Source organism: Hakea prostrata, chromosome 5 (assembly GCF_041222555.1).
Source record: "Hakea prostrata isolate BN-2017 chromosome 5, UWA_Hpros_2, whole genome shotgun sequence".
Classification (NCBI taxonomy): domain Eukaryota; kingdom Viridiplantae; phylum Streptophyta; class Magnoliopsida; order Proteales; family Proteaceae; genus Hakea; species Hakea prostrata.
Genome location: NC_142604.1, coordinates 32516143 through 32582560, shown reverse-complemented (window position 1 = coordinate 32582560; position 66418 = coordinate 32516143). Strand labels below are relative to the sequence as shown.

Sequence of the window (66418 nt, the reverse complement as noted above, 5' to 3'; positions counted from 1 at the left end):
GCAATCCCAGTATAAAGGACTTTGTGGTTTTTGTTTCATATGTTTTGAAGGTCCGTTGAGTTTTTTTTCCTTTAAGTGACCGAGTCATTGGCCATTCCATAATGCATTATAACCAAAGCAAGGAAGCCAAGACTAGTCATTGGCCATTCCATAATGAATTATAACATCATTGGCAAGATGTTTAGAATGGTGGTTGTATTAATTCAATGACAATTCAACCTCACCTGACTAGGTTGAGATATTTGAATTTTAAGTAATTTGCTGTTAGTTTTCTGTTTAGGTTTGATTTTTCTCACTTGTTCCCATACAATACCGTAACAAAACCGTATCATATACCGAACCGTGCCGTTTTTCCATACCGATTTTATACCGGTTTCATACCGTACCGATTTTTAAAATACCGTTTTTATACCGTACCGTATAAATATGGTACGGTACGGTTATGGTTTGAGGTTTTCAAATTCAAACCGTACCATACCGTACCGAATTGACACCCTTACTCTCTCATAGCTATGTTGCCCTTCGTTCTCAGTTCCTCACTATGGATCCACTACCATATGTTAACCTTGTTCATCACCTTCTTCAAGAAGAACAACAAAGGGAATTTACTTACAACCCATCTTATGGTCGTTCTTAACAATCCCATGTGCATGTTGCTACTACTAGTAAATTGATTCATAGCCTAACAAGTACTCAATTCCAGTAGCTACTTTCGCTCTTTGGATCAGACACTTCTTCTTCTGTAGCAAATCTTATAGGTACAAAGACTTGTTTATCTGTTATAGGTACAAATTTTGTCCCTTGGTTAATAGATAGTGGGGCCACTAATCACATGACCTGTAATCTTCATAGCCTTGTCAACCCCACCCCCACCTCTACTCATAAGCTTGTTCACCTCCCTAATGTTATTGCTTTACCTGTCACTCACCATGATTCTATGCTCCTTAGTCCTGACCTTATTCTCCATGATTTCCTTTATGTTCCTTCTTTCCAATTTAATTTAATTTCTGTTAGCAAGCTAACTGATCGTGTCGCAAGCCAATAAAAAATAAAATCTTATACTAATCTAGCTAGTAGAAAGTACAGAATGAACTATGGGGAACTAAAAGGCTAAGTGACTAAGATTGAATTCAACAAAACCTAATTTAAATTAAATATATTAATCAATGCAAAAACTTTAACTATGAATACGTGAAGATCTTTGAGATTTCGAATCCCCAATGTTTTTCATTAATCGATATAACTCTAAGCTTCAAAACAAATGATGGTTTTTCCTAGATATGCCCTATCTTCACAAGACTATCGTCCTTTGCCGAAGCTTGACACGTTTAGTTTGCTTAGCTATAGAATATCTTTGACCAGATTCAAACACAATTAATTAGAAGATGTAGAACAATCAAATTAATGAAATAAGTAGTGGTTCATTTACATCCCAAAGAAAAGGAACTAGCTACTCATTATAACAAATATCGTCAAGCAAATAAAGATGAAATTTCGAGAGAGGGAGAGATGTGGTCTTCTTCTTGAGCAATGAGAGAAATGAGAGCCAAGATCCGTGTTCGCCGTCTTCTCCTCTTCTCTGTGGATGGCTTATTTTTTATGTATCCCACACACAATGAATTCTTCCTCTTTACCCATCCATTCGACCTTTATTTGCTCGGATTCTGAAAAAACCCAAAACTAGAAAGTTGTAGATATTTTCGTTATATTTCCTTAGCATCTTGAATCACCGCAATCGGAGTTCATACGAAATAGATATGCCCAAAATACTCAAGGAGGGTCTGTTTACACGATTTTCAGATCTTATTTCCAATTTTGTTCCTTGGAAATCCACCTGTTTTCAATTTGGCTAAGATTCATGCTCTCCTTGCATTAGTTAAGTTGGATCTCACTATTCATGATTTCTTAGGTAGCAAGATTGAATCCCATGATTTCATTTTAATTAAAATCCTCTAATATATTTGTCAACTTTGCTCCACATTATCTGTAATAATCAAAATCACCTTATTCCTGAAAAAGACACAAAATTATTCAATTAACTCTCTTTTAATTAACTAAGTATGGAAATTAAATCAAATAAATAATGATAAATGCATGCTTATCAAATACCCCCACACTTAAGTGTTTGCTAGTCCTCGAGCAAATGAAACAATAAAAGCAATACTAAAAATAAATAAATAAAATCTAACTCACTTTCGTAGGAATCACGTTTGCACTTAGCATGTGCAACAAGCCTTTAAACCCCTAAGTTACCCTAGTGGACGAGTTGTGTCTTATGAGTGTTTGTAGAGAATATACATACAAAATTCTCAAGTACTTTTCTAATCATTCTGGCAATTGTAAGTGTAAAAAGATAGATTCCGAAAACAAAGACACTCCATTAAAGATTGAAGGGAATATAGGCACCCCCACACTTAAGCTCTTTACACCCTCTCTTAAGTCTAGCTCTAGGCAAACAATTCAATCCAGAAGTCTCCTCTTATCTTCAGCCTACCAGTTTTGTCACACCCCACCCAGCCGGATCCGGTCATACCCGAATGCCCGTGGGGATGATACACCGCAAGATCTAGGTTCAGTGACAAATCCATACAAAACATGATATAGCATAATTAAATGGACAAGAATAAATCAAGTTCAAGTAATAAATTATCAAAATAGAAATAATGGTTACAGTCATCCATTACTTCAAAATAAAAGGTATAACATCAGAGTTTTGAAAAGAAAAGAGAGTAGTTTTATTTGCAGCGGAAAAATAAACTAAACTTGTTCTCTAATGGAATCCAATCCAAAAGAACAGTCTTGAAACTGGCATGAAGCTCCATGTGCGTCCACTTCTTCTTCGATCACTCCTTCAAGAAGACATATTGGTAACGCATCCTCCATTTGGAAGAAGTCCTCATAACCTGCAACATAATCTAATAAAAAAAAGACATACAAAAGGAATGAGTTCAACAGAACTTAGTGAGGTCAACTCAACATCATATCACACATTCATTCTCAAGATTCCACACCACACATAAAACATAAATATCAATAATGTAATTAATGACAATGATATGATATGTGAATGATTATGCTCCTAACTCTATCATGAAGTCTCTATGGTAGACACGCATTAAGTAACACACCAGTCTTCTTTGGGCGGTCTCATCACTCTTCCCTCACGGCTCTGATGCACGTCTGTTGGGTTCTCCGCGGTTGTTGTGTAAAGTCCTGTCAAGCCATGGTTGGGGATTAGGTCACCACTCTCTCACATCACCATTGGTATAAGATCTGGCGCGTGTCAAGGATAATCTTAGGCCCAATGCAAAGTCATATGGTCTCGTACTACATATGGTCCGGATATTTCCCCTCACGCCTAGTGCTCTGTTGGTTCAATACCTTCCCACCTATGAATGAAATCCTCAATGGAGGCATCTGTTGGACCCCATTCATTAACCCAGCAGTCATCCACATATAATGGACAGGATGATCTCCATGTCCTCTCACGGGTCATTTCACCGGTCTTGAGTGTCCATGAGCCCTTATCTATTATATGCAACCCTACCTCTCTATGATGATAGTGGGCCTGCTTGACATACAGGACCCAGCCACTAACATCACGGGTTAACCGGCTTCAATACCCCTGCCGAAAGGGTAGTAGTACTCATGAGGTCACCTAACCAAACACTTCTAGACATGCCCTAAATATGTAAATTAGTAATCGGGAAAGAGCCAAGGGCACCATAGGAATGCGTCCCATACCGCCTCCTTTGGTATCCTATGGCAGAAATGCCAAAAGGGCATTCCCCATTCCCAACCACAATAAAAACAATCATATAATGTCACTAGGGCAATGGGTGAACCCACGACCCTAGTAGAAAATACAAGGTAGAAGAAATAATAATATTTTTCCTCTCATACAATCACATTCCATTTCATAACAATAATAATAGATTTCAAAGCAAGGAGCAACATCAGAAGTAATAAAAATATAAATTATAGCAATTCATATTTAACACAAGACAGAAAATAACCACAAGATAATACTAAGGCAATATAAGATATCAATAATGAAAAGTAACTAACATCATTACACATGTAATATAAAGTTAAGTATATTCCTCACCTTTTACTTTGTTCTTCCTTCAAATCCAAGAATCTACTCCCACAAATTAGTGATTAAAGATATATTAACCTTTCGTAATGATTTTGCGAAGATTCGGATCACAGACACCTTCGGAAGAATGGAAATCGCTCCTCTCTCTCGTTTCTCCTTTTCTCCAAAGCCTCCGTCTCTTTCTAGCCTCCAAAAATGCGTTTACGGATGAGATAAAACATAAATAGGGTTTTAAAATCCGAATTTCCAATTTTGCCCCTAAATAGAAAATAGGCTGGGGGTTGGTTCGCCTAAACGGCTCAAACTTCTGGCTCATGGTTGGACCCCCAAACGAACTCTGATTTTGATGATCTTTGGCTCGTTGGAAAGGTCTTTAGATGATCTTTGATTTGATATCTTATTTGTGTCAATCGGATTCTCCATCACTGATCTACAGATATTACAAAATTACCCTTTTTACACTATCGAGACTAATCTTCTCTCTTCACTTAAACTCTAAGAGAGTTTTTGAGTCATTATAAGGGTCATTTACCAACATTTGTTTAATTTCCAATCCTTCGGGCTCGAATTGAATGGTCCACAATTGTCGCCGAATCAAGGCCCAGGTTCTCGGTCTTAAAACCACGGGTTAAAGGGGTAGAAATCTGGGGGATTTCACAAGTTTACCCTCAGATAAGACTAATCTAGGTTCCAAATAATACCAAGAACTCAAGATCTAAGCAGTATTGACCATCTTAGACATTTCAGCTTTATAAGCACATTAATTCACTTATTTCTTTAATGCTCACAGTTCTAGTATGTGCAATGTCTTACTTCTTAAACTTTCTAGATGGCCTATGTAATGAATGTTGGGTCAGCCGCTCTCAAGCCAGATGGCCTTAAGGGACTAGGTGTAGATACCCCTCGAACTTACTTACGAGGCACAATGTTGGCGACACCGCTGGTTACTAAGAAGGAGGTCTAAACTTTAAACTTCAGCAAAAAAAAAATTCTCTTGTTCTCTTTAACATTATACTTAATTCAATTCACATTTAAACAGTCTAAAATTGGTTTCGACTTATCACCATAAGCACAAGGAAATACAAGATAACTAGATGTTCAAACCTTTCGAACTACCTAGAATTCCTATTTTTCAATTCAACCTCAGTCTCAAAATATAAAACCCATTACTATTCTCTCAAGAGGGTGCTCATCACATAAGATGGAATTTCTAAAACTCTCGTTTTGTATCTAAGCAAGGAATTAAAACGTAATTCTTACCAAAGCCAGAAAAAAAAATTAGGCACTTTTAATCTTTGTGACAATGCTCTAGCAACTATCAACGAGTCCTACTCGAGTTATCACCCCCCCCCCCACTTAAATTATGCAGTGACCTCAGTGCATGCAAGATATAAAGGAAAAGAAGAACATGATATAAGCAAATAGAGAAAAGAGTGTACCCGATGCTTGAAATTGTGATAGAGCACGCAATAATAAAACCTAACAAAGAAAGAAAAGAACAAGAAATAATATCTAAACAGATGGGTTGCCTCCCATAAAATGCTAAGTTTGAAGTCTTCAGCCAGACTCAATGAGTCATAAAGAGTCTTGAGGTAAGTCTTCTAGGTCCAACTCCTCAATACGTTGGCCATCAGCAAGGCCATCTACATAAAGCTTCAGTCGCTGACCAATAACCTCTAAAATATGTCCAATCTATGGGTTCCAAATTTGGTCAATAAATGGCAAGGGGAAGTGATCATTCTTGGTGACTTTGTTCAACTTTCAATAATTGAGGCAAACACGCCAACCCATAGTGGTACAAGTTGGAACAAGATCATTGTTGTCATTTGGAACCACATTGATGCCGGATTGCTTATGGACAACTTGGGTAGGACTGATCCCTCCATTATCAGAGATTGAGAAGATAAGTCCAACATCTAAGTACTTAATCATCTCATTGGTTACTACCACTCTCATGTTAGGATTTAGATGACGCTAAGGATCCTTATAGGGTTTCGCTCCATCCTCACAATATATCCTATGCATACATAGAAGGGTCTATGCCCATAAGATCATCTAAGGACCAGCCAATGGCTACCTTGAATTTAGAAAGCACTCGTAAAAGTTGGTCCCTTGCCTATGTGATATGTCAGAAGAAATAATGACAGGTAGGGTTTCAGTTTGTCCTAAGAATGCATACTTTATATTGGAAGGGGGAGGTTTAAGATCCAATTTAGCGAGAGATATGAGGGATGAGGGTTGGGGAGATGCACCCACTGGAGGTGGAGGCTTGAATCTAAATATGAATGGTGACTGCTCCAAAGAAGTGGAAGAGTCCAACAATGTGTTGGCTTTCTTAATATTCAGGTCAGATTCCCAAAATGGCAAGTAATGTTGCAGGGGATCATCAATAACATGTTTGGAGTATAATGAGCCACTACCTCTTCAATAAGGTTAATCGAAAAGCACTCTTCATCCCTATTTGGGCTTAAGGATGCATTGAAGATGTTGACTCTAAGTTTCTTATTTCCAAATGAAATGTCCATGACATCCGATCTACAATTGATGCAAGCATTCGCAGTGGCTAAAAAAGGCCGTCCAAGAATGATTGGTGGTAACTTATTGGTAGTTGTATTGTCCATATATAGGATCAAAAAATTTATAGGAAAATATAGATCCTCAATCTTTACCAAAACATTTTCAAGTAGCCCACAGGTTCGTTTGATTGAGTGGTCTGCTAATTGTAGTATCACATCAATGGTTTTCAAATCTCCTAGACCAAACTTATCATAAACTGAACCGGTAAAATATTCACACTGACTCCCAAATCAAGCAATCCTTTGCTTATGGATAGATGTCCAATGACACAAGAAATTAAAGGTGCACCTAGATCCTTAAGTTTAGGGGGCAGTTGGTTAGAAATTACCGAGCTGACTTGTTTAGTATGCATAGTTTTAGGAGTCTGAGTTCTCAACTTACGTTTTTTTTGTGCATAAATCTTTTATGAATTTAGCATAAGTTGGGACTTGCTTGATATCATCCAATAGTGGAAGATTGATACGAACTTGTTGGAATAAGTCAATCATCTCTTGCATCTTAGCAATCTTTCTAGAATCTGGAATTGAGGACTCAAGAGCTTCAAGGAAGGGGGCTTTTGGAGTGTAAGACTCAAGAGTAGGACCCTCAACAATTGGAATGTGCAACGCTTTATGAGGAAATTGATGGGGAATACTCACAGGTGGTGTCTCTTTACTAGGCCTGTGTGCATCATCGCCATTCTCATGGATCAAATTGACCTCTTCTCGACTCTCAAGATCAATTGGCAATGGCTTAGGAATGGACAAAGGTGAATAATATTCCTTTCCATTACGTGTCACAATAGAAACCACTTGGACTTGCTCTTTCTTAGATCCAATTTGATGATTAGGGTTACCTATTGGTTGACTACGTAACTAGCCAGCCTCCTTCCTACTAATGGCATCAACTAGTTGACCAAGTTGCGTTTCACTATTCATGATTTCTTAGGTAGCAAGATTGAATCCATGATTTTATTTTAATTAAAATCCTTTAATATATTTGCCAACTTTGCTCCACATTATCTATAATAATCAAAATCACTTTATTCCTGAAAAAGACACAAAATTACTCAATTAACTCTCTTTCAATTAACTTCGTATGGGAAAGTAAATCAAATAAATAATGATAAATGCATGCTTATCACTAACCCATTCTTCAAATTGTGGACTTATTATTTTCTTTCCCTCTTTCTTTGCCACACAAGATCTGTCAACGAAGCGGCTGATTAGAATGGAAACGATGCGTAATGGCTTACACCATTTTTCTCAATCCCATTCATCTTCCCCTTTGGCATCCACTGCTCTTCATAGTTCACCTTCTCCTCCATGGCACATGCAACTTGGTCACCCATCCTCTGACAAATTGTCTCGTTTATCTACTTTTATTTCTTATGCATTTCAAAAATGTATTTCCCTTACCTTGTGATGTCTGCCATTTAGCTAAGCAAATACATCGTCCTTCACCTTTAAAAGGTACTCGGAGTGACAAGCCTTTTCATTTAATTAATTGTGACATTTTTGGAATGGTTATCACACAACATCTCTTTCTAGTACTCATTATTTTTTAACTCCAGTGGATGATTTCTCGAAGTGTTTGGGTATATTTAATGTGTCGTAAAACTTGCTCTTTACCACAGCATTTTTATGCCATGGTTCTGACTCAATTTGATACTTGCATCCACAAAATACGCACTGATAATAGAATAGAATTTTTTTTTCTAAACCCATGCTACTTTTTTACTCCACCCATGGCATCCTTCATCAACACTCATGCGTACGGACTCCTAATAGAATGGAATTTTTTTCTAAACCCATGCTACTTTTTACTCCACCCATGGCATCCTTCATCAACACTCATGTGTACGGACTCCTCAACAAAATGATGTCACTGAGCATAAGCATTGCCATCTTCTTGAGGTTGGTCATGCCCTATAGTTTCAGGCTTCTTTGCAAATTCGCTTTTGGGAGAATGCGTCTTAACTGCAGCATATCTCAGAAACCGCCTTCTCTCTCCCCTTCTAGATGGCAAGACTCTGCATGAGCTTTTATTTGGGACTCCACCCACTTTTACCCATCTTTGGGTGTTTGGTTCTCTTTGTCATGCCCTCAACCATGTCCCCGGTGGCACCAAATTTGACCCTCGAGGAACTCATTGCAATTTTATTGGTTTCCCTTATGGTGAAAAGGGTTATTGAGTTTTTGACCCTACCACCCAATGCATCTTTGTCTCCAGAGATGTTTTTTTTCATGAATTTGTGTTTCCTTTCTCCACTCTTCCTAAACAACAAGACTCATCGATTGTTCTCGCTCATCCTTACTTAATAGCGCTCTCACTTTCTCACCATCCCCACCACTATCATCCCCTCCTCCACACCCCCCCCCTATCCCCATCACCACCAGCACCACCATCCCCTCTTCCCTTTCATCACTCTATCCATCCTTACATCATTCCTACCAAGTTATAGGATTATGTTTGCTCCTCTGTAGGTTCCCCCCTGTCCCACCTTTGCTGTCAAGTACTACCCCTTACCCCATTTGTAATTTGTTATCCTATAATCACTTTCTGATGCTGATTTTTCCTTTCTAACTACTTTATCTTCTGAGCTGGAACCTATTACCTATACAAAAGGTGCTAAACACCCCCACTAGAGTAGCACCATGGAAGCAGAAATCATGCCTTGAAACAGACTAACACTTGGTCTTTGTAGCCTCTTTATATAGGAAAATGCCCTATTGGTTGTAAATGGGTTTTCATGATCAAGCACCATGTTGATGGGTATATTGAGCGTTACAATGCTTTCCTTGTTGCAAAGGGGTATACTTAATAGGAGGACTTGGATTATACCGACACTTTTTCCCTGGTAGCCAAACTTGTAACTATTTGTAGCCTCCTCGCTATTACAACCATTAAATGTTGGCATCTCCAACAACTCGATGTTACTAATACTTTCCTGCATGTGACCTACATGAGGATGTTTACATGCATCTACCATCGAGTTATTCTAGTAAGGGGGAGACCTATTTTTGTAAGCTCCACCAAAAATCACTTTATGGCTTAAGCAAGCTTCACCAAGGCCCTTAAGGATGTTGGTTTCCATCAGTCTTTACTAGATTATTCTCTCTTTGTGAAGTCCACAAATGCGAGATAAAAAGTATGCCTCTTATTTAACGAGGAAACCAATGTTCATAAAATAATTGGTAGTACAAAATTGATTGAAGGCTCCAAAAAAGCTATAAATGATACATCATTCTATAATAAGTCTCAACAAAACTTATTAAGTTTCAAAAATATTTGCTAAAATGATTAATATTGATACTATAAATACTGGTAAAAGTGAATATTTATAGATTACTATGTAAGTGCTAGATCTTTTCTCTCGACTTGTACTATACAAATATTTGCATGGTTAAAACAAATACTATGGTAAATCCAAAGAATATCGATTTGATGGTTTTATTATTTGGCATGATCGGTTGGACCATCCTAGATCAAATATGATGTGAAAATTATTGAAAATTCGTATAGTTATTCATTGAAAAACCAAAAGATTCTTCAATTCAATGAATTTTCTTATATTGCTTGTTCTCAAAGAAAATTTATTACTAAATCATCACTGGCTAAAATTGGGATTGAATCCCCTATATTTTTAAAATGTATATAAGGTAAAATATATGTGTCATTTCACCCATCATGTAGACTATTCAAATAATAAATGGTTTTAATAGATGCATCTATCAAATAGTCACATGTATGTTTATTAACTCACAATTTGATAGTTGCGAAATTGTTTGTTCAAATAATTAAATTAAGAGCACAATTTATGGATTATAAATAAAGACAATTTGTCTTAATAATGCTAGTGAGTTTACATCTCAAGCTCTAAATGATTGCTAAAATCAGTTGAATAGTATGTTGCTCATGTTTATATCTAAAATGGTTTGATAAAATCATTTATTAAACCAATGTTTATAAGAACAAAACTCCTTGTGTCAACATGCAGATATGCTATTTTATATGCAGTATTACTTGTACACATCAGGCCAATAAATTATTATAAATTCTCCTCATTATAATTAGTTTATGGTCAGAGCCAAATATGTCTCATCTTATAATTTTGAATTTGCGATTTACATTTCACTTACTCCACCACAACGCACAAAGATGCCCAAAAAAGTTGTGAATCTATGTTGGATATAAATTTCCTTATATAATTCAATATCTTACCAATGATTGGAGATTTATATAAAGCAAGACTTGTTGATTATCTTCTGATAAATTCGTTTTTTCAACATGAGAGGGAGAAAATATATAGTCAGAAAAAGAAATTTATTGGAATGCAATACCATTATTTCATTTAGATACTCACACTGAACAATATTAACATGAAGTTCAAAAGATAATGCGTTTACAAAGCATTATGAACTAACTGCCAGATGCTTTTACTGACCTTCCAATAATTGATAAATCTCATATTCTGACTGGAAATATGATAATTAGGATTGATATCCTAGTTGGATAATCTATTAGTGCAAATAAAGTTAAATCACGTTTAAAACATGGAAAACCAATTGGTTTCAAGGATAAAATTCTACAAAAATGAAATGAAACAAATGGTTAAAATAATCATAAAATTGAGACAATTGATCATAAAAAACCTAAAGACATAACTTCTTATAAAACCCTAAAAAATGTTCAGATATCTGAAAATAATAAAAGTGAAAGGATCTCAATTAGTTATGTCACTGTAGGAAAATGATGGAACCGAAAGATATAGTTGTCGACAATATTTTTGCATATTATGTTATTATTGAAATAATGCATCAAGATGATGATCTTAAATATAAATTTATTGATGAATATAAATGAAGAAATGATTGGCCAAAATGGAAAGACACAATTTAAGCAAAATTAAATTCTCTTAAAAAATTAAAGTTTTTTTACATGTAGTCCAAACATCTAAAGGTATAAAGCTAATGGAATATAAATGAGTTTTCGTACAAAAATGAAATGAGAAAAATAATGAAATCGTGATATATAAAGTATAAATTATGACACAAGAATTTTCGCAAAGACCTAGCAATGATTATATGGAAACATATTTTCTTGTGGTTGATATAACCACCTTCAAATATCTTATTTGTCTGACAGTACATGAAAATTTTAACATGTGTCTAATGGATATTATTATAGCATATGGCTCACTCGAGTGTAAAATTTATATAAAAATTCCTGAAGGATTCAAAATACTTGAAGCACATAAAATTCTCAAAAAATTTGTTAAATTAGGCTTAAAAAATCATTATATGGATTAAAACAATCATAGCATATTTGGTTTAACCGCCTTAGTAAATATTTATTAAATGAAGAATATATTTTAAATTATCAAATTTATTATTGTATCTTTATAAATAATATGAATCTAACTTTGTTATAATAATTGTAAATGATATCATCGAAACTCTTGAAGAACTTTCAAAAGCAATAGATTATTTGAATAAAGTTGAAATGAAAGATGTTGGAAAGACAAAGTTTTGTCTAAGTTTGCAAATTGATCATTTGACAAATAGAATATTCGTTTATTGAGATCGTTCGACATAAGGAAATATTCATTTCAACCCCATCAAAACATTGAAGAATTTATTAGTCCTAAAGTATCATATCTAAATGCAATTGGGGCACCAATGTATCTTACTAATAGTACACAATCAGATATAGAATTTTCTATAAATGTATTAGCAAGATTTAACTCTTCTATAACATGAAGAAGTGAAATGGTCTTTAATGTTGATATGGAGAGTTTATGATCAGACCGGGTTCATACCTGGTCCGACCCTCGACCCCGGTCGAGACGGAGAAAACCGAATCGCTCCCGAGCGAACCGGATCCGGAAGATGGCTTGCTGAAGAAGAAAGCTTATTCGGCTGCAAGCGTGCCCTAATCTTACTTATGGATTAGGGTAATCACCCTGATGACAGCAGACTCAAACTGACGGCTGCGGATAATCATCATCAAAGGGATAACTATCGCATAACCTAACGGTTATCTCAGGAGTCCTCTACTAGCCCAAACTAGTAGAAGTCTATCGCTCAACGAATCTCAATGATAAGATCCAACGACTACCCGAAGAAGGCTCGAGTGCATCCAACGAAGGAGATTCGAAGGTACACTCTATATAAACCTCACTACCATACAAGGTGAGGGAAGGATCAATCGATCAATAAGAATACTATCTGAGACTCAGGTTCAGATACATACTGATAGACCTAAACTATCAGCGTTCTGCTATCTAGATCACCTTTCCCGTTTCTTCATTCATTAGCTCGTGCTTCTAGCGAGCCGTTTGTGATTAAGTTCATCAATCGACTTAGCCTTCGGAGGTGGACTCCCGACCCCAGCGGTCGGGCCACATCTGACGCTTTTGTTTTGCAGGACATCACGTGGAGATCCAAGGGCTGAGCAGATTTTGGACGCATCATTTGGCGCCGTCTGTGGGAAACGACTTGAAAAGCCATGGTGACTAGATCAGCAGCCGCTGCACAACGCAATTCCGGTATTCAGATACCTGCAGTGAATAATCCAAATATTCCCCAGGAAAGCCAAAATCCTATCAAAGTGGATGATGGCCAGGGAGGACGTAATCCTCCTCCTGATACAATCCAAGATCAATTGGATAAGGTAAAGATTCAACTCTTGGAGGTGAGCCAAGCACTCCGCGCGCTCACCAGACGAGTGGTTTTACCAGAAGAGCCTGATCAACGCGATTCAGGGAGACGTGCATTGCCACGTGACCAGAGAATGGCTGAAGACCGAAATGTTGATCAGAATTTCCGCGAAGGAGACCGAGGACTTCGGAGGATCGATGATCAACCGAGGCGAGGCGATCGGTTCGACAGACCGCAAGAGAGTACAACTGATTCAAATACAAGGTTGGATACAGGGGTAAGAACTCACTCACCCACTGTCAGAAGAACCGTTCGTGATGATCGAGCAGTTCGTGACGAGAGGAACGCTCGGGAAGGACGGGCTGTTCGTGATGATTGAGTAGCACGGGATGATCGTGTTAATCGAGGTCGTGATCATATTGCTGAAGATCACCCGACCCAGATTGGTCAAGAATTGGCCAACATCAATGAGAAGTTAGGGCAGTTGGCTAAGGGAAGAATAACTGAGGATATTTACTCTGTCATTCGGAAGACTCCTTTTGCTGAGCCAATTGCGGGATATCGGTTTCCCCATAACTTCCGTTTGCCTACCTTCTCAACATTCGATGGCTCCGGAGATCCAACAGCTCACATCGGCCATTACCAACAGACCATGGCAATTTCGAGTAATTCGATGAAATTTTATGCGGGGTTTTCGGTTCATCTCTAACTGGAGCGGCACAAAAGTGGTTTTCTAACCTCCCCTCGGAAGGATCGTAAACTTTGACGAATTGGCGCACCAATTCATAGGGCGATTCCGTGGGGGATACGGGTCAAGAAAATGGAAGAAACCTTGTTTTTCCGTCAAACAAGGAAAGAACGAATCGATCGAGAGTTTCTCAAGAGATTCAACAAAGTGACGATGGAGATAGAAAACTTGGATGAACAAGTAGCCGTAACCGCTCTATTCACGGGACTCACTAATCGGAAACTCCCGGAGTTATTACTACAGGATATACCCACGACTTATGCTTGAGCTGGTACGAGAGATGCCGAAGCGGCTGAAGTCATGGAGATTCTAGATGCGTGCCAAGGAGATAATAAAGTCTCCAATAAGGAACAAAAGGCTCTGAGCGAAGCGAGGAAGCCAAAGAAGAATGTTCGCGATCGGGTTGGAAAATCCTAGCCTTGGCGCCAAAGATCCCCCGGTAGAAGTGAGTACACTCCATTGAATGCTCCTCGGGCCGATATTTTGAATATCCTCAAAAGAAAAAATATTTTGAAGTGGCCGCCTAAAATTCTTTTGAAACCCGGAGAGCAGCAGGATCAGGAAAAGTATTGCCGATTCCACAAGGACTATGGTCATTACACTAATGACTGTCGTCATCCGAAGGCGAGATATTGAGAGATTGATATCTCGGGGACATCTGTCCGCTTTGTTAGCAGGGAGAAGGGAGGAGCCATGTGGGCCACGCGCGGCCGCTCCAAAAAGGGATCGTTCGGTTAGTTCAGAACGATCGAGGGAGGCCCCGAAGTCTAAAAAAGGCAAGGAGGTGATTGAAGCTGCTACTCGGTCACCGATCCTTACCATCTTCGGGGGTCCAGAGCCCGAATCATTCCGAGTCTAAAAACCAAATCCAAATTTGTTGGAGCCGGAGAGGCGCGAAAGCGGAAGAAGAGCTGAATGGTGAAGATTCTATCACCTTTAGCGAAGAAGACGAGAGAAACGTTTGTTTACCTCATGATGATGCTATAGTCATCAAGGTAGAGATTGCACGGCGGGAAGTGCATAGAGTTTTGATTGATACGAGTCTCTGGTGACCTAATTTCCTACGAAGTGTATCAAAAATTGAAGGTGGATCAGGACTTGATGAAATCTTCATCTACACACCTATATGGCTTTGCGGGGTCATCTGCGATAGCGGAAGGATCAGTTCAGTTGGATCTATCCATTGGAAGTTTTCCTAAATAAACAACTGTCCGAATCAATTTCTTGGTGGTTCGAGAACTACCAGCCTATAATATGATTCTCGGGCGACCATCTTTATCCAAGATAGGTGCTATTGTTTCGACAAAGCACACTGAAGATAAAATTCCCGACCGATATGGGAATTGGTCAAGTCTCCTCGACCGACTAAGATCTCTCGGCGGTGTTATGTTGCCTATTTAAAAGACAAGGAGGGTCCGAGGAAGGTAACTGCCCTCCCCATAGAAGTTCGAAATGATCGGGAAGAGACAGAGATGCAAAGGCCCGAACCAAAGTGGAGAAACTCGGAGCAAATCCAACGTGTACCGAGGATGAGAAAAAGATTACTTATATCGGGTCCGAACAGATTGGTAGAGTTTAAAGATGAGTTGAAGTTATTTCTTCAACAAAATAAAGATGTATTCGCATGGTCTCTGAGGACATGCACTGGGATCGATCGGGCCATTGCAGAGCACAAACTCTTGATAGACCCTAAGGCGAAACCAGTGATACGAAAAAGAAGAAATTTCTCTATTGAAAAGTATGAAGCCGTTCGGAGGGAAGTTGAAAAACTTAAGAATTCTGGTTTCATAGAACCAATCGAGTGCCCAACTTGGTTGGCCAACGTGGTGATGGTGAAAAAGGCGAATGGGAAGTGGAGGATGTGTACAGACTACACGGATCTAAACAAAGCTTGCCCGAAAGATTGCTACCCGTTGCCTCGGATTGACCTCTTGATAGATGCGATCACAGGATATGAAACTTTAAGTTTCATGGATGCCTACTCGGGGTATAATCGGATCCTTATGAATAAGGAGGATGAGAAGTATACGGCTTTCATGACTGATCGTGAGAGCTATTATTACAAGGTCATGCCTTTTGGCCCGAAGAATGCGGGAGCAACATATCGAGAGGGCCGTCAACAAGATTTTCAAAGAGCTGATAGGAAAGAATGTTGAAGCGTATGTTGACGACATGCTGGTGAAAAGCTTTATAAAAGCAAATCACATTGCAGATTTGACTGAGGTTTTCTCAGTATTGAGGAAGCATCAAATGAAGTTGAACCCCGAAAAATGTGCCTTTGGAGTCTCCTCGGGCAAATTTTTGAGTTTCATGGTATCACGAGAGGGGAATTGAGGCTAATCCCGCCAAAATACAAGCTCGATTGATATGGAGGCTCCCAAAACCGTTCGGGATGTACAATGTTTGACAGGGAGAGTTGCTTGCCTTAAATCGATTTATCTCCAAGTCCGGAGAAAAATGTTGCCTTTCTTCAAGGCACTTAAAGACCTGAAGGGCGATAAGGAAGCAAAGTGGACTGAAGAGTGCCGTAAAGCTTTCGAGGAATTAAAAGAAGCACTTGGACAACCACCGATTCTGTCCGGGCCGGAGAAGGGGGAAATATTACAGCTATATCTAGCGACATCCCTTTCGGCGGTCGGTGCGGTACTTGTTCGGGAGAAAGATAAGAAACAAGTGGCCGATTTACTATGTAAGCCACGTGTTGCTAGATGCGGAGACGAGATATTCGCAGATTGAGAAGCGTGCTCTGGCTCTCATGATGGCCACCGGGAAGCTAAGGCCATATTTTCGAGGCTCATCCAATTGAGGTATTTACAACTTTTCCTCTTAGTAAAGTTCTTAACAAACCTGATTTGTCTCGAAGGATGGTATCCTGGTCGGTTGAGCTCGGTGAGTTCCAAGTGAGCTTTAAGCCCGGAATCGCAATCAAGGCTCGGGCATTAGCCGACTTTGTAGTAGAAACTACTGCACCAGTGGAACCCACCATTGAGGATCCCATTATACCAACTACTTGGGAGGTATATGTGGATGGTTCGAGTAATAAAGATGAAGCAGGCGCTGGAATTCTATTAAAAAGTCCAGCAGGATTTATTATTCGATATGCTTTGAGATTCGCATTTGATGCAAGTAATAACGAAGCGGAATATGAGGCCCTGATAGTAGGACTTCGGTTGTCAAAAGCATTAGCTATTGCAGATGTTACTATTTATAGTGACTCTCAGCTTATAGTCAACCAAGTCCAGGGGGAATATGGCATTAAAGAACCACGCTTGCAAAAGTATCGGGAGATAGTGCAGGCATTTCAAAACCAATTTCGGAATTTGAAGATATCTCAGATTTCCAGGAATGAAAATTCAGTGGCAGATGAGCTATCCCGACTAGCCAATGCCAAGGAAAAGAATCTAGACCCTTCGGTCTACATTGAAGAGATAACTTTTCCAAGTTATCATGAGAAAGAAATTTCTTATATTGAAGCGAACGTTGCTTGGATGGATCCAATAATCGAGTATCTAAGGGATGACAAGTTACCCGAGGATCCAGTAGAGGCAAGGTTGATCAAGATTCGATCAACTAGATTTGTCATTCAGAATGGGAGACTATACAAAAGATCTTATGCTGGACCCCTTATGAGATGTATAGGCCCCGAGAAGGAGCAAAATCAGCTTTGGCTGAGGTTCATGAAGGAATTTGTGGCGCTCACATGGGTGGCGAGCCCTGGCCCACAAAATTCTAAGACCCGGGTTATATTGGCCTAAGATCCAAGAGGCTGCTATGGACTACGTTCGTCGATGTAGTAACTGTCACAAATTCATGCTACAATGTCGAAGCGCCCGGCGGAAATTATGACTTCAATTCTAAATCCCATTCCCTTTGCAATGTGGGGAATTGATATCATGGGCAAATTCACCAAGGCATCAAAGTGGACGGGAATATCTTATAGTAGCAATTGATTACTTCACAAAATGGGTAGAAGCCGATTGCATGACGCGACAATTACTGAGAAAAAAAGTGGAGAAATTTGTGCTTGAATCAATCATATATCACTTTGGGATTCCAAAGATAATTGTCACTTGACCATGGTACTCGGTTCATTGTCCACCATTTGAGCAATTCTGTGGAACATATATGATCGAGCATCGTATGTCCTCAGTGGCATACCCCCAAAGCAATGGACAGGTAGAGGTTACTAACCGAACGCTACTGGAAGGAATAAAGAGAAGACTCGAAGCTGATAAAGCTTCTTGGGTCGAAGAACTACATAATGTATTGTGGGCTTATAGAACTACGGTTCAAACACCTATAGGAGAAACTCCATTCAGGTTGGCATATGGATCCGAAGCATTGGCACCTGTGGAGATAATGGCGGGGACATTACGGGATCGTGAGTTCGAGGAAAAAGCAAATGAACAAGGACTGCTTGATAGTCTTGATTTGTTGGACGAAGTTCGGGCAAAGGCAATAGCACGAACTCAACATTATCAAAGAAGAATAGCGTCTCATTATAATACTCGAGTGAAGAATTGTCGGTACTTAGCCGGAGATCTGGTGTTGAGAAACACCCTAGCCTCCGACCCGCGTCACCAAAGAAAGTTGGACCCCTCCTGGGAAGGACCTTATATGGTTGTGAAACTGGTCGGTTCAGGAGCTTACAGGCTGAAGAACATCGATTCCCAGAAAGAGTTGGATCGTTCGTGGAATGCTAGGCATCTCAAAAAGTTTTATCCTTGAGGATGATTTCAATTTGTTCGCGATGTAATCATTTTCAACTCAATCAATGCAATTTTTGGCTTTCAACAAACTATCTTTTGATTGGGGGGCATCATACACCACATTCAAGAACAAGATCCAACTATAAGGCATCGGATGAAAATTCGTGTGGGTCCTTCAACACTTCAACGCTTATGGAAAATCTTTCAAACTTTCTTAAGTCGGGGCATTGGATGAAAATCCGAGTGAGTTCCTTTTGCAAGGCGTCGGTTTGAAACCCGAGTGAGTTCCTTCGAGACTTATTGAATTTTTGAATTATCCTTAAGTATAAGGCATCGGTTTAAAACCCGAGTGAGTTCCTTCTCAGACTTATTGTATTTCTCCAGAAATCCTTAAGTATAAGGCATCGGTTTAAAACCCGAGTGAGTTCCTTCTCAGACTTATTGTATTTCTCCGGAAATCCTTAAGTATAAGGCATCGGTTTAAAACCCGAGTGAGTTCCTTCTCAGACTTATTGTATTTCTCCGGAAATCCTTAAGTATAAGGCATCGGTTTAAAACCCGAGTGAGTTCCTTCTCAGACTTATTGTATTTCTCCGGAAATCCTTAAGTATAAGGCATCGGTTTAAAACCCGAGTGAGTTCCTTCTCAGACTTATTGTATTTCTCCGGAAATCCTTAAGTAAAGGCGAGTGAGTTCCTTCTCAGACTTATTGTATTTCTCCGGAAATCCTTAAGTAAAGGCATTGTTTCAGACAACTAAGACCTAATGCAACGGCGATTCAAGTGGCTAGCAAAGTTCAAGATAAAGTAATTTCTTATTTCTTCAGAAGATCCAAAGAGGCCAGTATCAAAACAATTACAAGAGCTGGATACAATCTCTGATCAAAGAAGAAAGTCATTACAGGTGTCTGTTAACAAGTTATACAAGATCGACGCGACTTTGCTAGAACAAACATATGAGTCAACCATTGGTGGGGAGTCAAGGAAAAGAAGAGAAGAAATGAGGATTACAAAAATATTTCAATATTCAGAAAATCCTCCGCAATTTCATACTCTTTGTCCGGCTTGTCCAGGAGAAGAATGGTCCTCGACCAAACTCGCATTCGGTACAAGCTCATCATAATTGACTTCTTCCAAGGGGAGAATAAACGGGAGAATCTTCCGAGATATTCCATAATGTCCGGATCGGAAGGTGGAGGTTCAATCTTATCCTTGGTCCATCGGGAGGAGGAATACCCGGGTCGGTAAATACTTCGGGATGGCAAACAGACCTTTGTAGGGAGTCGTATCAAAATGAGGATCTTTCCTTAATATTGATTCCCATACTTCGTTCTCACCATCCCGATGCGCCCGCAAGTTATAAGCATTCGTCATATCAACAAAAGGCTTCCTCGTAAATACTTGAAGACAGACTTGCCTTTCGGGTAACGTTTGAGATCCTTTGGCTCCCGACTTTCCAACTGTTCGCTCCGATCGCCGGATCTTCTCCCTAGCATAATCCAAGTCCGACCGAAGACGACCAATCATCGAATTTTTTTTCTCCCCCCCACCTCCCAAGCTAGATTTCGAAGGCGAGCAATCTCAACATCTTTAGCTTCGAGAGATTTCCCGAAGCCTAGAAACTTCATTGCTCAACCTCTTGAGTCTAGTGACTTGCTTCCACTTGGTTGTGGAAGTTACCATAAGACTCCTACAAACAACTTCCGAGTTAGCAAGGAGCGAGAAAAGTAATTTTTCAACATCGAGAGGATAATGAAGAAAGACTTACATCACCGGTGACTTCGTAAAGACTTCATCGGGAAGTTTGGAAAGAAGCTGCGCTCTCGGAAGTCATTCGAGCAGCGGTACACCATTCCAACGCTCTGTCAAACTCGTTTGACACTAATTCGAGGCGAAGGATGAGAAGGATGAACTACACCAAGCAAAGGATGAGCTTCATCACTTATCACCCGACGGCGCTTCCTAGTGGCAAAGCCCTCCAATTCAGAAGGAGAGGAGGAGGATGCCAAACAAGCACTGGAGTTAGAAATAGGAGCAGCACCTGCTGGGACCACACCTTCATCAAACGCCAACATAGTTGCCTCAGATGCCCGAAGAGTCTCCTTCGGGGGTGCACCAACAGCTCACCAGGGCAGAGCGCCCGGCAGCACCATCGGCAACGGAGTGATCAAGATCTTCCTGGGAAAGACGAGCGACCACTTCGGGCAAAGGAGGCGCGGGGACGGCATCAACGAAGCTGCGGGAATCGACTTGAAGATTCACCGCCGCGATCGCCTTACGCTTGGAGGATTCACTAGCTGAAACCACCGCACTGGCCCCAACCACCACCGACGGAACGCTTTTCTTGCGAGATTTTGCTCTGATAAAGTTCGGGTTGATCTTGGGAGCCACTATGCAAAACAAAAAAAAAAAAAAAAAAAAAGCCGTATCGATCTGAGAAATAAACGACGGCAACAATGGGGAAACCCTAGTTTTCTACGACTTACGACGGACCAACAAAATAAACTCCAAGTATAAGCTGCGTGCGGTTTACTCGGGGGGAAGTGGGGAAAGAGATGAGCAATCAAAAAACTCACTTGTTCGAGAAATGGATAGAGCTGTCGTTGGAGTACGAGGAATACGGAAGCGAGGCCGAAGGACGAAAGGTTGCTTTGGCACTTTAGCAAATCTATCTTGCAGAAGTCAGGATAGATGGAGAGTACCCACGAAGGCTTTAAATAGCCTAAGGTATAAGACGACGGTTGAAGGCTAAGGATAACCGACGACCCAGATCGAAATGACGCTTCGAAATCCGCAAAAGCAAGATCAATGGTCGAAGGGATGCCACATGGAAACATGTGGAAGCGAGCACCTGATGCAGAGAGACCTCCAATCGTCGCACTGCCATTAAAATAATGGATGTATTTCCGATTCATTGGAAACAATGAATAGTATACAAAAAGCGAGAAACGTTTGAACTTCGCAAAAGGGAAACGTGCGGACTTTGCAATAAATGAAGTAGTGGGGAAGATTAACGCATCTTCCCGAAACGCATCTTCACAATATTTCTACAAGATCATTATTCGGCGAGGAATGAAAAGTTAAGTGATAAGTTTTATCATACTTTGATATTCAAGGCAAGATTTCGGCAGGAGACGGGGAAATTTTGAGGCCAACATGAAAAAAGAAATGTCTATTCATTAAATTGAGGGTAAATCTTTACAAAAGAACAAACTCCCTAAGCCTTTTCTTCATTGTTGCCTGAGGGACCCTGGTCGGGAGGACTTTTCTCAGGACCATAAGAAGAGCCTTCCTCAAGAGTGGCATTGGCTGAACTCTCTACAACAACAACTTGAGACTCGGCTTGTGATTTCTCCTCTGGAAGTGCCGGCTCGTCATTCAGATATGCCTCATATTGAGGGTCAGCTGGAAAAGAATCATCTTCTCCCTGAGCCCAGTCTGGGAGATCCATACCAACTTTCCCGAAGACCTCTAGGTGCCATACCTCACGAAAAGGAGCAGTGTCGAAGTCAAGGATCGTTCCAAGGATCTGCTCCCAAACGTCGTTCTGCCCCATGTGATAGGCTTGAATGTTGTAGAAACCTAGCAATTCGGAGAAAGGTACGCTGTTCAGGTATTTCCGAATGCACTCCTTCCGAAGGTCTGGCTTTATATGCTCAGGCTTGCTAGGGATCGCCAACTTCAGATGTTCTTCGAGCTCCCTACTTTTGATTTCAAGGCTGTCACCAAACAACGTGGCAGCTACCTTTTGCTTCCTGGCCTCGCGCTCGGCAGCAGAGATACGAATTTTCGAAGCTTCAAGGGCTTCCTTGAGGGAGATCACTTCTTCCTCATGCTTTTTCTGCAGCTCCACGGTAGCTGCAGTCAGCTGGTCTATTTCAGAATTGGCCTTCGCCAATTTCTCTTCACAAGTTTGCAGCAAGGAGCTGGTGCGACCGACACTGCTCAATGCTTCCATGTGTTGATAAAAGCTCAACACAGCATTCCTGGGAAGACGGAAGATATCGAGAAGAAGTCATAAGAAATTATGAAAACATAAGTAAGCAAGAAGACCGGTACCTTGTAGATTGACTAACAAGGGAGGTGTCATCCGGGGCTTCAAACTCCCGGCGATCGAAGGAGCAAGGCCGAGGGAGCTCCATTCTGCGGCTTTCTCGGGATCCCGAGTAACCCTGTCGGTAATCTTCAGGGTCCACTGGGGGATGAAGACTTCCTCACCATCCGTCGAAGCTTTGGATTTTTTGTTGGAGGGAGCATCAATTGTGTCATGCCTCCTCTTGGTTCGGGCGGAGGAAGAGACATTAGCCCTCTCCACCATTGGTTTCTTCCCTTTACTCGAAGCATCAGCTACAGGCCTGATATTCCTGATACCCCTATAAGAGGGGTCGGGAGAGGGAAGAGAAGCCTCTTGATCTACAGTCAAGACCCTGGGCAATCGTTGCTCGGCTGTCACAACGGCCCTAGCGGCCTTCACCCGCAGGCTTTCAGGGTTTGTTCTGGGAGACACTGCAAAGAAGAAGGACAAGAATCGAGAATTCAAGACATATCACTTCGATCAAATCAAAGGATGATGGTTAGAAGCTCACAATGAGCCAAGCCCCAAGATCTTGAAGGATGGAGTTATACTCCACTTCATATCCATGTATCTCTTGATACCACGGAATGGGTTTGATCTTCCTGATGGCCGCCTCATCTTCTCTGGATAAGGGAAGGCCCCGGTTACTTTCGGACGAAGAAGTAAACCTCCTCCAGGTGGTCGGGAAGTTAAGATCTGATGGAGGCGCTCGACAGAAAAAGTATCGTTCGCGCCATCTTTTGTGGTTAGAAGGGCAAGTTCCTTTGACAAGGATGCTGCCCCTCCAATCAAGTTCAGCCTTATTGCGTTTGGAAAGAAAGACCCATCCGGGAGGATGGAAGATAGAAAGAACATGAAAATGTACAAAAAGAGAAAGAGATGGCGTAATGCCAAGCTCAAAACACAAACCCAAGAAGCCGACGATGAGACGCCAGCTATTGGGGAGGAGCATTCTGGGACAAATGTTCCAGTGATTCAAAATTGCGGAGAACAAAGGATTAAAAAAGGGGAAGCGAACCCCGCTTTCCAGTGCATCTATATACAAAGAAAATTCACCCGAAATGGATGAATCAACCCTCTCATCAGGGTGGGGAGCCCTAACCTGATAAGAGGAAGGAAGGTCAAAATCTTGGACAGCTGAAAGAAGGGTTTCTCCATTATAAATGGAAGGAACAGAGCCAGGTCCACCATTGGACCCGGAGGTTTGAGGCTGCCTAGAAGACTCGACAATCTTGGAAGATCCAGACTCGACAAGGACAGGAGAAGTTTCGGTTTTTCTTTCAAAACCTTTTTGAGAAACTTTAGCAAACTCTTGCCAGAGGACGGTTAGGGTTTTGTTATCACTATCCGATCTGTCGGGGAGCGGGGAGAAGCAAAAGCATCACTTGCTATCACCAACATGGGGTACTAAAGAAGCCCTATCGTCCGCCATTACTCGTTTCAGTAAACTACAAAAAGAAAAGACCAGTAGAACTTACTGATTCGGTGAGACGGAAGCTTGAGAGCGAGGAAGGCGCGAAAGCGAACAACAAAGGTTCAAATTCCAGACGGGAAGAATGAAACCTACGAAGACAACGAACCGCTTTTAAAACTCCCGCACGAGTGTTCGGGAATCTGAACGATCGAGATTGATTCAAAATCAACGATCAAGATTGAAAAACGTTTTGAAAGTTTGAACTCACGAATCCGAAATAGGCGTTCAGAAACCGTCGCTTGGATGACGTGAGCCACGACAGATCAACTGCAACGAGATATGTGGCCTTACACTCACAACGCTCGAGGAAAAGTGACCACCGAATTAAATGTGATATGACATTTAATGAAGCACGCAGAGATCATCACCTGACGACGAACCCAGTTAAAAACCAAGCCCTCGGGATCGACCGAACGCTTGGTCTGGGGGGCTTGTGATATGGAGAGTTTATGATCAGACCGGGTTCATACCTGGTCCGACCCTCGACCCCGGTTGAGACGGAGAAAACCGAATCGCTCCCGAGCGAACCTGATCCGGAAGATGGCTTGCTGAAGAAGAAAGCTTATTCGGCTGCAAGCGTGCCCTAATCTTACTTATGGATTAGGGTAATCACCCTGATGACAGCAGACTCAAACTGACGGCTGCGGATAATCATCATCAAAGGGATAACTATCGCATAACCTAACGGTAATCTCAGGAGTCCTCTACTAGCCCAAACTAGTAGAAGTCTATCGCTCAACGGATCTCATTGATAAGATCCAACGACTACCCGAAGAAGGCTCGAGTGCATCCAACGAAGGAGATTCGAAGGTACACTCTATATAAACCTCACTACCATACAAGGTGAGGGACGGATCAATCGATCAATAAGAATACTATCTGAGACTCAGGTTCAGATACATACTGATAGACCTAAACTATCAGCGTTCTGCTATCTAGATCACCTTTCCCGTTTCTTCATTCATTAGCTCTGTGCTTCTAGCAGAGCCGTTTGTGATTAAGTTCATCAACTGACTTAGCCTTCGGAGGTGGACTCCCGACCCCAGCGGTCGGGCCACATCTGACGCTTTTGTTTTGCAGGACATCACGTGGAGATCCAAGGGCTGAGCAGATTTTGGACGCATCAATGTGTACATAATGTTGTTGAAGCATCGAGAAAGTACAAGCTACGTATGGGGACTCCTCAAGAGGAATATATTCCATGTTAGAGCAATGAGATATATGGAAGGAACTGGCTTTATCAAAGCTGAACTGCAAGGGATAGCTTAAGGACTTCAAGAGACCAAACTATAAAATTTCAACATTGACATAATCTGCAACCCACAAATCCTACAAATGATTCTGTCAGCCAAAAACTTCCCCTGGTCTTTAGAATCTGGTTCAAGTTCTTGAAGACGAAAGGCCAGCAAAAATAACAGAATTCCAAGATCTCACCATTCTAGCATGGACAAGGACATTTGCTTTTCAAGCAAAACAAAACAACGGGGTAAAATGGGCTAATGTAACAATGGACTCAATCTGTACTTGTTATATTTAGTATAATGAAATGCTTTTTATCCACACACCCACACCAACAAAAAAAGGTGAAGAAGAGAGTTTTAACTAGACCAAATATTAAACATGTCGTACAAGGTTCAACATTTTTAGACCAATAAGCCCAACTAGGCCCACCCCACACCGGCCCAACCTGATCAATTAACATCCCTTAGGTATTGTTTGTTTGCTGAATCAAAGTGGAGTGGAAAAAAGTTTAAAAATAAATTTTTCATAAAATTTTAAAGTGTAACTTGTTTAGTTTATTGGGTGAGAAAATTAGCAACTTGTTTGTTGGCGTGCTAACTTTACCACCCCATCTATTTTTAAGATCTTACTAAACAGGTAATTTTGTAAAACATTATGAAAAACAATAAAGTAAACTTTACATTTTGTTATAAATAATATTAATTGTGGATGTCCATCACTGAAAATATCAACCACCTCAACATGCAATCTTGGTAATTCACATTCCCATCTTAATTGAAGATCACAGTCATCTCAACACACAATGTTGACAGTCAATATTTTCATTTTATGAACCTTCTATCTTGGGCGGCAATCTATCTTTCCATATCAAGAACATCTTATTGGGTGCAGGAATCATATATTGTATTTTATTGTAGACTTTGATATTTCTATATTAGAGAAGATGTTACTTCTACTATAAATATGTAATGCACTCAACTCAATGAATAGTTTGATTGATCTCATTCTAGTTTTCTTATTTGTCTCTAATATATTTTCTTTATTTTATAACACGTTATCAGCACGACTCCGCTCACAGTATTGTGTTTTGAGAAGAAAGACAACATACTATGTATCATTATGCTTTTTATTTCCAAAGTGAAAATGATGATCGACCTCCCGGTGCATTTATAAAAAATGAAATTTGTCTTTTCTTGTAATGTAAGTGCATCGTGATTAAGGTATGTAATTTATTAAATTGAAAAATCAAACAAATTATAAGATATTTGGTTTCCTTAACAAGTGTGGTTTGTCATTAACCAATCTCAACATAATGATATTATTTACTGTATATAGTGGTTACTAGTTTTGCACCACAAATAGTGTTGAAAGTTGCAACTTTGAAACTGTAAATGAATACAGTTCTGCAAATGCACCTGAAGTTGCAAGATTTGAAACTATAAATGAATAAACTTCTGCAACTTTTAAAATTTGTTCTCAATTGAAATTATATGAAGAAAATATTATTGATGAGGACTTACTGGAAAGAAAAATCTTTTGCAATTTTTCATACTTCAAGTGTGCTATGACAATATCAATATTATGAAAAAGGTTTTAAAAGATACTTTAAATTGATCTCATGCCTCATTGTGACTGAGCAAAATAATAAATTATTAATGAAAAATTATGAAGCTTATCCATTTCCTGAAGTGAATGCATTAATTCATGATAAGCCTGAAAAAATAAATTATAAGCATGTTATAACTGTGGACGTGATGAGGTAAAAGACGAAATAATTACCGTTCTTATGATGGAAATAAATAAGAAAATAATAAGGATTCTCAATATAACTCTTTAAGGAGTAAATAATTTGTTATCACCAACGGGGGTTGGTCCAAGTGGTAAACAACTTGGTTCGCTTAAGTAAGGTTCCGGTATCGAATCCTTCTGGATACAAAAAATTCTCGCTGAGAGACTCACCCACCACAGCCAGGTGTGCGACTCGGGTCGAACCACTGGTTTATAAAACCGGGGTTGCCAAACAAAAATAAAATAAAAATGATTTTGTTATTGATGTAATACGAAAGCCATTAGGCATGTATACTCCACAATATTTTTTTAAGCTTTGTCAAGCATTAATTAAATGAATGAAAATGATGTGGAGATAAATTAGATTTTTCAGAATAATAATACTGGAACAAATTTTGCCTATAAAAAAAATGATTTTGATGGTCTTACAAATACTACACATCTAGATGCTGCAAGCTCCTTTGAAGATAATAATTAAAGATTTTGTTAAGTTAGTGGAGTTCAAATAAAAATAAATTTAATATTAGGTTAGATTTTAATTCTTTTTCCCTCAAATCTCATCACATATGTTAATTTATCTTAAATTTAATATTTTTTCCTTCTAAGTTTTTTATTGACTTTCTATATATCTTTTGATTTATTTTATCTCATTTTGATGAAGAATGTGATTATTCTTTAATGTGCTAGGACGCATATTATACTAAGAAAAAAATACTTATCTTATTTGATGACGCAGAAACTAATGTTCATGCAATAATTGATAGTACAACATTGATTGAAAGCTCTAAAAAAGCTAATCTATCATTATCTGGGAGATCAATTGACTATAGATAAGCATTATTTTGTAGTATGTCTCAAAGAAATTTTTTAAATTTTGAAGCTATTTGCTAAAATGATTATCAAATTGAGACTACAAATGATGGTAAAAGTGAATAATTGTGCATTATTACAAAATTATTAGACATTTTTCTCCCAATTTGTACTACACGAATTTTCACATGATTGAAACACATATTGTGGTAAATTCAAAAAATATTGATTTGATGACTTTATTATTTGACATAACCGGTTGGACCATTCCGGATCAAGTATGATGCGAAAAATTATTGAAAATTCACTTGTCATCTATTGAAGAACCAGAAGATTGTTCAATTAAGTGAATTTTCTTGTGCTGTTTGTTCTCAAGGGAAATCTATTATTAGAATTTCACTAGTTAAAGTTGAGATTGAACATTCTGCATCTTTGAAAGGTATACAGGGTGAAATATGTGGGCTCATTCACACATCATGTGGACCATTTAAATAATATATGATTTTTGTAGATGTATCTATGAAATGGTCACATGTAAGTTTATTACGAACTCGCAATTTGGTATTTGCAAAATTATTTTCTTAAATAATAGATTAAGAGCACAATTTATGGATTATAAGATACAGTTTGTCTTGATAATGTTTTTGAATTTACATCTTATTTACTCAAATAATTACATTAAGAACACAATTTATGGATTATAAGATAAAGACAGTTTGTCTTGATAATATTGTTGAATTTACATCTCAAATTTTATGATTCTTGTATAATAATTGAGATCACAGTTGAATAGCTTGTTGTTTATGTTTATATCCAAAATGGTTTAGCAAAACTATTTATTAAATATTTTCAATTAATAGCTAAACCATTTTTTTATGAGAACAAAGCCTATTTTCATTATCGATATATTTTATATGCAGCATCATTTGTACACATCAGGCCAACAAGTTTTCATAAGTTCTCTCCATTACAATTGGCTTATGGTTAGAAGCTCAATATTTCTCATCTTAGAATTTTTGTGTTTGTGCAACTTAGAGGGGGTGAATCGGTTGCAACTAGTGGATTGTCCCAATTTTGCGGTTTGTGCGTAAATACAATGTAAATTGAAAATTCAAATAAAATTAAACAATTACAAGCAACCACAACACATTATTAATAGTGGTTCGACTATGCAAGTCTACGTCCACTCCTCTCTTGGCCTCAAGAGAGTATTCTATTAATGATTCTCTTTCAATACAATAGGTAGAGATCAGACCCTCACAATAATCTTTGTTACAGGGCAAGAGTACCATTTACAATCTTTGTTTACCAAATAGGACAAGAGCACCATTCACAATCTTTGTTAACGGGCAAGAGCACCCAACTAATTTTTGTTCAATGGCAAGAGCACCCAAAGACAATTCTAGTCTATCTAGACTAGAATTGAAACAATTACAAAAGAATGATGTCACCTTATAAGAGGTGTGACACTTTTACCTCTTGTGTGAATGTGATGCAATGTGAGTTGTATGCTGAATGGAGATGTATGCACCACATACGCCTTCAATCACTTCAAACTTGACTTTCACAATTTACTTTGTACCTTGGTATTGTTTTTCAAGATTGGGGAGAGAGTGAGAGGCAAAGCACAAAGCTTTCTTGCAATTTAAGAGCTTAGGATCACTTGGGGAGTGGGTGATCAAGTGTGAGTGTCAACCCTCTCAAATGGGGTTTATTGGGCTTACATAGAGCACCTTTGAGTGCTTTAGCCCAATCCCCAACGGTTAGAAAAGTGGACATAATTTTAGTCAAGTTTTTAGTCCAAACGGACGTCCGACTGGAAAAAATCTGTTAAAAACTAGTCGTTATGGTTTAGTCAAGACCAGACGGTCGTCCGTTTGGTTTACCCAGACGGAATTTCGTCTACCAGACGGCCAGACCGTCTAGCTTTCTATGACATGCATTTCTGTCAGCAAACCAGACGGTAATCCGTCTGCCCAAACGGTCATCCGTCTAATGCACAGTTTTGTTGTCTTAGTTTAGGACTTGGACTTTGCTTGGGTTTTCGGACCTTTTGGTCAACCCTAAGCCACATACACCTTTCTACTATGTCCTAGGTCAATCTAATGACATGAATTACATATTTTCAATATATTTACATATGCGTGTATGCGAGAGTATCCTAAGTCCTAATTTCAATTAAGTCTTGATCATTGAAGTTCTTGAGTCTTCTTGTACTCCATTCTTCATGTCCATCTTAGCATGGTCTTCATGTACATCTTGGTAATGATCTTGGGTTGAGCATGAGCATATGCCTTTCACTTGAAGTTGGTCCACTTGTTCTCATCTTGAACTAAAACAACATAACTCAATATAGATATTAATAATTCATGTTTGTTATCATCAAAATCAATGGAGGCTGATGTGGCAAATGCTGACATGGCATTTTCCAACATTTTGGATGTGCAGTTTATGTTATAATTACTCCACCACAATGCACAAAAATGAGTCCCCAAATAAAGTTAGGAATATATGTTGGATATAAATCTCCTTATATAATTCAATATATTATCAATGATTAGAGATTTATTTAAAGTAAGACTGGTTGATTATTATTTTGATGAATAAGTTTTTCCAACATAAGGGGGTGATAATAAACAGTTGGAAAAAGAGATTGATTGAAATTTATTATCATTATCTCATTTAGATCCTCGCACTGAACAATATAAACCTGAAGTTCAAAAGATAATGCATTTACAAAATATTATGAAACAATTGCCGATTTGCTGACCTTGCAAAAAGTTATTAAATCTCATATTTCAGCTGCAAATGCTTTAATTTGGGTTAATGTCCCGATAAGACAATTTATCAATGCAAATGAAATTAAATCATATTTAAAACATAGAATATCAATTAGTTGCAGTGATAAAATCTTAGGAAAAGGAAATGAACAAATAATTAAGATAGTCATAATATGGAAACAATTGATTATGAAAATCCTAAAAGCATAACATTCTATAAAATTCTATAATGGGTTCAAGTACCTGCAAATAATGAAGAGATCTCGATTTGTTATATTATTGAAGGAAAATATGGAATCAAAAAGATAAGTTGTCGACAATATCTTTGTATATTATGATATTGTTGACATAGTGCAACAAGACAATGATTTTGAACATAAATTTGTTGAATATAATTGAAGAAATAATTGGCCAAAATAGAAATGTGCAATTTAAGCATTATTGAATTCGCTTGAAAAAATAAAGTTTTCAAACATCTGAAATTATAAAGCTAGTGGAGTACAAATGAGTTTTTGTGTGAAAATGAAATGAGAAAAAGAACGAAATCATGATATATAAAGCATGAATTATGACACAAGAATTTTTGCAAAAGTCTAGCATTAATTATATAAAAACATATTCTCTTATGGTAATGCAATTACATTCAGATACTTTATTAATCTGGCAATACATGAGAAATTTGATATGTGTCTAATGAATATTATTACAGCCTATTTATATGTTCACTCAAATGTGATTTTTATATGTTCACTCAAAATGCTTAAAGCAAATAAAAATTCCTGTAAAGTTTGTTCAATAAGGCTTTAAAGATGATTATGACATATGATATAATCTCCTTAGTAGATTTATATTAATGAATGTATAAAAATGATCTAATTTATTATTGTGCTTTTATTAAAAGATATAGATCTAACTTTGTTATAATAAATGTATATGTTAATGATTTAAATATTATTGGAACTCCTAAAGAACTTCTAAAAGCAATTGACTAATTGAAAAAATAATTTGAAATGAAAGATTTTGGAGAGACAAAGTATTGTCCTAGCTTGCAGATTGAACATTTGATAAATAAAATATTTGTTCATCAATCAACTTATATACATAATATTTTAAAGTGATTTATGCCAATGGAGGATTAGTGGAGTGATTGAGAACCTCATCTCTAAGTAGAGAGATTGTAGGTTCAATCCTTGCGGGAGCCGCATATGTAATATCCCTATCCCCAGATTCCCTACATGTAAAGCACTTTTGTTTGAGCACTCCAATGATTGTGAGATCACTTGACATAAAAAAAATTCATTGCTAATGCGCAGAGCTGTTCTAGTGGTGAAATCAATACCTCTTGAAGAGGTCGTGGTTCAACTCTTGCTAAGGCATATTAATATCCCTATCCCCCCCCCCCGCTAAAAAAAATGAATTCATTTCGACTCCATAAAACAATGAATAACACTTTTGTCCTAAAATACTATATCTTAGTGCACTTGGGGCATTAATGTATATTACTAATAATACAAGACCGAATATAGTATTTTTGTAAGTTTATTAGCAAGATTTAACTCTTCTCCAACACGAAGACACTGGAATGGTGTTAAACATATATTTCTGTACCTTCGAGGAACTATTGACATGTGATTTTTTTGTTCAAATGAATGTAGACATCAACTTATTGGTTATGTAGATATAGAATATTTATCTGATCCACATAAATCTATATCTCAAACAGGTTATTTATTCACAAGTGAAAGTACAACAATTTTATGGCGTTCAACAAAACAAACTATACTTGTCACTTCTTCAAATCATGCAGAGATAATAATAATTCATGAAGTAAGTCGATAATATATTTAGTTAACATTAATGATACAATACATTCAGGAAGCATGTAGTTTTATACTAAAAAAAAGATTTCAATAATATTATATAAAGATAATGTTGCATGAATAGCTCAATTGAAGGGAGGATATATCAAATGAGATAGAGTGAAACATATTTCACCAAAATTTTTCTTCTCTCGTGGACTTCAACAAAATGGTGAAATCGATGTTCATTGAATTCGTTCAAGTGATAATTTGACAAATTTATTTATTGATGCATTACTTACTTTAAATTTTGAGAAGCTGGTATATAATATTGGAATGTGCGTACTCAAAGATACTCAATGATGTTATCATTAGGAGGAGTAAATATGCATTATATTATTTTTTCGTTCACCAATGTTTTGTCCTATTGGGTTTTCCTGGTAAGGTTTAATGAGGCAATTACAAATACGTATTATTCAGATGTATATACTCTTTTTCGTTCACTAAGATTTTCTCCCACAAAGTTTTTTTCTTAGTAAAGTTTTAACAAAGTACATTATCTATTGATGAATATCTAATATCTACGGGGAAATGTTATAACTAATATTGATTGTGGATGTCTATCACCCCCAAATAGATAATACTTCTAATTGAAGATCTCAACCACCTCAACATACAATCTTGGTGATTCACATTCCCATCTTAATTGAAGACTACAGTCCTCTCAACACTTAATGTTGGCAGCCAATATTTTTATTCTATGCACTTTCTATCTTGGACGACAATCTATCTTTCCATATTAAGAACATAGTGTGCAAGAATCATATATTATATATATTTTTTTAGACTTTAATATTTTCATATCAGAGAAGATGTTACATCTACTATAAATATATAATATATTCAACTCAATGAATAATTTGATTAATCTTTAGTTTTTCTCTTTATCGTTAATATATTTTTTTAATTTTATAACACATTTAATTTATTTCCACAAAATCTTTCACTTTCTTGTTATTTCGTCGTCATGACATGACAACAATAACAACAATAAGCCTTGTCCCAACTAAATGGGTCGGCTACATGGCTTCTTACCTTCCAATCAGTTCCTTTCGAAGCCATTATAGAAATAAGGCCTAAACTATACATATCATTTATCACAACTTCTCTTAAAGTTATCTTAGGTCTACCCCTTAGCTCTTTTAGTTCCTTTAATTTGGAATATATTACTTCTCTATACAAGGGCATTTACAGGTCTCCGTTGAACATGGTCATGCCACCTCAAACAACTTTCTTGAAGCTTATCACTTATGGGAGCAACTCCCAAAATAATTCTAATATGATCATTTCTTATTTTATTCATCCTAGTTTTGCCACTCATCCATCTTAGCATCCTCACTTCTGCCACACTTAATTTATCTATAAGATTCTTTTTAAGAGCCCAACACTCTTCACTGTACATTATAGCTGGTGGAACAACGGTCCTATAAAATTTTCTTTCAAGCTTTAATGGAATACGACGATCACACAAGACCTCGGACGCACCTCTCCACTTCATCCACCCTATTTTAATTCTTTGGGAAACCTCATCTTCTAAATCACCTCTTTTACTTATGATTAAACTTAGGTACCTAAAACAATCACTCGGAGGAATCTTTTTATTGTCAATTATCACCACCTCGTCGTCTGCTCGATCATGACTAAAGTTACTGATGCGTCCAAAATCTGCTCAGCCCTTAGATCACTTGAGAATGACCTGAAAAACAATCATCAGATGTGGCTCGACCGTGGAGGTCGAGAGTCCACCTCCGATGGCTAAGTTAGTTAATGAATTGATCACAAAGGCTTTGACTAATTGCAGAGCTATAGTATGAATAATAACTGGGAATACGATTCAGATACCTTCTTCGTACGTAGGTTATGACTTATATAGAGTTTACTTTCTGATCCTATTCGTTGAATTCGTTCGAGCCTTCTTCTGGTGACCGTCAGATCTTGACAGTTAGACCCGTTAGGGGGGTGATGGAGAACTTCCCTTGATCACACGATCTTGATGCTACGGGCGTGACAGTTATTCGAGTTGGCACGATCGTCTGCTCCCGTGAGTGCTGATAACTGTCTCTTTGACGGACTATCCATCCCGAGAATCTAAGATTCGTGCTTTCTTGTTGATCATGTAAGGTTTCTTTCTTAGCACGCTATCTTCAAATCCGGCTCGTTTGAACCTAAATCGGTCGGTTAGTCCTGACCGGGATCGAGGGTTGAACAAAGGATGAACCCAATTCAACGATATTTTTCCTGTATCAGTTACAAACTAGATATTCTGTCTTTGATCTATTTAATTTAAAGCCTTTTGTTTCCAAAACTATTCTCCATAATTCTAATTTAGTATTATTATTCCACGAATTTATTTTTCCTACGGTACTTTTTTTTCTTCCCAACCGTCCGCCGCTCTCCTTGGGCAACTAATAAAATTGAGAATAGTGCGCCGTCAGCAACACAGCCAACGAGCGAGAGTGGGAGATGGGATTGGGAGCGTTGAGAAATGTGGTTCGTCCTTTGGTTAAAGCTGTTGTCAAGCACAGTGCCCTAAAATTCCCGGCGCCGGCGCTGTCTCCTTCGCCGGTAATAACCAACTTGCGCTGGTCTTTTGGTTCACTGCAACAGCACACCCCATGGATTCCTTTATCGAATGGTTTTACTAGTTTAACAGATACTCGATTTCCCAAGAGAAGACCCAGTGAGAAGCCTCGAAGGAAAAGGGCCAGCTTAAAACCACCGGGTTTGTTTCTTCTATCATCCCTAACAATCACTCCCCAAATACACTTGGAAGTGCATTTTGTTCTTCTTTCGTAAAGCTATATTTAACACATTCACATCTATCTATTTATAGCACTAAAAGAGCCAATCATTGAAATACCTAATTTTTATTCAAAGATGTTTGTAATTGACATACTCTCTGTATTGGTAATCGTGGCATATTGAAAGAATGTAGGTCCATATGCTTGGGTTAAGTACACACCTGGCGAACCAATAGCCGCAAACAACCCTAATGAAGGAAGTGTTAAAAGAAGGAATGAGAAGAAACGCATGAGGCAGCGAAGGGCGTTTATACTGGTGTGTCCATCTTGATGTTTTTGCAGCTTATATCTTGGTGTTTCTCTTTTTCCCTTATTTCCCTAGATCATAGTTCGGCCTGTCTTGAGTTGTTTATGACCATTTGTTTTGCCAACCGAGCTAGATTATGCATGCTGTTGATCATTTGTCATGTAAAATGCATCCGGGGATTTTTTTTGATGGTCGCATTCCTATAAGACCATGTATGATGTATGGTGTAGAGTGGCTGTTAAGAATCATCATATGGATAAACTTAGTAGCAGAAATAGGGATGCTAAAATTGATGATTGCAAAACTATGAAGGATAAAGTGATAATATTAGATTTGGTTTAAGAGTGGCTTTGACAAATGATAAGCTATAAGAAAGTCATTTGAGGGGCATGATCATGTTCAATGGAGGCCTTTAAATATATGAAAGAGTTATTTTAATCCATATTGAAGGAACTCAAAGAGCTAGGGACAGACCTGGGACAGACCTAAAATAATCTTAAGAGAAGTGGTAAGAAATGACTTGCATGAATTACGCCTTGTATTTGGTATGACCTCAAATAGAGCTAATTGAGGCAAGGAGCCATTTAGCCAACCCCATTTAATTGGGATAGGGCTTCTCATTATTGTTGTATACCCTTTTCGCCTTCTCTCTTTCCATGGAGCAGTTAAATTTGTTCTTCTGATATGAAAAGGTTTTGTTGTTTGCTTGGCCCTAAAGAAGTTGTAATAAAATCTAAATATTCAATTTAAAAAAATGTTCTTATGTTATCTTTGAGTTTTCAATGAGTTACTCAAATATTTGTATTTGTTTCGAGTGCCTACTCCACCACCACTTGTTACCCTAAGGAAAAAGAGAATGAGCAAGTTGTTCACCAAACACAAAAAGTCTCTCTTTCAGACACACACACAATTGCAATTTCTTCCTCAGACATTAGACCAGGTAGTCAGGTACAATGTCTGGTGTAGAGTGGCTGTTAAGAATCATCATATGGATAAACTTAGTATAGCATAAACTGTTAAGAATCATCATATGGATAAACTTAGTATAGTAGAAATAGGGATGCTAAAATTGACGATTGCAAAACGTTGAAGGATAAAGTGATAATATTAGATCTGGTTTAAGAGTGGCTCCAACAAATGATAAGCTATAAGAAAGTCATTTGAGGGGGCATAGTCATGTTCAATGGAGGCCTTTAAATATATGAAAGTGTTATTTTAATCCATATCCAAGGAACTCAAAGAGCTAGGGATAGACCTAAAATAATCTTAAGAGAATTGGTAAGAAATGATTTGCATGAATTAGGCCTTGTATTTGGTATGGCCTCAAATAGTGCTAATTGAAGGCAATGATCTATTTAGCCAACCCCATTTAATTGGGATAGGGTTTCTCATTATTGTTGTATACCCTTTTCGCCTTCTCTCGTTCCATGGAGCAGGTAAATTTGCTCTTCTGATATGAAAAGGTTCTGTTGTTTGCTCGGCGCTAAAGAAGTTGTAATATAAAATCTAAATATTCAATTTTAGAAAATGTTCTTATGTTATCTTTGAGTTTTCATTGAGTTACTCAAATATTTGTATTTGTTTTGAGTGCCAACTCCACCACCACTTGTTACCCTAAGGCTGCGTTTGTTTGCAAAGGTGGGGTGGAAAAAAAAAACATGTGGGTTCCATGTGTAGTGGGGTGAGGGAGAAGGAAAGGAAATGAAAGGGTTTTGTGGAAAAGTGATAGTGGTGGGTCTCACTTTTTACTTTTCCCAACTTTCCCACAAAGTCCCACAAAGTCCCACCAAATATGTGGGGTTTTAAAATGGCTTGGGGTGGGAAAGTTGGGTTGCCACATCACTAGACAAGTTTTCTTGATTCAAGGAAACTTGTCTCACTTTCCCACCCCAAGCAACCAAACAATCTACCATTTTGGGATTTAAGGGAAAAGTAAGAAATCTACATTTTTTTCAAGAATTTTCCCACTCTTTTTTTCCCACCCCACCTTTATTCCAGCAAACAAACGCAGCCTAAGGAAAAAGAGAATGAGCAAGTTGTTCACCAAACACAAAAAGTCTCTCTTTCAGACACACACACACACACACAATTGCAATTTCTTCCTCAGACATTAGATAAGGATGCCATTGAAGTGAGCTTTGGCCATGATATCTCGACATCTCACAACCTAGGGTCCTTGAAAGTGTGGCGTGAGCTACCTTTGAGTATATTAAAGAACACCGAGGAGACAGACTGTTGCAAATTCAGTTTGACAATGAAAAATGCTTTGAAAGCTTCAGGTTGATATATTAATAGAGACCTTTTTAGAGTAACGATGTCTTCGATAGAAATAAATGAAGAACACATAATTGTATGGACCTGTAGTTAGAATCACATCCAAAAAATAAGCTACACGGTTGCCCTTCATGGGTTAGTAAAATCCAAAACATGTTCATCAGTGCTGTCAACAAATCCCTTTTTATTCTTGAAATCCACTCATCTGTAAATTAAATGAAGATTGATCCCTTCCCCCCCCCCCCCCCCCCACCCCCAAAAAAATAAAAAATTACAAATAAAATATAATAGTAATTATTGGCTAAATGATGAGAACCTAATTAGATATTTCTAGGACCATGAATTTATCATTAGTTGATCTGTGTAGTCAGTACCTTCAAATTTTTTTTTTGGTTGACTCATTAGACAACAGCATCACTATTTTGGTTAGTCCATATTTGAGGTTTCTGCTTCTCCCTTTAGGCTTATACATTAGTGGACAAACACCAGTATTGTGTATGTTATTGGTTGTTTTGCCTACTTTACTAAAGTTGGCATTTACTTTTTATGTTGCAATTATGATCTTCATTTTCTTGTATTGTTCACATTCTTTTTCTTGAAGTTCCTTTATTGCATTGCTTGAATTCCAAAGTTATTGTTGTTATAGGTTATTTTTGATTAAATGAACCACTAGTGGCAAGTGTAGGGTCAAATAGACAACGATGACATGAATAGTCCAATGCCACAAGATCAGAAAGTGGATTTGGATTCCAACTGAAGTTTATAAATGGTATTTCTAACCAGAAATGCACAAATAATTGGAGTTCCAAAAGAAATAATCTGGATAAGGGCTAAATAATAATAACATGAACAGTAGCAATCAAACCAGGAGTGATTGGCCAAAGTAAAACTTGATTTGTCATGCCAAAGATTTGGGTCTAATAAAGAACCGTAACTCAGAATTAACAAAAGCATTAACATCAGCGGGATAACATCATAATTGGCACAGCCCTAAGGTGAGAAGGCATCCCAGGGGGCAACGAAAACCAAGGCAACACCAAGCAAGGCAACAATGCACCACTAAAGTGACAAGGCGACACCTAGATGCCTTGTCCCAAAGAAGGGCCAGGACGACGCCGTGACAACTATGGATAACATACATCTCAGGAAACCTGTGGCTAAAGGCCATATCTCACGCAAGAAGTAATGTAGTACTGCATTTGAATGATCAAAAACAGTAGCCAGTCAAGATCTTTTCACAGATAATGAATCCCTAATTTGAAGGTTAACTATAGTACAAAACAGGATGTGAAACAAAACTGAAACCAAGAATGATATCATAATGGTAACTCTAGGATAACATTATGAAAACAGGGACATAATTGTAATTCCAAGTAGGGGCAGAACTGTAGTACAGAATTGAAATAGGCTGAAGTGAGGATTACCAATTAGAGATGAGCAAGATATCCTGAAATTTTGATGTAAAGTGGATGGACAGGTCTGACTAGTTACTAAACCAGAAAACAAATCACTAAATAGATGTGTTAAGGGTAAGGAAATTGAGAGAATGATAAGAATAAGGTAACACCCGGGATTCACACCACAAGGTGGATTGATTTGATCAAAAGAATGACTTGCAAAAGCAAATATTGTTTTCAATTCATGAATGAGGTGACCTTTTAATAGCAATATGAAAACATTGATATTAAATACATCAGCCAACCATTAGCTAACACCCACCAACAAGAGTGTTAACTCAAACCTAACATTCACTTAACCACTACTCAACTCTTGACAATGGAAAGCTCCACTGGCAATGGAGTTTCTAATGTTCACAGTACAGCCCCTTTTATTGACTTGAGATATTTCTTAAGTTTCCATTCATATTAGACTAGACTTAGGCTTATCTCTAACCCATGAAGGCCATCATATGTTGGCTGACTCCAACCCACTAGAGTAGTCCTGGCGCATGAAAGCCATGGACTGCTTTGAGTCAATACCCTTAGGCAATTGATTGGCCTAACCGATAGGCCTAACCCCTTGGGCTTCTTCTAAGACCATGTCTTCCACCTTGCATCAAGAAGAAGGCTTGCTTGTAGACTCTGCCCCTTTATTCCCCTTAACCACTATATAATTGTTTATGTGGTTGACCTCCCCTGCCAAAATTCTCTCATTGTTTGATGGAAGAATGCAAGCAACACACTTTCTTGCCAATTGTATATTAACTATGACTTTAATCAAGTTTCTGAAAAGAAAACTTCAGAGTGGCAGCTTTTGGTGAAAAATTCAATTTACACATTTGAAGGAGTGTTGTAAGTCACCCATATTGTCATTCCATATTAGCTTACAATCCATATATTTCAGCTCATAGTTTTTCTGTCTATCCTTTTGAAGTCATTTTGGTTTTTGTTTCTAAACTCAAAACCCTTACTGTCACTCCACACTCCACAATAGAATAGATGAGATTTTTCATCTCATCGCTTTTTCGTTTAACTCTTTCACAATTATTATGTATTCTTGTCTTTATTCAAGAATCTCCTCCCATCTTTCAATCTGTTCCAAAGAGTAACTAGGACCAATTCAGTTGCATTTTCACACTTCAATTGAACCCTCACCAATTTTGTTTCTCCCATATATTTAGAACCATAAAAAGGTCGTTCTTGGTGCACAAAGTTCTAGCACTTTAGCAGGATATGGGAACAGTCAGATGTATGTAGCCTTATTTATATAGGCTATAATATAATAAAATTGCATAAGGAGCACAAATATTGACGAGAACCATATGACACTTTTTAGCATTTTACTTTCTGAAGGAATTGCTTTTGAATTTCAAAAGGTACAATGCATGTAGTCATGGTAGAAGATCTCACTCTCGAGCTAGATCTCACCACCTTGAAAACTGAGATCTCGACCATCTTGGTGAGATCTTGGTCGAGATGTACAATTTTTTTGGCGTCAACTCGGTGGCCCATCTTGGTGGGTTTTAGGGTCCCAATTGGGTTGAAACTTAGTATTTAGCCTATGTAAGGCCTTTTGAATACATTGGTGGCCTTGGATTTGTCAGAAAACCACCCTAAGTATGATTTTTAAGTCTTCCCAGAGTGTGAAACCAAAATGTTGTAGGATTAGGGAATGCAAAGTTATACAACATGTAATATAGAACCTTTAAGGCATATAAATGAAAAGCAAGTTTATCAAATGCATCAAGTAACCTAAATGTTATCAAAATTCCATCTATAAGAGTATCACAATCTCAATTTTCAAGAATAGAATAATAAATTATAAGTTCTATATAAGTCATTAAATCATAAGTTCATAAGACAAATAGAGAATGATTGATCTTCCTTCGATGTTGTAGATGTGGTAAGAGTAGTTGCAAGTGAAAATCTAGCCGAAATCCACAAAAAAAGGCAAAAATTGAGAATTACAGCGAGATTTAGGGCGAGATATGACGAGATCTCGAGCAAGATATCCCAACTCTCTGCTCTCGACCTCCATCTCATCTCGCCTACTTGAAAAAACGAGATATCTCGCGAGATCTCCCACCATGCATGCAGTTTGTGTAGGATGCCAAGGCATAGCACTTGATCAGATTCTGAGACTTGGCTTTGTGGATTTTTAGAGTATGTGTTATTAGGAATGTGAGAAGGACACATTCCAGCTCTTCCTTCTCAGCTTCTAATTTGTCATGGTGCGAGTGTGTCACACTGTTTGCTAGTTCTGTCTTGATATGCTACTCCTTTTTCTGTAAGGACTTTACAATAGTCAAGAAATGGGTGTTTTTTTGAGTCTTAGAAACTAGATCCCCCACCTTTATAACTCGATTAGTTTATTTTGCTTAAAAATTTCTCACATTGAAGCTCTTTTTTGCATGAAGTGTTCCTCCAATAGATATTCAAAGAGTGAGTCCTCAACCCTATAATATTGTCTAATAAATGGTTCACAACGCTTTGCCAATCTCAATCGAGAATTCCTGATAGCTTGCATGATATCCTCGCAATAATTTCTCTGCTTTCAGGAGTCGCCCATGAATATGGAAGTCATGGAGTATGCCTTCACCTTGTAAAATATTTGTTTGCAGATGAAGATATTGAGTGTCAAATTCTCAATGCTACTAGCCCAATATTAAACACTCTCTCAGGAGGCCATTTTGGCCAGGCCAAAAAAATCAAAAGTGCAAAATTTTGCTGAACTTGTATTTTTTTCCTTTTCTCTGAGTGTTGCTTGGCCATTATGAGATTTAAATTTACAAAGTAGCAAAACCAAATGACTTGAATTTCTAGAACGAGATAATCAACTTTTCTGAAGTATTGCAGTTTTTTCCCAGTTTGATACAGCTTCTCATTTCAGCCTGGCCAAAATTTGCAAAATTTGTCAGTGAGATTTTGAACTTTGACTAGAAGTGACATTTGAGTTGTTCAATCTCAACTTTTCAATGCTCTCACCCTGCGTTGGTTGCTCATTTGATAAAATTGAGTATTTTCCCATATGCTCACTTCCTATTCATATTCTGTTTTCCTCATTCTCGCTTGAAACTTGATTTTTGTGTATGAACAGTCAGAAAGAAAGAAACGAAAAGTTCAGTTGCAAGAAGCTAACAGGAAGAAAAGACTTCAGAGGGTCGAGCGTAAGATGGCTGCAGTGGCAAGGGAAAGAGCATGGGCTCAGAGACTAGCAGAGCTGCAGCAACTAGAGGAAGAGAAGAAGAGTTCTGCAGCTTCAAATGAAACAGCTTAGGGTATATTATCCTTTCTCTGGGAAGGTATGCTAATTCATCATTTATGAATCATCAGATAAAGCTCCTTGGACTTATATAACTGCATTTTCTTTGAAGCCTGGGCTTGAGACTTTATGTATCTTTTTCCTCATCTCTGTTTGTATGTGCGTGTTTTAGGGGTGGTTGTTAATTTTCTTTTGGTACAATTAAAACTTGGCAGGCTTTGACCAGAGGGCAATTGTCTGATGCACCATTCCTGTGACACTTTGTTATAATGATTTTACTTAAACTACAAAATAATGGTGACATATTTTGAGTCACCTGTCCTGCTTTGTGTGGGTTATTATATACTACGAAAATAGATCAAAGATTGCAATGGCGTGGCTGGGAAGGGTTCAGAGATGGTGTTATGGGTAATGGGTGGTTGAATTAATGGAGAGCATGTGATGGATTGTCCCAGTCATGTACAGAGCTACTCCAATTTGGTAACTTCTTTTTTTGGTCTTTAACAATGTTTCGAAGGTTATCAAGACTTAAAGATAATAGGAAAGATGGTGTTGTGATAATTGGGAAAAAGGACATGCAAGGTCGTCCTAGTTGAAATTTGTTGTTTTGGTGAGTTAAAAGTGAACCATAATGAGGTGTTTGGTAACTCTCCCATAAAACACTTTTTGTGTTTCATATTATATGAAAACAGAAAAAAGTTAAATTGTGGTTGATAAAGTGGTTTGTTTTTCAGGCAATTCATTTTCTGTGCCTGAAAAACAAACCAGCTGTAAATCTCACTCGAAAAACTCATTTTGCAAAAACGCCTCAGACTTCTTTTGCTGCACCAAAAACAAGTTGAACCAAAAGTGTGCCTGATAAAAATGCTCCAAGCCACCCTATATGTTCTTGCACTCGAAGAGGGACTCTCGAACAACGTCTCTGCAACTCCAACAGCCGAGTTTGTCTCATCCTCTTTGCAATTCCTGAGATTCCTTTTACAAGGTAGCTTCGATTACCCTTGTCTTCACTCTCGGTTCACTTGTCTTCTCTATCTCTCTCTCACACTACCTCTTTCTGATTCCAACATCACTGGATGGTAGTACTACCACATAAAACCCAACTTCTGTAGAGGGTTTTTTAGTTTGCGGTTTTGGACTGCATATGATTGGTTGGTTGATGGTTGCAGATGTTGCAATATACCCATTTTCTGTTCCATCCCCGAACAGTAGTACCACCAAGGTAGGGTTTTGGTTTGGAGTTGATAGTTAAGAATTGATGAGCGTAAGAGAGACTGCTGTGCATTATACAGTTGAGCATAATGGTCCAATGATGAGTTAGAGTTTGATGGTTGCAAAAGTTACATTTCAGTGGCTTCAGCCCATTTTCTGTAACCCAATGCTCTATCACTAACCCGCCTCCAAAAGCCATTACATGATTCCGCCCCCCCCCCTGCCAACTACCTAATTGGGTCAAAATTGTTGTTTTGGCCAAATTGTTATAGTTTGAGGTGTTGGCATGTCTCAGCCATTCTATCCTGGAAACAAGGATTTAACAAGAATAAGTGTGGTTCTTCTTTTTCTCGTCTAAATGTTTCAGTCCCCCATCTTAGTTGCAGGCTGGCAGCGTAACAGTAGATAAAATAAAAATTGTGAAGTGGTTTTGTCTTTCCTCTTTTGTTCATCTGCTGTGTTTTTGTTATTTTGTTGTTTAGTCTTCACTGATGTTTGTTGTTTATTCTTTTTTTCTCGCTGTTGCAGTCAGAAATATGAATGATGGAAGTAGGCTTTTCTTTGTAGAGATTCTGACTTAGACATTTCAGAGCTTTCTGTTGACATGTCTTGGATTTTTTTTATGTCCTTTGGGAAATAATACAGTTCTAAGTCTTATGACCAAGGAACAAATTTTGGTCGAAACCAGGATTTCAACTCAAGAAAAGGCCGGAATTTTTAGGTTTCGTAACATATGATTTTTAATTTTTTAAATTTTTTTAATTTCGACCCTAGGTTTCGGGCCTTATATGACGTCTATTTCATGTGATTTCTTGCCTCTTACCTATTTAAAGCATAATAAACACAATGGAACTAGTATTTTGCTAAAAAAAACCACTGAAAATTTATCATTCAAGTATACTAACAAATGACTGGTTCTGACAAGTACAAATTGTATTCCATACATGCATAGAATCATCAACATATATGAATTGGTTGATAGAATGGTTACATATACAACAAGTCAACAAAATAAAATAACCAACTTGATCAAGTGGTGGTGTCTCACATATAGTTGAAGCCCATATATCATATATACATATGTAACTTGAAAAAAATACATAATTTAGAAAATAATTATTAAAATAAAAAAATGAAAAAAATGGTAGCAAATAATAAAAAAATAAGTTTAACAAAACACAATCATAGATCATAGTCTTAGGCTAAACATATATTAATTTCAAGGCAACAGAAGATCATTTAAGGCATAAAAAAGAAGAAGTGAAGTTTGGAACTGTTGATTATGGCTCATGCTTCACATTTTATTGCTGCTGAAATTTCCTTTGTAGTGGTTGTGGTTTAGGAGGTGTTTGGAGGTAAAAGATGAGCAAAAAAAGTGCTTCAAGGCAAAGGGAGTAGTGAAAATTAGGTGAAAATGGGATAGAAATCAACAAAACTGAGGAAAAACAAGTTGGAATGTTGAAATGGTCAAAATTTTGGTCGAGATGATTAAAACCTCCGAAATGGTCAAAATCTTCGAGATTTTGATCGAAAACCTGTAACTTCTCCGAAATAAATTGAATATTGTTTGGTTTTAAAAAATGCAAGCATTTTGGTCAAAATTTCGACTGAAATTTCTTCTATACTTATGACATCTAAGTATTGAAAGTTTGTGCACAAGGAGTAACATGGGACACATTAGAGGTGAAGAAATGTGAGGTAGGGACTGAAGATAACCTAGATATGGATTTGAAGATTCTGTGCAGAAAACGCACATATTTGTGAGATAACAGCATACAACTCCTAAATATGATGGCATAGTAGAGCACTAGTTAGGATGGGAAGAGATGTGAGAATGAGATATTAGAGTTTGCAGGGGAAAGAGGATATTGCATTAGAGTAAATATTTTTTTTCTTTTATTGATCACTTGTAGCTATACTCATCACTAGCTGGCTTAAGATTGTTCTAGTCATGTTAGGAGTGATTCTCTGGAACAGCTCCTTGGTGAAGGCGGGGTCAGGCTGTACTCACTCTTACCCTGCCTCATGCAATGGGTATATACCCCCTTTTTTAGGAGTCAGCTTTTATTTGAATGTACGCAGTTGCCTGTTCAGATAGAAGACTTGCAAGATTTTTGAAGTATTTCTCAAGAACTGCTGTCCTCTTTCCTCATACATTAGTTTGTCATTTTCCATTCCTCACTTCTGTCATCTCAATGCTTTATTTTCATTTTTCAGTTCTCTTACTTGAATTTCCCTTTCTGTGGTTCTCTGTTTCCCCCTTCATTTTTAAAGGACCCGTCTAGCCAACCCATTTAGATGGGATAAGTCTGTGTTGTTGTAAATTGTCATTGTTATCTTTATTCATCAAGATTTGTTATGTGGATTCATGGTGCCCTAGGATGTAATTCCAACAATTCTGAGGTGAATTCGTTAATGGAAATCCAACTTGGTACATGAATAAAGTGGATTCTTACGCTGTCACATCTTCCATCTTGTAGTTCATATTAGCTCAATTTCCATGTAGGTTCTCCTCTTCATTTCTGAAACAGCATCACCCCTGTTGCTGCCCAGTTTCAAGCCATGTTCAACTTAAAACAAGTGGCTGCAATGTGTTCCTCAGTAAGTTTCTTGAGTTGAGCATCTGAAATTTTAGTTCTAGTTCTTTTACTCCTGACAAGCCTTCCTAGTGGCTTCAAATCAGATGCAAGTAGGCCATTACAACAAGTCTAGGTTTAACAGGAGAATCTGCACAGCCATGTTTAACAGAAGCATTACATATCTGATGAAAATATTCTGACACTTAGACCAGCTCTTATACCTAAGTACAATATCTTGATTGGCGGTTGAGGAAGTTTTTGTGAAAGAATGTACAGTTTTACTGTCATGGCATTTAGTGCAACAAGCATCAGATCAATTGGATGACAGTGGATTTAGCATGCATGAAACATGACTTTGGATAAATTCTGTCATTACTGGTGCTAAAAATGTCCTTTTATTGCTTTATTTTACAAGTAATAATTATTGTCGGGGGATTTGTTTTTGCTTTTCCTTTTTTCTCTTCTTTCTTAGTAGTTATTAATATTTTGATTCCTGGACTTCTGTATCTAACATAAGCCCTATTGATTTTAAGGCTGTAGTATTTGTTACTTATGTTTCTCCTTAAAAGTAACTTGCATTTCCTTTATATAAAGTAGATCGAGACGGATATTCATTTATGTAACTCCTAGTGTTTGACGTTAAACACACTGTATTTATTCATCTGAAGATTCTGAACACTTCTAGGCTGAGGATACTTGTTTTCTGTTAAGTTGGCAATTCCATACATGTGACCTGTGCTATTCTCTCTCGTTCAGGCATCGAGGAAAACAGATGAAGAGTTGGCTAGAGATGTTTTTTTTTTCTGACGCATAGACTTGAATAGCTTTGAGCATCTTGCAAGAACTTCTGAAGCATGCACTGCCCCTTTCCTCTTTACTCATTCTTTGTTGACAGTCAAAAAGCAAGTTTGAGAAATATAGTGAACCAAAATCATCAATTGAAGACCGCCAATGATGTTAACTGGTGTGTTTCATACCCTGGTTTGTGGGGATCATTTCTTTTTCTATTTTATATTCAAAACCATACTAGAAGGTGCAGATCAGATTTGCAAACCTGCACAGGAGCTTGTAGTACCTTAGAATGCTTAAAACACATTTTGTTGTCCTACACTACAAATAACGAATGCTTTCGAGTTTTTTTTTTATATAGTTCATATCTCGTAATGCCAGTGGTATTGCATGCTTTCCTTAGGATATTGATTCTGTAGCACCCTAACTGGCATCTCTCTGTGAGTTCTAATTTCCTTGTGAAATTCCAGTCACCTTCAAGAAATGACAGCTGAGCTTCTACCTGGTAGCTTCTCTGCCCATATGGCCATATTGTTAATCTTCCTGATCTTCTTACTTGAATTTCAATCGCCAGGTTTAATGTCGCTGTGATGATTCCCTGAAGTGTTTTAGAAAGAATGTTATCTCCGAGTCCTCCATGCAGCTGGATTGTTATAGGTGGGTAGTGCAGATGGAAACTACCAATAACAGATTTCTTAGAATGTGTTTATCCAACGTGTTTTTATTTAAAAAGTGTTTTAAAAACATCTTACGAACGAGATTATCAAACGTTTAAAAGTGCTCTAAAAACATTTTGTAAGCACTCAAAAGAAAACTTTTTGTACTCAGAACTGTGCTCCTACCGTAGAAACGCTATAAAACGCGCGCTAAAATGCTATCAGCTCATGCTAAAGGTGTAAAGGTGCGGTTTGGGCTTAACAGGCTAATGGGCTGGCCGGAAAATTGTTCGAGCTTTGCCCCTCGTAGCGCAAACACACCTCATGTAGATTCGCTTCGGGCTGGTTCGGGCCAGTTCGGGTTGCAAATTGATACCCCTAGCCCATGCTCAAGATCATGCTAAAAGTTCAGGACCGAGTGAACTGGACTACGATTTCATGGAAGTATTGACAAGCAAAGGGTAAGGCGCCCATTGTTCTTGATGTGCAAACTCATTCTTTGCAGTTTTTCCATCCTTTGTATTGGAGGGTTTATGCTGTGTTGGTCAAGTATTTGGTGACTAGCAAAATCCTATCTTTGTTCTCTGTGGAAACGTCCTGTCTTTCTTGCTGTTAAACTTTGCAGCTTTGGAACCGGAAACTAGTGTCATGAAAGAGACTTAGAACTGTTATATCCGTATTGATACGGCTTTACTGCTAAGACTTGAATTGAGGAGATTTCATACACAGTTCATATACTCTCTTCTAGAGTTGTTGTATAGCTTAAGTTCCTTTTGGTATCAATTCTCATTCTCTATTACGAGGTTTTTTTTATTATTTTAAGTTGTTTGGCCTCTGTTATCGGTTTTATTTTTATTTAAAATAATAGAAAATTTTCCAAAATTCATAATGAACTTTTTTGATAATTATGAATTATGGTGAGAATTTCATTCTCTTCATTTATGCACATATTTACTTAAAATTTATTACAAAAAAAAAAAAGTTTACTTAAAATTTGATGCTTAAGATAAGGGTAAAATAGTCAATACACATTTTTTTATAAAAATCATACTTTTTCTATCTTTTATCTTTTGTTCACCATTATTTACTAATAATTTTTTACTTTGACACCAAACTTATTTTTCATTTCATAATTTATCTTTGACAAAATTCACCAAACCATTTTTCATTCTTGACCAATAATGAATTCTTGTACTTATTTATTTTAAATAGGCATAATAGAGAATGATAATTGATACCAAAAAGAGCCTTAGTGTCCTAAATTTCTTAGTTCCATTATGATATTGGTTTTAATTTACGGATTTTTATTCTGTTCATTTCTAACATGGAAATGGACTATCCATTTTCTTATAAATGAACGACTGACGTCCAAAATTAGAACTAAGGGTTAAGATTAGATATAAAAGATAAAAAGTTTGTAATTTTAATTTAATTTCAATCGTTAGATCTAACTTTAAACACGTGTCTCTTACTCATAAGTAAATGGATGATCCATTTTCATGTAAAAATGGATAGGATAAGAATCTGTGACATTATATGAAGCATAATAAATGAATAAAAGGGAAAGAAGGAAAAAAAAAATTCATATGAATGCATCAATTGGATACCTGTCAAATCATATTATGCTCAACTAAAAAGACAAATATCTAAAAAAAAATGCAATATAATCAATTTCACATACATGAATCATCCAAATGAAATGTAGGCTCTTTTTGGTATCAATTATCATTCTTAATTATGAGATTTTTCATTATTATAAACTGTTTGACATCTATTAACAATTTTGTTTTTAATTAAAATAATAAAAAAACCTCCAAAATCCGATGAGGGTAAAATAGTTAATACATATTCTTTTATAAAAAACCATACTTTTTTTTTCTCTTTTTCTTTTCTCACTTGTTCAATATCACTATCATTTTCTAATAACTTTTTTTTTATTTTAACATATCAAACTAATTTTACTTTCCATAATTTATTTTTGACAAAATTCACCAAATCATTTTTTCATTCTTGACCAGTAATGAATTCTTGTACTTGTTTTTTTTAAATGGGTATAATAAAAATAAGAATTAATACAACAAGAACCGTAGTTAGAACGAGGATTTCTCAAAAAATATGATAAGAACAAACCCTAAAGCATGTATAACCTCTAACGATACTCATATATAGGATGGGATTAAAGAGAACAATTGACTCACCAAATAGTGCAATGATTTCTTTAGAAATTACTTTCTTCAAAACCCCTCCAATGAACATCTTGTTGATTTTGTTTGGAGCTAGAGATAAAATGAACTGAAAAAACAGCCAAAAAGGAAAAAAAATAAAAATACACAACAACATTTCTTTGAGTTTTATAAATGTTAAACAACTAAACTACTGACATAAATTAAGGGACATTTTGAAAGGGAATGATGAGGAACACAATATATTTTTTTTTTTTTGCATCATAGTCGCTTGACTTTGCAAAAACCCTTGCTACCAAAAACGAAGAAAAAAAAGACTTTGCAATGATGTCCTTGATGTAGGCATAGATTTGAAAAATATTGTTTTACTTATGTTTTTAGGCAGATCAACAGTGTCACTAATCACCTAGCCCAGAAGGCTGAGTCAGTAACAGTCTCGGCTTTGTGGCCCATTTCCTCTCCTTGGTTGCAATCTCTTTGCAGTCCTGTTGGCTCAGCTTTGCTGTCTCAATAAAATTATTTTCTTACAAAAAAAAAATAAGTAACTATTCCACTTGATTTCTATTTTACCATAATAAGTCCAACCAAACAAATTTCTGACATAGAAAAACAACCAAAAACAGAAACATTTTAGAAAAACTCAAAGAATTAGAATAGTCTTGTATTTACCCAAAATAAAAAAAGTCTTTATACTTGAATTTTAGCATAAGTTTAACTGGTTTCTAAGGTATTATGTCTACATAAATTTATTTTGGGGTACTGCTTATCATCACCGAGGTAATGAAGTGGGAAGTAGTAACCTTCTTTTGATTGCCTATTGTCTATTTCCAAAAACCACTTCAGTCAGGGGTAGAAAGAGTTTTGCAAAAATTTAAAGTGACTTGTCAATTCACTTTCGGTAGCCAGAAAAGAGTGTGTCATTCTAAAAGGGGTAAAGAAGTAAGGATACTTCTTTTTCACCAACTTCAATTACAACGGGATTTTCTATTTATTTTTGCACCTGTAGATCAGAAAATGTATTAAGGGCCTGTTTGCTTACTTGAGTCTAAAGATTTCAAAAATTTAGAGATTTCAAATTTATAGATTTCAAATCTAAGGAGTCATGGTTCATAAAATAACTGTTTGGTTAGCCTGACTCTTTGGAATGAAATTTATAGATTCATCCTAAAAAAACATTTATGGACTCATAATTCAAATGTTTAACACTTTTATAGTAGAAATGAAATCTCTGGATTTCACCTTATACCCATAAATCTATAGATTCACGTTTTTAGTGTAAAAAGGTGAATCTCTAGATTTCATAAATCCAGAGATTCACACAACCAAACGGGTATAAATCTCCCATTTGTGAATCTAGAGATTTGAAATCTCTGGATTCATGTAACCAAATAGGCCCTAAAACAGTCTGGTTGGTGAGTATCATACTTGAAAAGAATTCAATAAAATATTATTGTAATTTGTAACTGTTGTTGTAGAATCATGTTCGGCAGCGCAAGTGAACAACTTGCCAAAAAAGTGTTCGATCGGGTTGGTCGAGGAACGTCTCCGACAATTGAGTTAGTGGAAGCGCATAGCTTTAAAAGAAGAAAATAACTTGTAGAGCTCTCAATGCCAGAAAGAGTAACCCAAGAGTGCAAACTTGATAATGATGAAGGTGTGGGTATTTATAGATCTTAGGAGAGGTTATCTTAATTGTGCAGTAATGGAGTTTGAATGAAACTTTGTAATTGCTGCTAACTTCCTGAAGAGAGGAATCTTATCTGCCAAGAGAATATTACTTGGATTGTAGTTGTGGAGTCCGACTTGGACTTTGAGAACAATTCAAAATACCTAACTTGATCGGAATGTTTATCCCTATCTTTAAGGAGGTTGGATACGATTCAAATTGTACACGTTGCTTAGTGCCTTTGTTTTATTCGTGGTCTAACCAAGGTTTGATCAGTCCAGTTCTTCTTTGGTCGACCTAGGTAGGTCTATTATAAATTGTCCATAACAGTAACCATTGCTACTATTCTCCCTTTTTCTCCACTTTGATATGATGTTTTATGTAGTTGCTACCTACAATGCACTCAGTTGGAAGATGGTTATGGATTGGACATTAATGTTTAACTAAATGTTCAATGAATGTTGCTACCTTGTATTATATTTTAGGGTTTTTTGCTCTCCTTGGTAACATATATAGAAACATCTAGCTTCAGCACTAGGCATTGTCAGGTACTTGGCATAGTAAACTGAGGCTAATTTCTGTTATTGTCAAATCCTCTTTTGGTTCTAGGTAGGTGATCCCATTTACTTGTGATAAGGTTATGGTTATTCTTTGTTGTTTTATGCACGCAATACATGTTCTTTGTTCTTTTTATAGCAAAACTTAATATTGTTCTCTAAAATTTGTTGCTTTTGCAGTTTTTTGGACCAAAATTGTTGGTTGCTGGTAATATGCAGAATGCGACATTAGATATATATAGTTGGGATTGTTGGTCAAAAGATGATTGGAACGGACCATCATATTTCCTTAGATGTTTTTATTTTCTTGATTGTTTTACAATATTTTTATTTTGGTACATGAAAAGCAGTGCATATATATTATGATTTTGATAATTTTAAATGTTGCTTGTCATTCCAGGTGTATGTTTCTTCTGGCTTAGGATGATGAATTTTTTTTTAATTAAAAAAGAAATTGTTGGCAATGGTTTTATTTATCTTGTCGCTCATTTATATGCCTACGGTTTCTTGCGAAACCATCGGCCAATAAGGTCTTTTGCGACGCCTACAAACTATTGCCAAAAACCCATTTTCCGCGAAGCTTATCTAATATTTGTCGCTAGAAAAGTGTAAATTAATTACTTACACATAGGAGATCATCGTCCAAAAACCCATTATACATGATGCATTTGTAAATGTTGTAAAAAATCCCATTATTTGTGAACGAATTATAACTGTTGCAAAAAATTCCATTATCTGTAATGAATCATAACTTTTGCCAAAGAGATTTTTCCAGTGCCAAAAAACAGTTGCCTATTTTTCAATGACCATATAGACGATAGACGTGCCGGAAGAAGCAAGCGTAGCCTTTTATTTTTGGCGATGGATTTTGTTTTTTTGGCTTCACTAATGAAGCGTCGCCGAAAACGTGTTTTTCACAGTGACACGATGGAAAAACCATTTCCAACATTCTAATAATTAATATTATATCCTTCATGACTTTTCCATATATAATGTGTTACCGTTAGACAAGATTATCATGAGTTCAACACTTTTTAAGACCTACTAATCTAAAAGAGAAAAAGCTGAATATTGGGATTGATGCGTCCAAAATCTGCTCAGCCCTTAGATCTCCTTAGAATGACCTGCAAAACGATAGCGTCAGATATGGCTCAACTGCTGGGGTCGGGAGTCCACCTCCAAAGGCTAAGTCAGTCGATGAACTTAATCACAAACGACTCTGCTAGAAGCACAGAGCTAAGGAATGAATAACTGGAAAACGATTTAGATCATAAGCCTTTGAGTGTTTACGTCCAAATGTGAGTGTATGGATCTGGATCCTTTTTTACTTTGTATGTAAGTGATGTTTATTTAGAGTGTACCTTCGAATCTTCTTCGTTGGATGTATTTGAGCCTTCTTCGGATAGTCGTTGGATTCTAACAGTTAGATCCGTTGAGCGATATACTTCTACTAGTATGAACTAGTAGAGGACTCCTAGGATAACCTCACGGTTATTTGATGATTATCCCTTCAATAGTGATAAGTGATAGCCGCCAAGTTGTGTCTGCCATCATTAGGGTAATTAACCTAATCCATAAGTCGGATTAGGGCCTGCTTGTGGCTGAGTTAGTTTTCTTCCTCAGCAAGCTATCTCTTGGACCCGGCTCGTTCGGAAACGAGTGGACTCTCTTTGCCCCGACTGGAGTCGAAGGTCAAACCAAGCGTGAACCGGGTTCGATCATATTTTCTCCACATCAGGGATTATAAAAGAAATGTGAATTGATTTGCACCGAGATGTTCATTATCAATTGAGTTGATAATTTTCAGAAGTATTTTTCTTTTGTCCTACATAAAAAAAGGACGTTGCATGGCCGAATACAGTATATTTCAGTTTCCTGTTGACCTCTGAAAAAAACATAATCATCAACAAACTTATGAACAACGAAGCCCAAAAAAAAATAAAGAAACGCCGTATCTAGAGAGGGGTGCAATTTTATGTGCTTGTCTCTTAGAAATTGAAGGAGGTTCTATATTTATTTATTAATTATTATTATTATTATTATTATTATTATTATTATTATTATTATTGAAAATTTTAGAAAATGAAGGAAACTCTATATCCTTTAGTGTTGTACACGCTTACACCCATTGATCCTATATAAAATGAAGGGTAATTTTCATCTGGACCCCTAAGGTTTGGTCCAGGTCACTTTTAGTCCAGTTTAAGTTTTCTTTTGCATATGGATCCCCTGTGGTTTCATAAAATGATTAAATAAAGACAAGTTTAACAGAAACTGTTAATTTAATAATTTTTGTGACGAAAATGCCCTTTTCCAATTTATTTGTTTTTTTTAATAAGTTTCTTTCTTTTATTCAAAGAAAAAATGTCACTCTCTCCGTCTTCTCCATTGTTGGCCAAGAACTCAGCCCTTGTTGCAGCTGATTCCGAAAGCTTCGGAGACGAAGCAGGCAAGAGTGGGAGAAAACAATTACTTGGTCACGACTCATGTTAGGTTAACTTTGGGTCCTTAATTTAATGGCATCTCCAACATATTCATGAGATAATTGCTTTAACAAAACACCCTGGTATTGATTAATTCATACAGTCCAGGTTTCAGCTCACATTTAGGCATTTCGCCTGCTGCTGCTGCTGAAGCTCCTGGTTATCATGGTTCTCTTCTTCCTGTACGATTCCAGACGAGGAAGAAGAGGAGGAAGAATAAGCAGAACCTGAAGGCTCGCCATTGACGTGGATAGAAGAAGGAGAAGAAGATAAAGGTAGAGAAAGACCTTCCATAGCGAGAAACCCAGTTCCAAAAATGCCTGGTGTGCAGAACAAGATTCGAGAGTGCCAGAGAGAGAAACAAAAGAAGTTGAGCAAAGTAGAAGAAACGAAACCACAAGTCCCAGGGGGAAGTTTGAAATTGAGGTGTGGTAGCCATTTGAGAGCAACACTCGAAGAGCTTAGAAGCGTAAGGTGAACCTAACAGTCACATTTTGCTTCTTCCCCCTCAGAATGGTAGCTGGGAATTTCCACTGTAGGTTGGTTGGTCGGTACACTCTGCTATCTAGCTTTCTCTCTCTCTCTCTCTCTCTCTCTCTCTCTCTCTCTCTCTCTCTGTGACTGTTGGCTTACTCTTTCACTAGATCCTGAGGGATTTTGATCCTTCCTTTGCTGTCTTACATTCTTTCTGTTTTGCTGTCCATCGTTGAGATGCTGTCATGATCCAACCTTCACCTGAACTTTATGAATCTGCGGATCCAACTTGAATTTAAAAACTAGGGTTGAGAATTTAAAAAATGGGGGTATTGATTTCCATTAAGAGACCTCTGCGATGGAGGTTTAAGATAAGGTTTTTAGGTGAGAAGCTATCTAAAGGCAGAGGAACAGTGGTATGCATATTTTAGTTTATTGGGTATCGGTGATGGGAACGATACGCCATTGTTGTTGAGATTTCTTTTCAGGATTTTATGAATGATGATACCATGATCGTATTTCCCTTCTAGAAGTTTTGGAGTTATATTTTTGAGATTTCTTTTCAAGGGGCTCTTCTTCTGCAACAAGGGCTGAGCAGCGGTCGAATTTTTGGCCGACGATGGAGAAGATGGAGAGACTCATTTGACTATCAATAATGAAATTTTTACATTTTTTCTTTGAATAAAAGAAATAAACTTATTAAAAAGAAGAAAAAAAGAAAGAAAAAAAAACTAAAACAAATAAATTGAAAAAGGGCATTTTTGTCACAAAAATTATAAAATTAACAGTTTCTATTAAACTTGTTCTTATTTAATCATTTCATGAAACCACAGGGGAGCCATATGCAAAAGAAAACTTAAACTGGACTAAAAGTGACCTGGACCAAACCTCAGGGGTCCATATGAAAATTACCCTAAAATGAATGGTTCATATTAATGGAATCTGTTTGATATTTCCTTAAGAAAACTAAAGACGAGATCAAGTGACAAAATTCATATCGATGAAGACTCATGACGACTCCAATCACAATATCCATATAATAACCATTAGTAGGCTATCTTATTAATTAGTTGCAAACATCACTGTTTTAGATTACCAAAAAAAACATCATGGTTTTGAACTTGGGATTGGACAAGTACCAAAGGAGTCTAATCCAATTTCTTACCAAGTAGAAAACCTGAGGCTAATCCAAAATATAACCTAATGGTAAAGAAAACAATACCAGTTTTTATTAAAAACCAGCGAAAATTCCATTTTATCCAAATTAATTTAGGTCAACTTGATTTGAAATGCAATGGATTAGGAGGACATAATTTTAATATTTTTCATTGAAGGTGTCGTGGTGTAGTTGGTTATCACGTCAGTCTAACACACTGAAGGTCTCCGGTTCAAGTCCGGGCGACGCCAAAAAATTTATAATAATTTTAATCTCTGAATGATTTTTTTTTTGTTGAAAGAAACAGATGAAATCTTAGATGATAGAACTACAAATACAATTTTGTGGTGAGAGTATTTTTGGAAGGCCAGATTGATCCGAATTGAATTGGGTTTTTTCTTACAAGTCAATCAACAAGTCTAGTGCACGGGAGTTCATTAGGTGCCTCAACTAATTCAATCTTCTTCGATGCGCAGATTTTCACTAAACACTGACAATGTGCTCAAGTAAGGGGCAACACTGTCAATGTCCATAGGCTCTGGATCAAGCACTGAATCTTCAACTATGAGGGTCCACAAGTCTCTTCTACCTCCACTCCGGGTCTTCGGACCTACAACAGTACAAAATTCGGGCCGGGTCAGGGTTAGGACAAGGCCGGATTTTACATTCTCCCCCCCCCCCAAAAGAAATTTCGTCATCGAAATTGAAAGCGTACTTATGCTTCCAAAAAGATGAGGAAACTTCTCCTTCATGTCTTCTTCTTTCTCCCATGAAGCTTCTTCCAGGGTGTGCTTCTTCCACCGAATCTTCACTAAAGGGATGGTGCGATTCCGCAACTGCTTGTCCTTTTTGTCTAGGATTTCGGCTGGTCATTCATCGTAAGAAAGATCGGCACTAAGTCCTTCGGGTTCTTGCTGTAGTATGTGTTCCAGGTTCTCTATGTACTTTCAAAGCATCGAAACATGAAACACATTGTAAACTCCAGCAAGAGATGGTGGCAAGGCCAAGCGGTATGCTACAGGTCCAACCTTCTCCAAAATCTCATAAGGTCCAATGAAGCAAGGGCTAAGCTTTCCTTTCACATTAAATCTCATCACCCCTTTCATAGGTGATACCTTAAGGAAAACTTTCTCTCCAATTGAAAATTCCAAATCGGTTCTTCTCTTGTCGGCATAAGATATCTGTCTAGACTGGGCAGACTTGATCCTTTCTCTAATCATGCCAACCATTGCTCTTGTAGCTTCAATCATTTCCGGACCCAAGACTCTTCTTTCCCCCATCTCAGTCCAATACAAAGGCGTCCTACGAGTGTTACCATACAAAGATTTAAATGGAGCCATGCCTGTGAAATCCAGCCCAAATCTAGCCAGGACACCCTATTTGTTTTGGGATAAAGAAAGATTTGTTTGATGTTAGACCTTAAAGTTGGACCTTGATTTCAGTATTATTATCTTTGAAAGCATTAGAAGGCCATGTCCGACCTTTTCCTTAGGGTAGATCCTGTGAAATCCGGCCTTATCCTTACCCTGACCCGGCCTGGAATTTGTATTGTCTGTAGATCCAATGACCCGAATTGGTGGGAGAAGTCCTTGTGGACCCTTTTGGTTGATGATTTGGTGTCGGAGCCCAAGCCCATGGACATTGACGATGATGCCCCTCACTTGAGAGCATTGTCAGTGTTAGTTTTGAATCTGTGCACCAAAGAGGGGTGAATTAGTTGAAATACCTAATGAACTCCTGTGCTCAATCTGAATATATTTCCCGAAACTATACTCTTGATTGACTTGCAGGAGAAAACCTCACTCAATTTGACCTTGTATAGCCCTTCGAATCCACATCCGAAGTTGTTGAACTATTCTTGAAAATTCTGTTGAAACTACTTTGGATCGATACTGTTGGTCGATACCATCAACCCAAGGTATCGACCCAACAAGCCCAGATTCGAATAAAAAGGTGCTTTTTGGATATTCCTTCCTCCTTTTAAGTGAAACCTCGAACCTAAAACATTATTTCACTCATTTCAACATTTGAGAACGTGGGAAAGCTCCTCTAAGCCTCCTCCTTGACTTGGGTGTTGATCTTCTTCAAGAATCCTTTGTCTCTCTTCTCTAATCTCTTCTACAAGGTATGTAATCTCTCACTCTCTTTCTAATTTACTTTTACCTCACCTTATTCTTGCTGTTGGGGCTATGAAGGAGGTGTTGCAACCTTGCAACCACCTCTTCTAATGTCTATTGTGATTCCTATAAACCCCTATTCATTCTATCAATGCTATGTATCTCATATCGATTCTTAACCTTGTCTTTCTTATGAAATTCCTCCATAGCAACATGATTTCATCTCCTAAACTGATTCCTATAGTATGCTAAGTCTGATTATATGTTAATAATCATTCCTAATCTATTGCCTATCATTCTCTTGATTGAATCCCTGCTCTCCCTTGCAATTGCATTGATCTCATTATGAAACTTGATGTTCTTGCTCTCTTACTTTGATTCCTCTTCATGGCAACATGAGTTCATTTTCTTAATCTGATTTTCTTTAGCAATGAGGTCTGATTATATGTTAGCAATTGTCTATATTCTTCTGCTCATCATTCTATTGATTAAATTCCTAAGCTCTCTTGCATTTGCAATTGATTCCATTGAAGACCATGAATTCTAACTCTTGAACTTGATATGTCAATTTGGGATTTTCTAAATTGACCATTGGATCATATTAATTCCTTGATAATTGGTGTCTCTATATTGTGTTTGAACTGTTCCCCAAGTTTCGTATCGATCCGAGACCCGGAAGACCAACTTTGAGCCAAAAACCCAACTTGCTGTCCGAGACCCTTTGGGTTGATACAGTGGGTCGATACCATCGACCCAAGGTATCGACCAACAAGGTTGCTGTCAGAAACTTTTGCCCAGTTTTGATCCATTCGATCTCCGATTGTTTTGATTTCTTCTCTAATCCTTCATGTATGTTTGTTTAGGGCTTTAAGACTATAATTGGACCATTTTCTTGTGACTTCGGATCATCTTCTTCACAATTTGAGGTAAGGACGGTTATTGCCATATAACATAGACTGTATGACTTTTACACTGTTGTTGGTAACTTAGTAGACTTAACTTATTAGTTGATTTTAGACATTAATGACTACTATAGTTACCTTATGATAGTAGCACCATACTTAATTACTTGGTTTATCATGTTTACTTATTCTTGTCATTTATTTACACACTGTATTATGAGATGTTATGACATGTTTTCAATATGATAATGTATTATTGATATGTAATGGATGGAAATAAGCATGTGATTGCTTAGGTATGATTTGGGATTGGGGAGTGCCCTACTGGTACTTCTGTCCTTGGACATCGGAGGTAATAGTATGGGATGTTCTCCGAAGATGCCCATCGACGATTTCCTGGATCATTGGATGACATACATAGGACTTGTCTAGATGTATGGCTAGGATGTCACTGTCGTATCAGACCCGAATCGGAAGGGCATTGAGACCGAATGACCCGTGGTAGTAGTGTGGATTTGTGAGCGCTCAAGACCGGTAACCATCCCGTGAGAGGACATAAATCGCATTGCGGATACCCGAAAGGGGCCATTTATTGGTAGGGTTGCAAATGGCTAGACTTGGGCTCATGAGCACTCAAGACAGGTGAAATGATCCGTGAGGGGACGTAAGAGCTTCCCGTCTACTATTTGTGGATGAGCAATAGGGTTGATGAGTCTGGTGGGTAATATCCGTGACTCTAGTGTGAAGGATACCGGAAAGGATCCCGAGAGGGGAGGAATGGACATATCTGGAACTGACATGATATGACTAAGTAGATGACTTGCATTGGGCTAGGCTTTACCTTGACATGCGCCAATACTTAGACCAAATGGTGATGTGAGAGAGTGGTGACCGAAACCCCCAACCATGGATTTGTCCGAGAGGGATGCAAGACCCAATTCCCCCCGGTGATGAGTGAATGAGACTACCTAAAGAAGTATGGTGATATGACTTAAAGCATGTCTACCCTAGAGACTAGCATACTTAGGGTTAGAATCATATATCATCATTGTCTCATATCATATTGCATCATGCTATGCTATGCATCATATGATTTATGTTATTATGGAATAACTTTTCTTGCTGAGTTCTTTTGAACTCACTCCTTTCTGCAACATATTTTGTTAGACTTTTCTGCAGGTACTACTACTATTGACTGTGACGGTCAACACTTTGAAGACTAAGTTGGTGACTCATACCACTTTGGCTACGGTGACTACATCTGTGATGGCTATCAGTTCAAGACTCATAATTGTCAGGAGTAGATCCGGCCTGGCTTAGTTTCTTATGATTATGTTATTGAGGAGACATTGTATAATTTAGAAGAAACTGTAACTTAGTTGCTTACCTTTTTATTTCCCTCTTTGGAGATCTGGTTGTAATATTTACCTTATTTCGATCTACCTTCTGCACACGTTTGTAGAGTATATTTCCGCTATACTCTATAGTTGTCTTTTGATTTGGTACTTGTTATTCCGCACTCTGATGTTCTTTGTGATCCTTCTGTGATCATTTCTTAACTTTTATTATTAGATTACTTGAATACCATAATTTGTTCTTGCTTTTGATTATATTATTGTGCTAAGTGGATAGGATCGTTCCTAAACTGGATCTGTTGGGTTGTGGATCACTCCCGAGTAACCCAGATAGGGTACCCCCTGGGTGGATTTAGGGCGGGATGTGACAATGCCTATTGTTGCTTGATAACTATTGTTATAGGCAAACTCAACCAAAGCTAAGTGTTCATCTCAATTTCCACCCATATCCACCACACAAGATCTAAGCATATCCTCCAAGATTTGAATTGTCCACTCAGGTTGTCCATCAGACTGTGGATGATGAGCTGTACTCAGATTCAATTGGGTTCCCAAGGCTTTCTGCAACCCATTCCAAAACCTTGAGGTGAACCCATTCAGAAACAATACTCACAGGAACTCCGTGCAGACGCACAACATTGTCCACATAGAGTCTCGCCAGTTTATCCAAAGTATAGGTGATCTTCATAGGGATAAAATGGGCTGATTTGGTCAACCTATCAACAATCACCCACACAGTGTCATTTCCTTTACTTGTCTGAGGCAAGCTAGTTACAAAGTCCATGGAGATATCTTCCCACTTCCAACTAGGAATAGGAAGGGGCTGAAGCAATCCGGACAGAGGTTGACGAACGGCTTTCACTCGTTGACAACTCTCACACTTGGCAATAAAATCTTCAACATCAGCTTTCAAACCATTCCACCAAAAATGTTCCCTTAAGTCCTTGTACATTTTGGTACTTCCAGGGTGTACTGTAAAGATTGACTGGTGTGCTTCTTTCAATATTTCCTTCTTGATTTCTTTAACAGCTGGCACATAAAGTCTACCTCTAAACAATAAAGTACCATCTACAGACGTACTAAAAGCAAGGTCCATTTCTGAATTCAAGGCAGTCTTCTCAATCATCTCTTTCAACTCTTGATTAGAACTCTGCAAAGCAACAATCCGGTCTCTAAGGGTGGATCTTGCCATCATGGCATAAAGAACACAATCCGAACCCTCAGGGACCACTTCCAAACCAAACCTTTCCATCAACGACAACAAAGGCCGACTCAAAGCATACAAGTTTAATTCCTTCCTTTGACCATTCCTACTAAGAGCATCCGCAACTACATTTGCTTTACCCGGGTGATACTGGATGTCACAATCATAGTCAGAGACCAATTCCAACCACCTTCTTTGTCTCATGTTCAGCCCCTTTTGGGTGAAGAAGTATTTCAAACTCTTATGATCTGTGAAGATAGCGATCTTCTCACCGTATAGGTAATGCCTCCAAATCTTCAAAGCAAAGACAACGGCTGCAAGCTCTAAATAATGAGTGGGGTAGTTCCGCTCATAATCCTTCAATTGTCGAGAGGCATAAGCCACTACCTTACCATGTTGCTTCAACATGCAACCCAAACTGATCTTGGAAGCATCAGTGTAGACTGTCAACCCACCGGAACTATTAGGTATAGTTAAAACCGAAGCACTTGTCAATCTAACTTTCAGCTCTTCAAAATTCTTCTCGCAAGCTTCGGTCGACACAAACTTCTCTTCTTTTCTAGTTAGCTTGGTCATAGGAGCAGCCAACCTAGAAAAGTTCTCAATAAATCTTCGATAGTATCCCGCCAATCCAAGGAAAATTCTTATCTCAGTCACGGTCTTTGGTCTTTCCCAGTCGGTAACAGTTTGCACTTTCTCCGGGTCAACACGGATACCTTCGGCTGAAACAACATGACCAAGAAACACCACCCTTGAGAGCCAAAAGTCACACTTGCTAAACTTAGCATAGAGTTTCTTTTCTCTCAAGCTTTGCAACGTGAAATTCAGGTGTTTCACATGCTCTTCTTCATTCTTCGAGTAGATCAAGATATTGTCAATGAAAACGATTACAAACTTATCAAGCACATCATGAAATACTCAGTTCATGAGATCCATGAACACGGCAGGAGCATTAGTTAAACCAAAAGGCATAACTCTAAATTCATAATGTCCATACCTTATTCTGAATGTTGTCCTAAAGATATCACTTGACTTCACTTTCAACTGATGATACTCAGACCTCAAATCAATCTTCAAGAACACCGAAATGATCACCGATCGGGGCAGCGGATATCTATTATTGACTGTCAACTTATTCAACTCTCGGTAGTCAATGCATAGACGCATGTTACCGTCTTTCTTCTTCACAAACAAGACTAGAGCTCCCCATGGTGATACACTTGGCTGCACAAAACCTCTTTCTAAGAGCTCATTCAGTTGTGTTTGCAACACTTCTAGCTCGGTAGGTGCCATTCAATATGGAGCTTTAGATACCGGAGACGCTCCAGGAGTCAAGTCTATGGAAAACTCAACTTCTCTATCAAGGGGCAATCCTAACAGATCGTTTGGAAACACATTAGCAAAATCACAAGCAACTCTGACTTCTTCAAGTCTCTTCCCTTCTTTGACCTTGCTTCCAGGTGAAGCACTTTCCACCAAAGCATGGACTTGTATTAAAGCGGTCAAAGTCTTCTTACTAACTCTTCCCTTTTTGCCTTGAAACTTGAAAACTGAATTTTCTTTCCCCTCGAAACTGAATCTTCTTCGAAAAAAACAAGATTACAGCATTGTAGGATGTCAACCAATCAATTCCCAAGATTACATCAAAATCCTTCATATCAAACAACACTAGATTTGCCTTCAAGTTCTTTCCACAAACTAACACAGGACATTCTTCTAACACTTTATCTAGTTTAACAGCAGACCCAACAGGGGTACTAATTGACAAACAACTAGATAAACGCCTGGGTGTTAGGTTAGTCTTCATAGCAGATGTAGATGAGATGAAGGAATGAGATGCACCCATATCAAACAAAACAAATGCAGGAAAAGAAGCAACTAACAATGTACCTGTGACAACTTCATGACAAGGGTCCTGTTCAACACCAGATATGCTGAATACTCTGCCAGAGGGAGGGAGGGGCTAGGGGGCGGAACACGAGCGCTTCTCACAATTGGAGCAGAAGCACTAGGCCGGGCAAGCTTCTTCGAACAAAAGAGAGCAAAATGACCGGGTTGCTTACAAAGTAAGCAAACAAGATCCTTCGGTTCCACCGAAGTAGTTGCCACAGGAGGTCTCTAGAATGCTGGCCGAGGGTGTACCATACTTGGCCGTGGGGGCTGCACAAATCCCGTAGGTCGAGCTCCACTAGGTTGGCCACGAGGACCCACATAAGTAGCACTAAAACTCTGACCCACACTCCTTGGCTGGAAGGTAGGAGTGGGATATGGTGTAGGCCTCACAAAATGACACTCGATGCGATCCACAAGACCGGGGTGCCTAGGCTGCCAAGGCCTCTGGACGCGCGCATTTTCTATTTCAGCTTCTTCCAACTTCTTAGCATTCTGAACTACCTGGGCATATGTCACATCCACCCAGCCGGTACCCTATCTGGCATACCCGGGATGTGATCCATAGCCCCGAAGATCCAAAGTCCAGGGACCACACCATCCACATCGACGATAACACAATCATGAACAATCATTATTAAACTAAACAATCGATAATAATAGAATTCGGAAATGAGATACCAAAGATAATCAGAGTGCTGAAATAAAAACAAGAAGGTAGTGGGCGGAATCCACTCCTTCAATCAAGCGGAAAGTGAGGTCAAAACTAGTTAATTACAAATCTCAAGTTGTGAAGATAAATTACAAGTTATTACAATTCTTCCAAGTTTAATTGACACAAAAGAAGGGGGTGGGCAGCTACGCATAAGTCTTCTCCACAATAAATAAGTTCTCTTCAAAAGTGAAGACCATAGAGATCCAACATGGCTGCTCCCAAACTATCCAAGGGCTAACCCTGATACGCCGAAGGATCTTCTTCGGTACCGTAACCGAAGTCTTCATTGTAGCTAGCCTCCAGATAGTGGTATGGGGTATTCGGGTCCGCCTCGGGGAACATACCATCAGAATAATCACCTGTAGAGTAATCTAACAAAACATTGCAACAGAAAAAGGAATGAGTTCAAAAGACTCAGCAAGGTAGTTATTCCACAACACATAAGCCACATGATAACAATAATGAAATAATGCAGATGATATGAGACATATGATGCAATATGATTCTACTCTAAGTATGCTGGTCATCTAGGGTAGACATGCTTTAAGCCTTAACACCATACTTCTTTAGGTAGTCTCAGTCACTCATCACCGGGGGGAATTGGGTCTTGCATCCCTCTCGGACAAATCCATGGTTGGGGTTTCAGTCACCGCTCTCTCACATCACCATTTGGTCTAAGTATTGGCGCATGTCAAGGTATAGCCTAGCCCAATGCAAGTCATCTACTTAATCTTATCATGTCAGTTCCAGATACGTCCATTCCTCCCCTCTCGGGATCCTTTTCGGTATCCTTCACACTAGAGTCACGGATATTACTCACTGGACTCATCAACCCTATTGGTCATCCACAAATGGTAGACGGGAAGCTCTCACGTCCCCTCACGGACCATTTCACCGGTCTTGAGTGCTCGTGAGCCCAAGTCTAGCCATTTGCAACCCTACCAATAAATGGCCCCTTTCGGGTATCCGCAATGCAATTTACGTCCTCTCACAGAGTGGTTACCGGTCTTGAGCGCCCACAAATCCACACTACTACCACGGGTCGTTCGGTCTCAATGCCCTTCCAAATCGGGTCTGATATGATAGGGACATCCTAGCCAAACACCACTAGACAAGTCCTATGTATGTCATCCAATAACCCGGGAAAGCGTCGATGGACATCTTCGGAGAACATCCCATACTATTCCCTCCGATGTCCAAGGACAGAAGTACTGGTAGGGTACTCCTCAATCCCAAGTTATACTTAAGCAATCACATGCCCAAGTTCATCATATCAATTCACAAGATACAACATCATAGTAAACATTCTATTCATGAGATTGACATAATTTATCATATATTGAAATTGATAATCATAATAAGACATTGAGAAAAAACTAATGTAAACACAAAGCTACTGTTAAAAGACATATGTAACAAGTCTTACATGATAAGAATATGAAATAGAGACTATGTTCACTAGGTTAGGAACACCAAGTCAAAATTTCACATCCTATATAATTATAGCGATAACTATCCTTACCTTAAGTTGGAGAAGAAGATGGTCCAAGATCACAAGCAAGTGGCCCAATTAGTCTTAAAACCCTAAACAAACATATATGAAGGATTAGAGAAGAAATTAGAATAATCGGAGATCGAACGAATCAAAACTAGGCA

At 37.9% G+C, this 66418-nt stretch overlaps 1 protein-coding gene and 1 non-coding gene across 3 annotated transcripts; both read left to right on the top strand.

Moving 5' to 3' along the window:
• Positions 1 to 35196: 35196 nt before the first annotated feature.
• LOC149015836 (uncharacterized) lies at positions 35197 to 47809 on the top strand. 2 transcript variants are annotated; one of them, XM_089156176.1, is made up of 4 exons: positions 35197 to 35523; positions 35737 to 35858; positions 42660 to 42864; positions 46543 to 47335. In XM_089156176.1, exons 1-3 carry the CDS (start codon positions 35265 to 35267, stop codon positions 42837 to 42839), a joined length of 561 nt encoding a protein of 186 aa, XP_089012302.1. In that variant the 5' UTR covers positions 35197 to 35264; the 3' UTR covers positions 42840 to 42864; positions 46543 to 47335. The 2 variants fall into 2 exon arrangements, with proteins under 2 accessions (XP_089012302.1, XP_089012301.1); XM_089156175.1 differs by lacking the exon at positions 46543 to 47335 and adding an exon at positions 47372 to 47809 and having other exon boundaries at positions 35198 to 35523.
• Positions 47810 to 56756: 8947 nt separating this feature from the next.
• TRNAV-AAC (transfer RNA valine (anticodon AAC)) lies at positions 56757 to 56830 on the top strand. Its single transcript has one exon. It is a non-coding gene; the product is annotated as a tRNA-Val (tRNA).
• The last annotated feature ends 9588 nt before the right edge of the window (positions 56831 to 66418 follow it).

Coding starts and splice junctions, on each gene's coding strand:
- LOC149015836 (XM_089156175.1), top strand. CDS start 35,265: ATGGGATTGGGAGCGTTGAGAAATGTGGTTCGTCCTTTGGTTAAAGCT. Junction 35,524..35,736: donor GGCCAGCTTAAAACCACCGG/GTTTGTTTCTTC, acceptor GAAAGAATGTAG/GTCCATATGCTTGGGTTAAG. Junction 35,859..42,659: donor AGCGAAGGGCGTTTATACTG/GTGTGTCCATCT, acceptor GTGTATGAACAG/TCAGAAAGAAAGAAACGAAA.